Source organism: Rhinopithecus roxellana, chromosome 9 (genome assembly GCF_007565055.1).
Source record: "Rhinopithecus roxellana isolate Shanxi Qingling chromosome 9, ASM756505v1, whole genome shotgun sequence".
In the NCBI taxonomy this organism is placed as follows: Eukaryota; Metazoa; Chordata; class Mammalia; order Primates; family Cercopithecidae; genus Rhinopithecus; species Rhinopithecus roxellana.
This window is the reverse complement of record NC_044557.1, coordinates 114605783-114671581: the sequence shown is the minus strand read 5'-3', so window position 1 is coordinate 114671581 and position 65799 is coordinate 114605783. Positions and strand designations below refer to the sequence as shown.

Genomic DNA, 65799 nt, shown 5'->3' with positions numbered 1-65799 from the left:
CAGGAGATCGAGACCATCCTGGCTAACAAGGTGAAACCCCGTCTCTACTAAAAATACAAAAAAAAAAAAAAAAAAAAACTAGCCGGGTGTGGTGGTGGGATCTCTTCCTCGTAGTTGCCAAATATGATACCCTTCTCAAAAACCTGCAACTTCTTCAACCATTTTGTAGCATTTAACACCATTAGTGAGGGTTCTCCAAAGAAACAGAACCAATAGGACATATGTATATAGCTATGTATGCATCTCTTTATATATATCCATATCCATAGATATAGGTGTATAGAGAAAGATTATATAGATAAAGAGAGAAATAAATATTTTAAGAAATTGGCTCATGCAATTACGGAGGCTGGCAAGTCCAAAATTTGCAGGGCAGACTGACAGGCTGGAGACCCAGGAAAGAGGTGATGTTGCAGCTCAAGTTTAATGGCAGTCTGGAAGCAGAATTCTCTCTTTCTCAGGGGACCACATCTTTTTTCTCTTAAGTCCCTTAATTGATTGGATGAGACCCATCACATTATGGAAGGTAATTCACTTTATTCAAAGTTTGCTGATGTAAATGTTAATCTCATCTAAAAAATACCTTCATCTTAGAAACATCTAGAATAGTGCTTGACCAACTATCTGGGGACTGTGGCCTAAGTTCACACATAAAATTACCAATCACAAACTCCATTGACAGCTCCTTCTTGACGCTTTTCTGGCTTATCTGATCCTACATACTTCTGGTCCTCCTTCTAAACTTCTTTGACTTTCGCTGTTAGCTTCTCCTATTGGCATATTTTTTATTTCTCTTTCTTTCCTTCTTTCTTTCTCCTTCCTTTCTCCTTCCTTCCTTCCTTCCTTCCTTCCTTCCTTCCTTCCTTCCTTCCTTCCTTCCTTCCTTCCTTCCTCTCTCCCTCCCTCCCTCTCTTCCTTCCCTCCCTTCTTTCCTTCCTTTTTGCTTTTTGTTTTTTTGTTTTTTTTGGAATAGAGTCTCGCTCTGTCACCCAGGCTGGAGTGCAGTGGTGCTATCTCGGCTCACTGCAAGCTCTGCCTCCTGGGTTCACGCCATTCTCCTGCCTCAGCCTCCCGAATAGCTGGGACTACAGGCGCCTGCCACCACACCTGGCTAATTTTTTGTATTTTTAGTAGAGACTGGGTTTCTCCTTATTAGCAAGGATGGTCTCGATCTCCTGACCTCAAGATCAGCCCACCTCAGCCTCCCAAAGTGCTGAGATTACAGGCGTGAGCCACCATACCCTGCCTTCTTTTCTTTTTTCTTTTCTTTTCTTTTCTTTTCTTTTCTTTTCTTTTCTTTTCTTTTGAGACAGGGTCTCACTCTGTCACTCAGGCTGGAGTACAGTGGCACAGTCTTGGCTCACTGCAATCTCTGCCTCCCGGTTCAAGTGATTCACCTGCCTCAGCCTCCCGAGTAGCTGGGACTAGAGGCGTGCACCACCATGCCCAGCTAATTTTTGTATTTGTAGTAGAGATGGGGTTTCACCATGTTGGCCAAGCTGGTCTAGAACTCCTGACCTCAGGTGATCCGCCCACCTTAAAAGTGCTGGGATTACAGGCATGAGCCACCATGCCCAGCTGGTGTGTTTTCTAAATACAGGCATTCCCTACCCTTATGTTAGTGTAAGTAACAATCGCTGCGGTAGCAATCATCCCCACACCCCGTTATCTTTATACAATGAAAACTTATTCCTCACTCACATTGCAATTCAATATGGGTTAGGCAGTTCTCTTCCAAATGATAACTCAGGGACCCAGGGTTCTTCTATCTTGTAATACCATTATCTGTAACAAATGGCCCCTAAGGTTGCTGCAAAATGGAAGAGAGAATGGAGGATCATGCATAGGAGAATTTTATGGACTGGGCTGGAAGTGGGATACAGCACTTTTACCCACATTCCATTGGCCAGAGCCCACTAAACTGGGCTCAACCTAACAGCAAGAGGACTTTAAAACAGAGGCAGCCATATGTCCTGGAAGGAGAGAAGAAACACAGATCAGGGGGTACCAGCATTCTCCATATAGTTCACCTTCCTGGTCACCAAATACCTGTTCGCTCCTTTGTTTTCACACATACAACACATTCACCCCTCACCATGGAGGCAACTCAAAGTCCCATCTGATCATTGCATTGAGATCAAAGTCCAGGCTCTCTGTGTGATCCTTATTTGTCAGGTCAGCCTGTAGCTCCCATATAAAATGGGAGGAATATGGATCTGATCATTACAATCAAAATGCCCATTTAGAAAATGGAAGAATGAAAGACACAGAGTTGCTGCTGATCTACAGAAATGTTGAGATCCCTCAGATGTTGTAAAGATCTCTAACCCTGGGGTGGGGAAAATTGCTTGTTTAGGCCCTGATGCAGATCTCTGGAAGAATTCTCTTGTCCATGACACCTTAGACATGCCCTCTGGAAGGTGATTCCTCGTGTATCACCCTCTTTGTGCACATCTAAAGTGGATGTTGGGGAATGAGTCATTCCTGAGGGCTGTTCACTTCTCACAGCCCACTTCTTTTTGGAGCAAGGTTGTTTTTTTACCTCCACAAGTCAGGATGACACAGGACAGATGAGCCCTCAAATTGGGGCTTAGCCTGGGAGGGTTGTTGGCTTCACCTAGGAAAGAATCAAGGGAGAGCTGGTGGTGTTAGACAGTAACTTATATTGAAATGGCAGTGCACATCGGCAACAGAGGGACTGCTCCTTGCAGAGCAGGGCTACCCCACAGGCAGTGTGCCCAGATTAGCAGCTCAGAGGCAGTTCTGCAGTCATATGTATACCCACTTTTAATTATATGCAAATTAAGGAGTGGTTTATACAGACAATTCTAGGAAAAGGATGGTGACTTCTGAGTTGCAGGTTGTTGCATGGAAAGGGGTGGTAACTTCTGGGTGCTGGCATGACAGTGGTAAATTGACATGGCATCCTGATGGGTATGTCTTATGGGAAGTTCCTTCTGCCACGCCCCTGTTTTAGCTAGTCCTCAGTTTGGTCTGGTGTTCAAGCCCCATCTCTGGAGTCAAGTCCCACTTCCTACCTCAAAGGCACAGGTGAAGGTCTGGACGTGTAGGGGTTTTGGGCAATGATAGTCCCTCAACACTTAGCAAAATCTCATCTATTTGCTTCTAGTCCATTCCATGGGCCGGTGACCACACCCAGAGTTTTTTCCTAGCTGTAGTTTCCAAACCTACTGTTTTCATTTGTTTCCTCTCCCCCAGGCCTCTTTCCCTAAGGGCAGTCAGCTACATTGATGCTACAAGAGTTGACTGGAAAAGCCACATCCTTAATCTAATCATTCCACCTGGCTAAGTCTAAGAGGGCCTTGGCTGCTGGAAAGTTTTGCAATTTACTTCTATTATCTGGGATCTACAGGCAGTTGGTGTTTTCCTTCCCTTTAGGCTTAAATTTTCCGAACTTTGTTCCCATTCACTTCTCTTTGCAAACCAGTCAATTATTTCACTTTTCCTTGTGTTCCTTCGTTAAACAGAGGCAATAGCAGAGAACACACCGCTACCTTGCTTATTTCTAACAGATGCCCCTAGGCACGCTGACTTAGTGGTAGATAGCATGAGGCCTGCTATCCTCAATATCATAGGCCCAGTTTACCAATTATCATAACACCAATGATCATCTTCAGCCTCCTAATGTCAGGGCCCTCACCTGCTATGCAATATTTCCATATTTCCATTTTTAGTATGGCAGCATGTCATTTCAAGCTATCAATTTCTAGAGTTGCTAGAGCAAGTAGCACCATATATGGTCATACCTGGCTCTGACAAATAACTGTGAGATTTTAGTGACAGCACAATAATCGTTTACTTCTCATTCATATCACAATCCATGGCAAGTTGGGTGTCTGTCTTATAAATGTTGACTCAAGGCTCCAGTGTCCTTCCATCTTGCGATGCTGCCATCTTCAATATGTAGCCTCCAAGATTTGGTAGAAAGGAGAGAGATAGGAGGAGTGTGCAGTGCAGAAAATCATGGGATAGGCCTGGAGGAGTCACACAATTGCTATCAGGCACGTTTGTTCCATTGACCTTAGCTCAGTCATATGGCTCCAACTAGCAGTTAAGGGGGCTGGGGAAAAAATCCCCTAGCTCTGTTACCATGAAGAAAAGGGAAACAAAGATGTTAGTGAACCCTAACTCATTAATGAACCCCTCTCCAACCCAGACCTTTGCAGAATTTTTACCTTTTCTCCCTAATGAGCTTTCTAATGTCATGAATTGGAGCTTCATGCAGTGTTACTGCCTTGGTTTCTCCCCCAAAAATCAATCCTTTGGAAATTGAAGAGTGAAATATTTTTGAGAGAACACAGAGGACTAGTCAAGGGAATGTCATAACTGTGTTCTAGCAAAGTTGGCTATAAAGTGAAAACTTCAATTTAGTTCTAATATTGACTTCAATTTACAATAAGAAATAGAATGCCCTGAAAAAAAAAAAGTTCATCAACATACTCAGTTGAAGACTTGTCCAGATTAAGTGTTAAATTTACTTTTTAAAGGCCATCCTCTGAACTATGTGATATTTTCACAATTCAAGAGTCTCCTTTCTTTTTTTACTTCCTCCCAGAACTTCCCCTATGATATCTCCCATGTCTATGGATTCTTGCCTCACTGTACATTTACCAGTACTGGAATTTTTGAGCATTATAATGGCCAAGAGGCGTATTGCAAATACCACTCTTAAACCAGTGGGTGATGCTATATAACATGGCCTCTTGTAGCCTGATAAATCTTCAGAGGGCTTAATAGGGTCAAGTTAAAACCTATGAACCTTAGATATTAATTAGGTTCATTAACTAGGTTCATGAACCTTATTTCATGAACTCTGTAAGGATACAGTTCTGAGGAAAGTAGCTTAATTACAAAGGATATTTCAGCGCTTAATCCTCCCAGATTAATATAATAACATCTTAGCAAAGAAAAACTACCTAGGTTCTTCATCTGAATCAATTATAAATTCAGCAAGAAAGTGGCTGACTTCATTTGGGGCTGGATGTAGATGAACAAAGAAAGAGGCTTGAGGGTATGTGGGAAGGGGAAGCATCTTTTAATTGAATGATCCACTGGACAATGAAAAGGGATCCCTGCAGGAAGTCCTACGATTTTAGGTTACTGCAAATAGGACTGGAAACATCTCTGTCTTCAGGTGTTGAGGAATTAGACATATTGAAACTAGAAGGATCAGAGCTGGAGAGATGGGACTTCTTTGGGGAAGGTATTCTCCAAAGCATTTGGTACACAGAAATGTCTTTATGGGAGCCCTGCAGCAGGTTGGGCTTTTAACATGATAAGAAGGACATGGTGGACATTTCTATCCATGTTCTGGATGGAGACCCAGAAGTCCAGCTTACCTGTTTGTTTCTCACTCAAAACTGGAAGAACAAAATTCAGAACAATCTTGACAGAGGGCTATAGTGCACTGATAAGATAAAATTCAAGAGAGATAAAACCCCACATTTAGTATCACATCGTTTTCACTAGTAAAGGATGAAACTTAGTAATTCAGAGAAAAAGATCTAGTTGATATTTGGTCATGCATAACTTTTGTTCATTTATTAAATTAATATATATTGCTTGTGTAGCCAAGTACTATGAACCAGAGATATGTTTCCTATCCTCATGGATATTATAGCTTTGATATGAATCAAAAATAAATAGGATCTTAGATTGCACTAACAGAAAAGTTATTTCAGGTAATTTAACAAGCATTTATTAAGCACCTACTGCATGCTAAACTGTGTCTTAAAGAATGGAAGCTGCTGTGGTTTGAATATTTATCCCCTCCAGAATCCACATTGAAACTTAATCCTCAATGTGGCAGTGTTGAGAGGTGGGACTTTTACCAGGTGATTGGGTCATGAGGTCTCTGCCCTCATAAATGGACTAATCCATTCATGGATTAATGGATAAGTGGGGTAATGGATGAATGAATTATCATGGGTTTATAAGAAGAGGAAGAGAGACCTGAACTGGCACACTCAGCCCCCTCATCATGTGATGCGCTGCACTGCCTTGGGACTCTGCAGAGAGTCCTAACCAGCAAGAAGGCCCTCACCAGATGCAGTCCCTCAACCTGGACTTCTCCTCTTCCATAATTGTAAAAAGTAAATTCTCATTCTTTATGTATTACCCAGTTTTCTGTATTCTATTGTAGACAACAAAAAACAGACTAAGACAGGAGCTGAATGCTGAATGACAGAAAAAGGTGTGAACAATCATCTGATAAATTTCAACATAAAATGCTTAGTCAGGATTTCTTTAATTTTTCCATTGCCATAATGATGGAAAAGAAGTAGCAAACATATCTTTGAAGTCTTTCATTTTATTTTTAAAAACTGTATAAGAGTTACATGCCATACCACAATGAAAAAATATATTTTTTAATATTCAATAATAATGGTTTTACTGAATTGAGGGTAGGAGCTGATATTTTTAAATTGTATGAAAATGCATTTATAAATAAAAATAATAGTTTGAATTAACTCTAGACATATGTTATTGTCCTACACAGGAAGAAAGAATAGAAACGTGAATTCTTCTAAAACTAATATGTGAATTTAATGCAATTATAATTACAATGCCATGTTTTTTCTTTTAATTATTTTTTTCTTTTTAGAGACAGAGTCGCCCTCTGTTGCCCAGGCTGGAGTGCAGTGGTACGGTCATAGCTTACTGCAGGCTCAAATTCCTGGGGTCAAGAAATCCTCCTGCCTCAGCTTCTTAACAAGCTAGGACCACAGGCACACACCACCATGCCCTGCTCATTTTTTAATTTATTTTTTGTAGAGATGGGATTATCACTATGTTGCCCTGGCTGGTCTTGAACTCCTGGCCTCAAGTGATCCTCTTGCCCCAGCCTCCCAAATTGCTGTGATTACAGGCAAGAGCCAATGCACCAGGCCTAATGCTGTGTCTTTTCAATGGGGCAAAATTAATTTAAAGTTTATATAGAAGAATTAATGTCCAAGAAAAGTCAAGAAAATTTGAAAAGGAAGAGTAAAGAAGATGACTTTCTCAATATTAAATATTATTTTTAAGCTCGGTAGTTACAGCTGGGAGTGGCGGCTCACACCTGTAATCCCAGCACTTTGGGAGGCTAGGAGGGTAATATGCTGACATCCTGTCTCATAAAATTTTTTGTTTTTAATTAACTGGGCCTGATAGTGTGCACCTATAGTCTCAGCTACTTGGGAGGCTGAGATGGGAGGACTGCTTGAGCTAGGGAGGTCGAAGCTGCACTGAGCCATCATCATGACACTGCACTCTAGCCTGGGTGACAAGAGTGAGACCCTGTCTCAAAAATAAATAAAATAATATTTTTAAAAGCTGTGTCATTAAAACAGTATATTATGCAAGAAGAGAGGAATCCGAGGAATAAACTAGAAAGTCCTGATACAGATCCAAGTTTATTTGGGGAAATTTATGTGTGAAAAAATGGTATTTCAACTCAGTGTGATTAGGGTGATTTATTTGATATATTATGTTGACATAATTGGCTATACATCTGGAAGAAAATGATGTTAGATCCTACCTCATCCTTCTGTTACACATGCATACACACAGTCTTACACACATACACACAGTCCTACACACATACACCATAAACATATCAATTCCAGTTTGATTACATATCTAATAAGAAATTGACACAATAGAAAGTTAGAAGAAAATTAGAATAGCTGTCTTCTAGCCAGCAGAAGACATTCTTAAACAAGACATGAGATTCAGAAACTCTAAAGAAAAAGATGAACAAAAATCACTTGCATAAAAACTTTAAAAAGTCCTTGGTAATCAAGGATAAAAAAATGATAATCTGGTTTGAAAAACAGTGACAACGCACAAAGGGTCACTTTCTCTATTTATTTAAAGAGCACCTATAAACTGATAGAAAAAAAGATGAATAACTTGATAAAGTGAGCAAACAATATGGATAGACAAGTGACAGAGGGGAAATTTTATTTAAAAATAAATAGTTGAAAACAAAAAATATACCAAGAGATTAAGGTGGTAAAAATGTCATTTTTCACCCACAAGATTGGCAAAAATTCAAAGGATCAACACCAGCCTGATCAACACAGGGTAATGGACATTCTCAGACAGGGTGGAAGCCACAGCTGCTTTTGGGGAAAGTCATCAGGCAAGATATATGAGCATTAGGAATACATGTTCTCTTTCATCCAGGCATCTCAGTGGGACTCTCTGCCTCATATAGAGCCATAAAGGCTCTAACAAATTAGGATGCATGCAGAAGGCTGTTTATTGTGGCAGTGCTCAGAGTGACAGGAAAAAATTGGACAAGGGGAATGGCTGAAGAACATATGTTCAGCCTCACCATGGAATATTATATAGCTATTAAAAATATGAGTTAGATCTGTCTGTGCATTAGCTCAGAGGGATGTTCATAATATTTTATTAAGTGGAAAAGAGTAGATAGCCAAGCAATATGTATCATATAATTTTGTATTTATTTTTTGGAAAAGATAAAAAGGCAAAATACATTTTGTAGATATCAATATCTAGATAGATATATACATACACACATATATACACACATGCACACACATATTCTAAATATAAATATATGTATATGTATATATATAAACAGACATCCATTTTACTTTAGAAGCAGGAGATTTAGCGAGGAATTGAAAATAAGGCAGAGAGAAAGGAAGGAAGGGAAGAGAAAAGAAAGGAAGGGAGGGCCGGGCGCGGTGGCTCAAGCCTGTAATCCCAGCACTTTGGGATGCCGAGACGGGCGGATCACGAGGTCAGCAGATCGAGACCATCCTGGCTAACACGGTGACACCCCGTCTCTACTAAAAAAAAAAAAAAAAATACAAAAACTAGCCGGTCGAGGTGGCGGGCGCCTGTAGTCCCAGCTACTCGGGAGGCTGAGGCAGGAGAATGGCGTAAACCCGGGAGGCGGAGCTTGCAGTGAGCTGAGATCCGGCCACTGCGCTCCAGTCCGGGCGACAGAGCAAGACTCCATCTCAAAAAAAAAAAAAAAAAACGAAGAAGGGAAGGGAGGGAGGAGGGTGGGAGAGCCAGAGGGAGAAAGGGAAGGGAAAGGGAAGTTTACTCACCAAACATGAACTTTCCCCCGGAAATCTCTGAGTAATACCACAGCCAGTGGCCTCCTTGTCTCTGTGTGCAGTAAAGCCTCCCCGGAAGTCAGCTCAAGCCAATCTCTGAGAAGCACAGTGTTATTATAAGATAATACAAAAGGAAGCAGAGAGTGCCTTGGGACCACAGGGAGTGACACCTCTCAAATCACAAGTAGAAAGTGTCCTGCCACCCTCTCCCCTGTCCAGTCAAAGCAGTTCTCCCGTGTTTGGTGTAAAAGCCACACAGAGGGGCAATGAAGAAATGCAGCATCCTTGGGGGCAGGGATGAGGAGAGTGAGGTTATCTGGCAACTCCACTCAATGTGAGGAGGTTGAGGGACCTTATGCTATAAGGAAATACATTTAAGTTGAGATACAATATTGGTTTTCAAATGTTTGAAGGGCTTTCTTGTGGGGGAGGGGTCAACTTATGTATTGCCTTAGAAATAAGATATGGGGCAAAGAAGTTATAAGAAGGTGGCTGGACGCGGTGGCTCACACCTGTAATCCCAGCACTGTGGGAGTCTGAGGCAGGCAGATCACTTGAGCTCAGGAGTTCAAGACAAGCCTGGCCAACATGGTGAAACACTGTCTTTATTAAAAATACAAAATTAGCCAGGTGTAGTGGCGCACACCTGTAATCCCAGCTACTCAGGAGGCTAAGGCACAAGAGTCGCTTGAACCCAGGAGGCAGAGGTTGCAGTGAGCCAAGATCACGCCACTGCACTCCAGGCTGGCCAACAGGGTGAGACCCATATCAAAAAACAGAATAAAACAAAATAAAAAACAAAAAAGAAAGTTATAAGGAGGCAGACTTTAGCTCCATGTAAACAAAACCTGCTAAGATTCCTTTGCACCCCTTTACATTTTCTGTAAAATGAGAACAATATCAGATGCTCTAATAATGACAGACAGGTGCAGTGAGGAGAAGATGGGTTAAATTCAGAAGTGGTGCTTGACTTTAGGTGCTCATTAAAATAACTTGGAGAGTTTTAAAATCCTGATGCTCTGGCTCCACCCACAATTAATTCATTCATAACCTCTGGAGGTGGGACTCAGGCACTGATAATTTTTAAAGCTCCCAGGCGATTCCATTGTATAATCATTGTGTAGCTCCACTGAGACCCATTGATCTAAAATAATTATTAATTGCCATCTGGGTAGTTGTGGAAAAAGCAGGTTTGACTTAAGGCAGATCTCGCACCACTTTTTTTTAAGGGGTCACTCACCTAACAATTGGAGCTAAAGGTTACAGTAAAGCAACTCTGGAGTGAAATACAGACCACATAGCCAGTCAATAGCATAGGGATAGTGAAGGTGGCATAAGTAACCTTTGTCTACTTGTAGGCACATGCTAAGCCATTCAGGATTGGCTGGCCTCAGACCTTTCCCCAAGAAGATCCTGAATAGGAAGATGAGACACACCCACTGATGGAGTGAAAGTTTCTGGACTTTATGGAGGTCAGGGGAAAATCACTCAGAATACCTCTATCGTCTGTGGGCTGATTTCATTGGATATGATTTTATTAGCCACCAGTTTATCATGGGCCTGTAATTGATTAAATAAACTGTATATACCCATTAAATAATTACAGCTTGGAAAGTGATTCTTTTTTACTAAGGTTTTTTGTTTGTCTGTTTGTTTTTTGTTGTTGTTTTGAGATGGAGTCTCGCTCTGTTGCCAGGCCGGAGTGCAGTGGCGCGATCTCAGCTCACTGCAACCTCCAGCTCCCGGGTTCAAGTGATTCTCTTGCCTCAGCCTCCCAAGTATCTGGGACTACAGGCGCATGCCATCATGCCCAGCTAATTTTTGTATTTTTAGTGGAGACCGGGTTTCACCATGTTGGCCAGCATGGTCTCTTGACCTCGTGATCCCCCCACCTTAGCCTCCTAAAGTGTTGGAATTACAGGTGTGAGCCACTGCGCCCAGCCTTTTACTAAGTCTTAAAAAAAAATAAAATTGACACAAGAATGGTACATATTTGTGGGGTACAATGTGATGTTTTGATACGTATACACATTGTGTAATGATCAAATTAGGGTAATTAGCAAATCCTTCTCAAACGTTTCTTTGTGGCGAGAACATTGTAAGTTCTCTCTTCTACCTATGTTGAAATATACAATACATTATTCAAAAAATAACAGATGCTGGTGAGGTTGTGGATAAAAGGGAAGGCTAATGTACACTGTTGGTGGGAATGTAAATTAGTTCAACCATTTGGGAAAGCAGTGTGGCGATTCCTCAAAGAGCTAAAAACAGAATTAACATTTGACCCAGCAATCTCATTACTGGGTATATATAGGAATATAAATTGTTCTGCCATAAAGACACATGCACTCATATGTTCATTGCAGCGCTGTTCTCAATAGCAGAGACATGGAATCATCCTAAATGCCCATGAATGGCAGATGGATAAGGAAAATGTGGTACATATACACCATGGAATGCTATGCAGCCATAAAAAGGAACGAGATCATGTCTTCTGCAGGAACATGGATGGAGCTGGAGGCTGTTATTCTAAGTGAAGTATCACAGGAATAGAAAACAGCATTCCACATGTTCTCACTTATAAGTGGGAGCTGAATGATGAGAACACATGGACACATAGAGGGGAGCAATAGACACTGGGGCCTAGATAAAGGTGGAGGGTGGGAGGAGGGAGAGAATCAGAAGAAATACTTTTTGGGTACTAGGCTTAGTAGCTGGGTGAGGAAATAATCTGTACAATGAACCTTCATGACACAAGTTTACCTCTATAACAAACCTGCACGTTTATCCCTGAACCTAAAATAAAAGTTAAATAAAAAGAAATACACAATATATTATTGTTAACTATAGTCAACTCTACTGTGCAATAGATTACCAGAACTTTATCCCTCCCATCTGACTTTAACTGAGTACTGGTTGACCAATCTCTCACCATCCTCCCTCCCCGCTCCCCTTGGAGAGTGATTCCCTTTTTATTTTATTTTTGAGAGACAGGGTCTCACTTTACTGCCCAGGCTATAGTGCAGTGGTGCAATCATAGCTCACTGCAGCCTTGACCTCATGGGCCCAAGCGATCCTCCATCTCAGCTTCCTGAGTAGCTGAGATTGCAGGCGTGCACCACCATGTTTGGCTCATTTTTTATTTTTATTTTTTGTAGAAATGGGGTCTCGTGATGTTGCCCTGGCTGGTCTTGAACTCCTGGGCTCAAGCGATCCTCTCACCTCAGCCTCCCAAAGTTCTGAGATTACAGGCATGAGTCACCACGCCAATTTGAGAGTGATTCTTAATCACAGGCCACAGACTACTGCTCTTGCCCATTCCTAGTTTGTTCCAGCTGTATCAAACTGTTGGCTGAGCTGTGCTGCTCGTGGTGCTAAGCCAGACAAAGCCTAGTTGGGGATGTGTAATAAGGACACTGCGTAGCGAAGCAGCCCCAGAGACATCCAGGCAGCCAGAGATGGTGCACAAAGCATAAAGAGATAAACAGATAAATGCAAGGGTCTTTACTTCTTGCTCCCTGGCCCTCCCCATGGCCCCGACTCTCCAATAAAGGAAATCAAGCTAAAGCTGTGATGGGAGACAAAGGATAAAACAGCAGCACCTGCCAAGAAGATGATGCATTCTGTATGAATCAGCCCAGTGACTCAGCATCTGATAAAGCTTATTTGGAGTGTTTAGGGCAAGGGAAGGAGTGGTTCTGCTCTGCTTTGTGTGCTCAGGCCCCCGGGCATTGGCTGGCCCAAGGCTCCCCGCTGACATTGGCTGGCCCAGGGCTGGGCCGAGAGTTTCAAGAGAGATGAGGTCCAGAATGCCAAAGGGCTGGGGAAAAGTCTGCAAACCATGGCAAGGCAAGGAGCTGCAAGCCTGGAGCTCACTGGGAAAAGCAGACTAAGTTGCCTTCAAATATCAGAAGGGGCACTATGGGAGAGATAAGCTGGATTTTCTCTGTGTGGCTCCAGAGGGCAGAACTGGGCTCGGGATTGGCCCATACACAAGCCAGACTGTGACTCAATCAAAAAAGGCCCCAACTTTATCAAAAGCTTTACTAGATAAATGGTTGCATGGAAGGTAGTGATTGAGCTGCCTGTTATTGGTGGCGTTTAAACACGGGCAGGATGACCACCTGGTGCAGATGTTGGGGATGGGGTAGGAATCAGGCAGTGTGCAAGTCCTGAACCAATCAATCTCTATGATCTACTTAGAATATTAAACATCTGGTGATGCATTTATGGCGCTTTCAAAATTCACACTTTTTTCCCCTCAAAGTTTGATCTTCTGAACCTTGTTTGCTTAGTAGTGGGAATAATCAAGTAATTATTCCCAATGGACCGACTGAATCTGTGAATCATGCTATGTTTTCCCAAATCCTTTCTTCCTCTCCTCCCTTCCCCTAATTCAGATGGCTAAGGCAGATCTCACTGACTGACCTCCAAAGTCTAATTTTTAAAAAAATAACTAGATTTATGCCTCCTGTTCCGGAGGCTGGGGGAGCTACAGAACAGAAAAGTTACAAGGAGCGAGCTCAAAAACAATTCTTCTAACCCCAGGCATTGATAAGGAGGCGCTGTCCACAGAAAATGTAGCTGTTCCTGATAATTAGACTTTTTTTTTTTTTTTTTTTTTTTAAAGAAAAATAAAGTGAAGCTTCTTCTGCGGCATTTTTTTTTTCTTCTGGGCTAATGATCTTCTTATACTTGGCTTTGCACTAGGTTAGGTTGCAGGGAGCCATGGAGATGATCCATTCCTGATTCCTCATTGTCCAGATGGAAGAAACTGAGGCTCAAGGGCAAAGTGATTGGTCCAAGGTCACCCAGTGTCTCGGGGCACACCTAGGACTGTAATCAGATTTTCATGGACCTGGTCCGGGTTCTCCCACTTTTTCATGGACCTGGAAGATTCCCCCAGGCTGCCTCCTGAAAAGGGCTGGGGTCCTAGTGGCCCCAGGATGTTGGGCAAGCAAGGCACTGGGCCTCCGTGTTGTGCCTCCACAGTCCTGCTCCTGAACGGGAAAACTCAGCCCCGACCACACAGCTCTCCTTTAAGCCCCTTTGTTTCACATGGTTTTCAAAGTCTACCACCCCCATTGGGGCTGCCTGTGCCCGCCCTGTCCACCCATTGCCCCAACTGTCAGCCTGTTGACTTCTCTCCTGGGGCTCAAACATTCCTGGCTCCAAAATGGACGGCTCAGTTTCTTCCCCAAGAAGTAGCTGCACCTCTAGGGTTCCTGGATTTCCCCCTCCTTGTCAGGGGTTGGGGTGGCTGCCACAGGATTCTCCTCTCAGCAGAAGGAACTTCAGCAGTTGGAGACCAGCAAACCCCTCTGGACACAGATCTGATTTCCTAATTGGGAAGGCTCAATACAAAATAAAAATTGAGGGCCACTGGTTCAAAAGCTATGAAGAATTTCCAGACTGTCATAGTAGCCCCTTAAACCAAACGTGGATCTGCGAGGGTCCCACACCCATGAAGCCCACCCTGCTTAGCTGGGTTCCAAGAGGATGGGGACAGTGTTTGCTTAAGCTCCGTGGATCAAGGAGCCCAGAGAGGCCTTCAGGCTCTCCAGGTATCTGCGCTGATCACTCCTAAACACAATTCTGTTTCCTCCAGGCCTGGCGGCTCAGTCCAGGTACCCCATCAGTGTGATGTTTCCAGGAGAAGGCGTTTCAATACTTCCTTCAATACTTCCAGCACAAGGCCCCTCTCCGTCCCACCCTCATTATGTCTGACTCTTTACTATTTAAATGGGCCAAGAGAAGTGGCGCGTGTGTAACGTGAAGGTTAAGTTCAATGGGGCCAGGGAACTGTGAGACGGTGTTTTGGACTGGGACCGAGGGCCGGGCTAACCGCGTGAGAGGGGCGCCCAGCTGGGCAAGCGAGTTCAGGCTCTTTCCTCCTGGGAGCACCAAGCGGCCGCACCTCAGGGTCTCCCCTGGAGCCAGCACAGCCATTCGCGGTGATGATGCGCCCCCCGGCGCCCCCAGCCCGGTGCTGCACCGGCCCCCACCTCCCGGCTTCCAGAAAGCTCCCCTTGCATTCCGCGGCATTCTTTGGGCGTGAGTCATGCAGGTTTGCAGCCAGCCCCAAAGTGGGTGTGTGCGAGCCGACCGCTATAAATACGGCGCCTCCCAGTGCTCACCACGCGGCGTCGCCAGGAGGAGCGCGCGGGCACCGGGTGCCGCTGACCGGTGAGATGTCCCCGTCTTCCCTACCCTTGCGCAGAGCTACACCGGGACGGATGGGCGGGCAGGGTTTAGTAGCCAGGCAGAGAGGGATGACAGAGCTCGCAGTCACAACCCTTGCGCTTTCGACGGAGCCCAGGAAGCCAGGGAGGGGAGGTGGCCGGAGCCCCATCACCAGGCAGCTGAACCAGGGGCCCCTGCGCAACCGCTGCCTGAGCGCACGAACTCCAACCACAATTCTGTGGGGGATAAATAGAGCAGATATAATGATCATCCTTTCGCAAAGATGGGGAAACTGAGACTTGGAGACCTGCCGCGTTGCAGGAGACCCAGGCTAGCAGGTGACGGAGCTGGCCTGCACGGAGCTCCTTCCTGCAGCATGTCCCCTGCGAAGATGCGGATCTCTCAGTTGTGGCTGTCTGCTTGCATGCATGAGTCATCTGGTTTTCTTCTAAATTCTCTAGCTCTCTGGACACTGTGCCTGTAAGTATGAGCCTGCGGATTTAAGTATATGCTGCAACCACGGAAATCCTACTTTTTCTGCCTCCTAATGCATCTGAGGTGCATTAGAGAAAAGTCACACAAGATCCACCAGGCCTCAGACCTCTGATTCCACGGTCTCATTTTACAGATGATAATCTGAGACCTGGAGAGGTTTAGGACTGGTGCCAACACTAAACAGCAAATAAGTATCAGAATTGGGATTACAGCCAAAGCCTCCTGATCTTCCAGAATTTCTGGACCTAGTTAAAAAAAAAAGAAAAGAAAAAGAAGCTGATTTTTAATTTTTTTTTAAAGGGAGAGGTTAGGAATTTAAAGGTAAGTACAGATACAAAAAAAAAAAAAAAAGATGCCCATGAGAATGTAAGTTATAACAATAGTGGGGCATTGAGCACAACCGAAACGGCCAATCTTGTGAGAATAGTAAAATAAACTTGGGTCCGTGAGAAAGTGGAGTATTACATAGCCACAAAAGTATGTTCTTAAAGAATATTTGAAGATGGTGAATGTAAAGGATCTGATTGTATGAACTGCATGGAAGACAGAAGGAAATATACCACGGTGCTAACATTTGCCTCTGGGTGGTATGAATTACAGGTGACTATTTTTCTTATTTTCCTTTTGGTTTAGTTTTCTCCATTTGAAAAGGCAAAGAAGAGCCGGGGCTTTGGGATTAAAACCCTCACCAGCTGTTGCCCTCTTCGCTGTCTTCCCGTCCTCCCCACAGCTCCCTGTTCATGGTCATTGATTTTCTTTCTTTCTTTCTTCTTCTTTTCTTTTCTTAGGGGGGGGGAGGGGTGAGGGGAAGGAAGGACGGTCGGAAGACGGAAGTTCGCATGCCTGCCTTCTTCTGCTTCTCCTTCCTTTCGTCCGTTTGTCTCTTTCTTTCTTCCTTTCTTCTTTCTTTCTTTCTTTCTTTCGTTCTTCTTCTTTCTTGTGTTCTCTTTCTCTCATTCTTTTATTATTATTATTATTATTATTTTTCTGAGACCAAATCACACTCTGCTGCCCAGGCTGGAGTGCAGTAGCGCAATCTCAGCTCACTGCAACCTCCCCCATCCAGGTTCAATCTATTCTCGTGTCTCAGCCTCTGAGTAGCTGGGACTACAGACACATGCTGCTACACCCGGCTTATTTTTGTATTTTTAGTAGAGACAGGGTTTCACCACCTTGGCCAGGCTGGTCTCGAACTCCTCAAGTAATCTACCTGCCTTGGCCTCCCAAAGTGCTGGGATGACAGGTGTGAATCACTGCGCCCCACCAGGTCATTGATTTTCTGAAGCCTCCAGCCCTGCCCTGCTTGGAAATGTTTTGGGAAGTTGCTCAGTTCAAAGCTCCCAGGAGGGTGTGCCTGGAGCAGAGTTGCTCTCAAAGTCAGCCTGCTCCCCACCCCATCTCCTCCTTCTCTTCACCTGCACAGCCCCTTTGTCCACAGAACTGGCCTTTTCTGGTAGAAGGGGCAAGGCCAGGTGGTTTAAGCCTTCTTAGGGGGAATGAGGCTGTGTGGTAGTGCTGGGGACTCAAGGGCCTTGGCCTTGACATGGCTCTTCCACCCAGAGCAGCTGGCAGCCAGGCTCCCAGGAGGCAGAGGAGATGAGGGGGGAGGTGAGTCTGAGCAAAGGAAAGGAGGTCGGCTCTGCAGTCATGGTTCTAGAACATTCCTCGGATCAGCAGCATCCACATCACCTGCAGACTGGCTGGAAAAGCAGATTCTGACTCAGAACCAACATTATAACCAGCCCTGCAGTGATTCATAACTACTTTAAAAAGTGGTCAATCATTTCACCAAAGCAGAGCCACACAGTCGGGGGGACCATAGGTGGCCTCTGTGTGCTTGTCTTGGTTTTCCTGCCCCTCTCCAGACATGTTGATTAGATACTGCCAATGCCCAGCCTCAGACCTCAGTCTAATTTTGAAGTAGTCAGAATTTACTATGATTACATAAGATCCTCTTGTTTACAGACAACATTCTCCTCTCTGAGGTGTGGATTAGATCCATTTTACAGATGAAGAAACTGAGGCTCAGATATTTAAGTGACTTGGAATCAAGGAAAGAACACTGGACTAGGGGTCGGGAGGGCTGGGCTCTCGTCCTGGGGTTACCATGAGCATGCTGTGGGCCCTAGGGAGTCCCATGAGCATGCTGTGGGCCCTAGGGAGTCCCATGCCCTCTCTGGGCTTCAGCCTCACTGCTAAGGTGGAGGGGTTGGGTGAAAGAACAACCCCCTTCCCAGTTCTAAGCTGGATGGCTCACCAGGGACCCCAGGCTCTCTATGCCTGCTGCTGAGTCTGGAATTCCTTTCCTGCATCTTGCCTTTGGCTGCCCCATTCTTCAGGGCCCAACACCCTGTCTTCTGGTCAGAACCTAGTTCTGAATGGGTTTTTCCAGAAGTTGTTGCTTTCAGGGGCCCCTGGCAGAGAGGTGTTTCTGGCTGGCTTTGTCTCTCTGGCATGACAAAAGCTCTGTTCCTGCTGGAGGCATTTCAGGGCTCAGTGGGCAGCTGGGGCAGAGCCCGTGAGACCACAGCCTTCCTGGTGAGCCCGGTCTCCACCACCCACCCCGTCTCTGGGGAAGGCGCTGACCCCATCTCTTCTCCCACGCTGCTCGCTGGCTCTGTGTGCCTGATTACTTCTGGTGAGAGGCACTCCTTGTTAATGTGCTATGGAGTGTCCAGATGGGCCTGCTGGGTTGAGCGGGCTTTGGATGTGAACCATTTCAGGAAGGGGAACCCCACCTTCCTGTTGGTTCTGTTATGGGAAATGGGTGAGCTCAGATAAGCAGTTCTTAGGAGGGGGGATGGTAGGGGTCGGGTGCAGGGGGAGTGGTTTCTGTTTTATGCAACAGCCTCAGCTTCTGGGAAAGGGTCCATTGTGTAAGACCGGGGCTGTGGCCTGTGCCCCCTGGCTCAGGGCAGCCAGCCCAGTGGTGGCAGGAACACTGGCAGGGCAGCCTGCTGTGGGCTTAGAGGGGATGGGCAGTGTGGAGGGCCTGGCAGAGCAAAAGGACTCATCCTTCCAAAGGGACTTTTCTCTGGGAAGGTTGCTCCTCAGGCCACTGCGAACCCTGTCTACTCTCTGAAGGGAATTGTCCTTCCTGGCTTCCACTACTTCCACCCCTGAAAGCACAGGCAGCCAGGTCCAAGTCTCCCACTAGGGATGCAGATGGATTCGGTGTGAAGGGCTGGCTGCTGCTGCCTCTGGCTCTTGAAAATCAAGTTCAGGTGGTGCTGAGACCCCCTGGGGGCTGCAGCGCTGTGGTGGATGGGGAGTGTCTGCTGGGGTGAAGATTTAGATGCACATTGCAGAGGACGTGGCTGGTCTGTGGGATGCAGTCCCTCTGTGGAGGTGGCATGGGGAGGGACGGATGCGTGACCTAAGGCGGGTATTTTCAGTGTCTGACGTGATCGATACCACTCTGGACAAGGAGGCCAGGATGCAGAAAGCCTGTGTGCCTCGCTGATTGCGGGGGAGGATGTGGCTTGGACAAGAGCCTGGCTCCGCCAATGCCAGGGTTCTTGTTTTGGCCACTCAACGTTGCTGTCCTGCAGTCCCTCCCTCCCTGCACCTCCTGCCTTCGCATTTCATTTGAGGTGTCCATGGCGAGTCTGGTCCTTTCCCCCATTTCCTCAGGAATAAAAGTGCAGCAGTGCCTGCTGTGGGGACAGCCGAGGGCAGTGAGGCCCTGGGGAGCTGCTGCAGGCGGCAGGTGGGCGGGACACCAGCAGGCTGCCTAAGCTGTTCCCATGACGGTCTCCTGTTCTCTGCAAACAGAGGCGTGCGAGGACTCCAGAATTGGAGGCACGATGAAGACTCTGCTGCTGTTTGTGGGGCTACTGCTGACCTGGGAGAGTGGGCAGGTCCTGGGGGACCAGACAGTCTCGGACAATGAGCTCCAGGGTGAGTAGACCAAGCATGATGTTCCTCTGGCCACAGAGTGATAAGGTCAGAGGGCAGGGTAGCCAACTCCGCTCAGTGCCTTTCTATCAGGCCCCAGTGTTACAGACCGTTTTTATCTTGTGCACTGGGTCTGGGTGCCTGTGTCTGGGCCCTCTCTGAGCCTCAGCTCCCAGGCTCCTGGTTCAGGCTCTGCGTGCATTACACTGCCGGCATTTGCAGGCATTTCCCAAGCACTTTCGGCTGCTGCATTTCATTCAGCTGTTCCCTTCCCAGGCCCCTTGGCCCAGCTCCCAGGCCTCCTCCACGAAGCTGTGTCTGGACCATTGGAGCTCTTATCCCTTTCCCCTTTGGAGTACCCAGAGCTTGTCACTCCTGTGAGCTGACTGCTTCTGCAGGATCATTGTTAAAAACCCAGATCAGACATGGGTGTGAGTCTGTTTCACCTCTTCTCAGCTGAGTGACTTTGGGCCGCTATCTTGATCTCATGACACTGCCCCCACCCCCCGTTTTATTGCAATATAATTAACAAATAAAAATTGTGTGTATTTAAGGTATATGACATGATGTTTTGAAATGCACATACATTGAAATGATGACCACTTTTTATGGTGGGATGGTGGGAAGACTTCAAATCTACTCTCTTAGCAAATTTCCAGTTATAATATGGTGTTATTAACTATAAGCACCACCTGTATGTTAGACCTCCAGGATGTACTCCTCCTACCTGATTGACACTTTGACCCTTTCTCATACCACACCTCCCATGTCTCCCTCTGCGAAGTGGGCGTGGTAGGGGGCTGGAGCATTATGTAAACTGCACATGAAGTGTTCGGCGCAGTGCTTGGCATGGGATAAATACCAGTGAAGTAGCACTTAGGTGACACAGTGTTTTGCTGCATTTGTCACCAGTGCTATGCCTTATTTACTCATCTTATTCCTGTCACCTGGCACTGCATTGGAACAAAGAAATACACATGTCTGGTTAAACTGAACTCTAGAAAGATTTGTGTCCAAAATAACAATATTTTATATTTTGATGCTTCAGAGCTGACACTTCTGGGTTTTTTGTTTTTGTTTTTTTTTTCCTTGACAAGTTTCTTCTGCACCCGGCTCATTCTCCAGGGGCACATGGCAGTGGTTGGGCATAGCTCTGGGTGTGCCAGTGTGCCAGCTCCCGTGGTCTGCATTTCTGAGCAGTAGGGTGTAATCAGCAAGGAGCCTGTGATGGCAGCCTGTGCCAGGGCAAGGCTGGGGCCATGCTGCTGCCTGCTGGCAGGGGTGGGGGTCCCAGCCTTGACAGCCCTGAACTGAACGGGCCTTTCTGGCCATTCCAGTTCATTCCAGGGTTACATCCCGAGGCCACGTCTTCCTCTCGCCTCATGCTACCTCTTGCACTTCTCTTGCAGAAATGTCCGATCAGGGAAGTAAGTACGTCAATAAGGAAATTCAAAATGCTGTCAACGGGGTGAAAGAGATAAAGACTCTCATAGAAAAAACAAACGAAGAGCGCAAGACACTGCTCAGCAACCTAGAGGAAGCCAAGAAGAAGAAAGAGGTCAGGAGAAGCCACGAACGCCGCCCTGCCTTGACCATCCCACTGGAGGGGAGGGAGGGGGTCACTGCACAGTGCCTTGCTGGGTTGCCATGGTGACCTGCAGTCCTCCCAGGCTGTGTCAGCTGATGCTGGGGCTGTAGTTAAGAAGTAGGAAAGGTTCATTCGCTTTTGAAAGCATCAGGGAGTGAGATCTTGGATCAGGTTTTGTTATAAGCCTGGCCCAGGGGCTAATGCCCAGATTCATTTCAATAGATGCTTCTAAACCCTGACCACATAGTAGTTCCAAGCAGGCTCTGGATGGGGTGGTGGCGGGGGCCCAGATGAGGGTGGTGTCCAACCTTCAGGAAGCTTATCTAGTAGGGTTGATACGGTTAGGGTTAAGGCAGGCACACTGCACCCCACGTCTTCCTAGAGTTCTGGACTACTTCATAAAGAAACATCTTAAGCCTAGTAGTGGATATAGCAGGTCTAGCCTGTGCTTAATGATTCGACAAAACTAAAACACTATAATTCAATGAACAACTTACTTAAGAAATCAAGTCTCTTTAAGAGTATCCTACAAACCTCCTCTCACAGTTGCCCTACTTCAGATGCTAAGATGTAGCTACCTGCCAGCTTCATGATCCATCATGCATGTTAAAAGCATTTCAAAGGCTCTGAGAAGTTCTGCAGTAAAGAAACCTGTGTAACTCCACGAAACCTAGAGTTTTCCAAATTGACCAGGGAATTCATTTTATAATTTTTTTTTTCTGGCTGCTTTGAGCACAGCTCCATGGGAGCCACTTCAGAGAATGCTGGCCTGGATGCAGCTCTACCTTTTTTTCAAGCTTCATGCCCTTTCTTGGCCTCAGTATCAGTTCTCACCATTCTTTTTTTTTTTTTTTTTTTTTTTTTGAGATAGAGTCTTGCTCTGTTGCCCAGGCTGGAGTGCAATGGCGCGATCTCAGCTCACGGCAACCTCCACCTCCAGGGTTCAAGCGATTCTCCGCCTCAGCCTCCTGAGTAGCTGGGATTACAGGCACGTGCCACCACACCCGGCTACTTTTTTGTATTTTTAGTAGAGGTGGGGTTTCACCATATTGGCCAGGCTGGTCTCGAACTCTTAACCTTGGCCTCTTGGTCTGCCTGCCTTGGCCTCCCAAAGTGCTGGGATTAACAGGCCAGTTCTCACCATTTTATGAGAATCCTCAGATAGCTCCTGGGGAAGGAGCATGTCTCATGCTCACACTTTTGTGGTTATCACTGGAGTCTGGCATTCAACAATTCTGGTTTTATAATAAAGCACATCACATTTGGAGAAAAGAGCGTGTCTCAAAGAGCTACAACTAAGAGCTACATCTTAGTTGAGGAGTAGGTGAGCCAGAAGGAAAGGAAGTAGGCAGCATGGGTGGCACTTGTGTCTTGGCTCAGTGGGAGGTGGGCTGTCTTTGCCCAGCAGCGGACAGGGAGTGATGGAGCAGGACAAAGACCTCACGTAACTCTGGGTGTGGATAGGCTAATTTTTTTTGAAGACTAACACACTCATTTATAGAGACTTTAATATAGAAAAGTAGAAGAGGAAAAGTTTTTCCATAATCCTTTTGCCCAAGGACAAGTCACTGTTAACGTTTGATATATTTATTCCTATTCTTTTCCTCTGTGCTTTTTTGACAGTGGCTATGTACAAAATTATGAATTTTTGACATAAAGAGTACATATGATAATATTCAAAATGGACTATAAACATCCTTTGTAATGATGTACCATTTACTCTTTGTAGGAACCAGTTTGTTTAACATGTCTTTTTTAAGCATCTGGGTTGATTCTGATTTTTGTTTTTTCCATAAGACAATACTGTACCGAATATTTTTAAGCATCTTTTTCTTTGTCAGCGGATTCCTTTGAGGTAGAGTCTTTGTTTTGTTTTGTTTTGTTTTTTGAGACAGAGTCTCGCTCTGTCACCCAGGCTAGAGTGTAGTGGTTTGACCTCGGTTCACTGCAACCTCGCGGGTTCAAGCGATTCTCCTGCCTCAGTTTCCCAAGTAGCTGGGAGTGCAAGTGTGCACCACCACACCAGCTAATTTTTGTATTTTTAGTAGAGTCGGGGTTTCACCATGCTGGCCAGGCTGGTCTTGAACTTCTGACCTCAAGTAATATGCCCACCTTGGCCTCCCAAAGTGCTGGGATTACAGGTGTGAGCCACTGCACCTGGCCTGAGATAGATTCTTAGAGAATTATTGGGTCAAGTGGCAAGGACCCATTAGAGAATTGTGACAGCTGGTGTGGCTTTGGTGTTGAAAGCCTGCCATTCCCTTTGCATGCCAGGGGGCATGGTTGCAATAGAAAGATAAGATTCAGGGAGTCTGCAGCCTGCTTTGGAAGATGAAATTTAAACACCAGAAACAGAGAATAGAAAATGAGGCTTCAGTGAGAGAGAGGTGCTGTCCACCTGGGTTCCAGGAGTTGGGAAGCTTCTAGGAGTTAGGGAACAGTTGGATCTTAAAGGATGAGTGGATTCTTCAAGCCGAGTGGGAAGGGGATTCCAGGTGGGTGAATGAAGGGAACCCTGAACTGGAGCAGGGGTGCACACTTGCATGTTGGGTGGCCATCCTGTGGGAAGGCCTGCCCTGGGCAGAGGGCCTGGCACCCAGCACCTCCTTGAGTGTGTGAGCCTGTGGTCTCTGTGTGACTTAGCCAGCCTCGTGTCTTCCTGTAGGATGCCCTAAATGAGACCAGGGAATCTGAGACAAAGCTGAAGGAGTTCCCAGGAGTGTGCAATGAGACCATGATGGCCCTCTGGGAAGAGTGTAAGCCCTGTCTGAAACAGACCTGCATGAAGTTCTACGCACGCGTCTGCAGAAGTGGCTCGGGCCTGGTTGGCCGCCAGGTGAAAAGGGACACATCAATGGCCAAGGCTGAGTGGGGAAGGATGGGAGCCTAGTGAAATATGCTTCATTCCACATGCCAGATGCAATTGATTAGTATTGGCTGGCTGCATTGGGGCCCAGAGTGCCATGCTCCATTGGTAATGTCTGGCATGAGTAGTGAGAGTGGAGTCATCAAAAGGATGTAGGCCAGGTATCTACCTTCTCTTAGAAAACTCATGCAGCAGTGCTTAGCTGGATGACATAACCGCTTCGTGGGATGGCAGAGCCCTGTGTCCACTTATGTGGAAGGATTTAATAACTTTTTAATTTTTTTTTTTGAGACAGGGTCTCACTCTGTCACCCAGGCTGGAGTGCAGTGGTGTGATCATGTTTCACTGCAGCTTTGACCTCCTGGATTCAGGTGATCCTCCCACCTCAGCCTCCCAAGTAGCTGGGACCACAGGCACGCACCACCATACCCAGCTACTTTTTGTATTTTTTTTGTAAACATGGAGTTTGGCCATGTTGCCCAGGCTGGTCTCAAACTCCTAAGCTCAAGTAATCCTCCTACCTTGGCCTCTGTAATTATTGGGATTACAGATGTGTGCCACTGTGCCTAGCCAATGTAAGATTTTTTAAGTATATTAGTATTGCTCCTGTCCTCTGCTGCAGGACTTTTTTGATTGGGACTCAGTGAATTGCTCCAGTCCCTGAAGTCACATCAGTTGGCCCTTAGCTGAGCAGGGGGTGGATATCATCGGTGGCCAAAGATGACCGTGGATGAACCTGAAATGTTGGGCCTTGTGACTCTTATGGCCTCCCAGGTGTCTCAAAACTGTCCCCCATGGAGGGAGGTAAAAGGAAAGGGCATGGACCTGACAGTTGGGGTGCTGGGGGCTGGTCCAGCTGGGCTGTTGGTCACTTGCTATGTGACTGTTACAGCCATGGGCAGGGCCTGGCCTGGCTCCCCGGGGAGTGGGAGGCCAGAAGGCCATGGCCTTGGTGAGCTTCTCCTAACTGTGCCCATGCTGGCTGTCCCAGCTCGAGGAGTTCCTGAACCAGAGCTCACCCTTCTACTTCTGGATAAACGGCGACCGCATCGACTCCCTGCTGGAGAACGACCGGCAGCAGACACACATGATGGATGTCATGCAGGACCGCTTCAGCCGCGCATCCAGCATCATGGACGAGCTCTTCCAGGACAGATTCTTCGCCCGGGAGCCCCAAGACTCCTACCACTTCCTGCCCTTCAGCCTGCCCCACCGGAGGCCTCACTTCTTCTTTCCCAAGTCCCGCATCGTCCGCAGCTTGATGCCCTTTTCTCCGTATGAGCCCCTGAACTTCCACGCCATGTTCCAGCCCTTCCTTGAGATGATACACGAGGCTCAGCAGGCCATGGATATCCACTTCCACAGCCCGGCCTTCCAGCACCCACCCACGGAATTCATACGAGGTGAGAAGGGGTGGAAGCTCACAGCCTTTTGAGCAGCCCGTTAGATGCGGAGAACCATGCCGAGGGCTCAGTGGGTGTCATCTCGATTTTTCCCCAGCAATATCACAAGGGTGATATTACTCTTATTTAAAGAGGAAAAGAACTGAGCTGGGCGTGGTGGCTCATGCCTGTGATGTCAGCACTTTGGGAGGCCAAGGCAGGAGGATCATTTGAGGCCAGGAATTTGAGACCAGCCTGGCCAAGACAGTGAGATCCTGTCTCTACAAAAATAAAAACTTAAAAAAATTAACCGGGTGTGGTGGTACACACCTGTAGTCCCAGCTACTTGGGAGGCTGAGGCAAGAGAGTCACCTGAGCCTAGAAGTTGGAGGCTGCAGTGATCTATGATTGCACCATTGCACTTCAGCCTGGGCAACAGAGTGAGACCCTGTCTCTAAAATAAAAAATAAATAAAAATAACAATAGGAATCAGCGGGTTCCATCTCTGCATGGCTGGATGACTGACTCTTCTTCCCTTGTGTGTCCCCAGAAGGTGACGACGACCGGGCTGTGTGCCGGGAGATCCGCCACAACTCCACAGGCTGCCTGCGGATGAAGGACCAGTGTGACAAGTGCCGGGAGATCTTGTCTGTGGGTGAGTCAGGGTCCAGACCACAAGCCACCCCCTCCGATACCTTGTGTCCTGGGGTCACTGGGGCCTCACTGGTACTGCCTTTATGGTGTCAGACAGATAAGCGTTTGGATTCCAGCTCTACCGCCTTTGGGCTGTGACCTGGGGCAGGTCCTGAGCTTCACGCAGCTTGGGTTCCTCGTCTTAGAATGAGATGATGATGCAAGGCTGTCGCTGAAGTCGGTGAGACATCGATAGAGATGTAAAAGTGCCCTCCACCCCATCGGGCCCGTGTTGAAAAAAGCTTGTCGAAAAAAGCCATCCCCCTGGGACTCCTCAGTGATTCTGTTCCCAAGTACCAAGCGTTGTAGGCATCTTCATTTCCCTCTGCAGATTATGAAATTGTAGACAGTATGTATTTTGTTTAACAAAACTGACCAGAGGCCAGGCACTGTTCTAAACACTCGACATACATTTCCTCAGAATGACCCTCTGAGGAAACTGAGCCATAAAAAGGTTAATAACTTATCCAAGATTGACCCTGACATGGGTGAGCTGGGCTTCAATCCTAGGGCGCTGTGTTCTCTCCCGGGGCCCCTCGCAGCCTCTGGCCACAGAAGTCACAGATCTCAGTACGTGGGCATCCAAGCAATAGTCCCTTTGGTCGGCTGGTTGATCCCTTAGGCAAAGGGAATATTTCCCTTCAACTGTCCCCCTCCGTTTCACCAGCTCTCGTTATGGGTTAACTTCTTTCCACTTAGAGATAACAGCTGTGACAGTGTTTGGACTAGTTCCTGGTACACAGCAGTTTATACTCAGAAAGAGTTAATTGTTTCCCCTTGTAAACAGCTTATCGATCTGGTGGCTTTGCTCTTACTTAATGCTTACTTTGAGTTTCCCATAGCAGGCCGCCAGGGTCTAGTTAAACATTCCTAGCCTCACTCCTGTAATTTTAGAAGCCACTGCAAAATAAACAGTCGTGCTTTAAGAGGCTGAAGTGGAAGTCACTGCAGATGAGTGCACAACCAGGCCTTGGGGCTTTTTCTATAAAAATATCACAGAGTGGCATCAATTACATGGTACCTCACCACAAGAAAGTTAGTCACGTTAGGGCCTGAAGAAAAGATGTCCAGATGCCTGGGCCCAGGTTGGACCTCTGTGCTGATTTTTACTCTCTTGTTGCAGGCTGGGCTTGGGTCTGGCGCCAATCTTAACCGTCATTGATTACAGCTGAGAGTGCAGTGGTTCTATCTTGGCTCACTGCAACCTCTGCCTCCTGGGTTCAAGTGGTTCTCCTGCCTCAGCCTCCTCAGTAGCTGGGAATGCAGGTGTGCACCACCACACTCAGCTAATTTTTGCATTTTTAGTAGAGACAGGGTTTCACTATGTTGGCCAGGCTGGTCTTGAATTCCTGACCTCAAGTAATCTGCCCACCTCAGCCTCCCAAAGTTCTGGGATTACAGGTGTGAGCCACTGTGCCTGGCCTGAGATAGATTCTTAGAGGATTATTGGTAAGAGTAATTCTGTAAGCTAAGCTAAATAGTCCACACTGAAGAGGACTGCCTACTGTTATTTAAGGTGCTTGCAACCATATAAGCATGTACTGCCTGGGACCTCTAGACCAGGATTTCTCAATTTCAGCGCTATTGATTTTTTTTTTTTTTTTTTTTTTTTTTTTGAGACAGGGTCTCTCTCTATCACCCAGTGGCTGCAGCCTGATCCTCCTGCCTCAGCCTCCTGAGTAACAGACTACACGGGTGTGCCACCATGCTTGGCTAATTTTTTTATTTTTAGTAGAGATGGGGTCTTGCTATGTTGCCCAAGCTGGTCTCCAACTCCTGGGCTCAAGTGATCCTCCTACCTCGGCCTCCCAGAGTGCTGGGATTATAGGTGTGAGCAGTGCCGACATTTTGGGCCAGGTCATTCTTTGTCGTGGGGGGCTGTCCTGAGCAGTTCAGGGTGTTTGGCAGCACTCCTGGCCTCTACCCACTAGAGGACAGCAGCTCCCTTCCCATCGTTGTGACAACCAACTTCAGAACTTGCTAAATCTCCCTGGGCGACAGCGTCACCCCAGTAGAGAGCCTCTATTCTAGACTAAGCCTCGGCTCTCAAGGATTTTTCTTATTTTATTTTATTTTTTTTAAGACAGGGTCTCGCTCTGTCACCCAGGCTGGAATGCGGCAGCGCAGTCTTCACTCGCTGCAACCTCTGCTTCCTGGGTTCAAGTGATTCTCCTGCCCCAGCCCCCTGTGTAGCTGGGACTACAGCTGTGTGCCACCATGCCTGGCTAATTTTTGTATTTTTAATAGAGACAGGGTTTCACCATATTGGCCAGGCTGGTCTCAAACTCGTGACCTCAAGTGATCAGCCTGCCTCAGCCTCCCAAAGTGCTGGGATTACAGGTGTGAGCCACCACGCCTGGCTGATTTTTTTATTTTAAAATTATTTTTTGGTAAAATAGTGAAGATTATTTATTACATATTTATTTTCAACCTGGCATCTTATTAGTAATTCTGTTTCTTTCCCCATCTAACATTTTATTTTACTATAAATAATCGCAGTCATCGTCCTAAAGCATAGGCAAAATCTCCCTTCCCCTAACTCACGTCTGATGTACCTGCCTCTGGATATTTTTGAAATAACTTAGGGGGAGAAAAACAGTAGTTTTAAGAGCTAGTGGGCAGTTTCCAGCTCTTAATGAATCTGACAACTTGCAGCTCAGGGCCAAGAGGAATGAATTATCTTTTCCCTGCTCTCTTGATGAACTCAGTGACCAGCCATGGGCGGGCAGGTAGGTGGGCAAGGACCCCTGGCCACCAGGTGCCAGTGCGTCAGCTGCATGAACTCTTGGCACCGGAACTGCCACCTCTGCAGATATGCTCAAAAGACAAACTTGGACTGGGTGCATTGGCTCATGCCTGTAATCCCAGCACTTTGAGAGGCCGAAGTGGGTGGGTTCCCTGAGGTCAGGAGTTTGAGACCAGCCTAGCCAACATGGTGAAACTCCGTCTCTCCTAAAAATACAAAAAAATCACCCGGGGGTGGTGGCAGGCACCTGTAATCCCAGCTACTCTGAGGGCTGAGGCAGGAGAATTGCTTGAACCCGGGAGGTGGAGGTTGCAGTGAGCCAGGTCACGCCATTGCACTCCAGCCTGGGCAACAAGAGCGAAACTCTGTCTCAAAAAAAAAAAAAAAAAAAAAAGACAATCTTGGAGGATTGTCCAGAACCACAGACCCAGGGTAGGAAGAGCCCAAGCTTTAGAGCTGAAGACCTTGGTTCAATCCTGGGCCCAGAGATCATTTCTTCTATGGCTGTAGGTAAGCTACTTATTACTACTTCTGTGGACCTCAGTTTCATTATTGGTCAAATAGGAGTGCTAATCCTTAAGTCAGAACAGATCCAATCTTAGGGAAAAAGAATATCCAGAGAGAACTTTCTGTGGTGTCTGGGATGCAGGCAGTACCACACAAGTGGCAGCTGTGAGTAATATTCCTTCTCTCTGGAAATGATTCCTGGGAGGGACTAGGGCAGTGAGAGCCACTCCAGATCTGAGAACAAGGAGAACTTGAGATCAGTGCTTTTGGAAGTGTGGTCAACACAGTTTGTCACAAGAGATAAGGCTCTGGCACCCGAAGATAAATCAATGATGTCACGAAGCACACTGTTTAGGTCAGCCGACATATTTTTCCAGAGCAAGGCTTCTCAGGCTGGGCGTGGTGGCTCACACCTGTAATCCCAGCACTTTGGGCAGACTGGTTGAGCCCAGGAGTTTGAGACCAGCCTGGGAAACAGAGAGAAACCCCATCTCTACAAAAAATGCAAAAATTACCTGGGCATGGTGGTATGTGCCTGTAGCCCCAGCTACTCAGGAGGCTGAGGTTGGAGGATAGCCTGAGCCTGGGAAGTCGAGGCTGCAGTGAGCCGAGATCTCGCCACTGTACTCCAGCCTAGGCAACAGAGCAAAATTCTGTCTCAAAAAAACAGAAACAAAAACAAAAAACCCAAAAGACTTTCTGGATGATGGAAGCAGCATCTAGATTCACAGTCCGAGGCAAAACCTTTATTTTGTTGTGGACAATTCCAGTTTGTGGCCCTTCCCTTAGGGAAGCACTGCTTTTGTTCCCAGCTGCATGTCCTGACTGCCATTCATTCATGCTTCTATCCCTTTGTAGCCTTCCCTTCACACCTCTGCCTTTCGTTTCTTCCATCTCTGGGCAGACTGTTCGGCCAACAACCCCTCCCAGGCTCAGCTGCGGCGGGAGCTCAACGACTCCCTCCAGGTCGCTGAGAGGTTGACCAGGAAATACAACGAGCTGCTGCAGTCCTACCAGTGGAAGATGCTCAACACCTCCTCCTTGCTGGAGCAGCTGAACGAGCAGTTTAACTGGGTGTCCCGGCTGGCAAACCTCACGCAAGGCGAAGACCAGTACTATCTGCGGGTCACCACGGTGAGCTGTGTCCCAGCCACATGCTGTGGTTGGGGAGCCCGAGCTGTGATGGGGAGCAGGGGCACATGTGCTTTTGACCAAGCATCTATCACATGGCAGGAAATAGAAAACGTTAGGTGCCCTTGTTGCCTGGAAGCCTTATCACCCACTCAGGGAAAATATAACTATTTTACAGAGGAGTAAAGTAAGAGAGGTTCCATAGCTTGGCCAAGGTCCAAGGTGTGATAGCTGATGGGTGACTTGGGTGGGTATTCGAACCTGACTGCCTGACTGCCAAGCCTGTATTTTGTTGTTGTTGTTTTTGTTTTGGTGCACAAACCTATGAATAAACCAGAAGCCTCTGTCCTTTCCTCAGAGCTACATGGCTGCCCTCTGGCATGTAAAATGGCTTGTGAATTAGTACATCATTCTCTGCCAGTGATAAAAGGTTCTCTCTCGGCCAGATATGGTGGCTCATGCCTGTAATCCCAGCACTTTGGGAGGCCGAGGCAAGAGAAATGCTTGAGGCTAGGAATTTCAGACCAGTCTGGGCGACATAGCAAGATTCCCTCTCTACAAAAAATACAAAAATCAGCCAGGTGTGGTGGCACACACTTGTAGTCCCAGCTATTCAGGAGGCTGAGGTGGGAGGATTGCCTGAGCCCAGAGGTGGAGGCTGCAGTGAGCTGTGATCACACCACGGCACTCTAGCCTGGGTGACAGAGTGAGACTCTGTCTCTTAAACAAACAAACCAAAAAAAAAAAAAAAAAACACACACACAAAATAACATATAAAATAAAAAAATCAAATAAAAAAAAACTTATTTCTAGTACTGGGCACTCTTCTTTTTCTTTTCTTTCTTCCCTCCAGGCCCCCTGGATTCCTTTTCTACTCTAGTCTGACCAATGGCTGCCCAAAGCAAATGTTTGGAAACCACTTTTATTCTTTGGGGTGCTCCCTGGGCTGGTCATTTGCAGATGGCATTTGCCCCAACACATGAGTGTCTGTGAACCAGGTCACTTGTCCACTGAACTGTACTGATGTCTAGATGCGTAAGAAGCACTGGGGTCAGCTCTCTAGGTTTTCTTAGAGGAGCGGGAGGACTTCCCTATTAGAAGCCTGACTTCTGTTGCAAAATGCACTCATTTTGACCACAGTGTTTCAGCTCTTCTCTTTTCTTTTGTTCAATTTAGGTGGCTTCCCACACTTCTGACTCAGATGTTCCTTCCGGTGTCACTGAGGTGGTCGTGAAGCTCTTTGACTCTGATCCCATCACTGTGACGGTCCCTGTAGAGGTCTCCAGGAAGAACCCTAAATTTATGGAGACTGTGGCGGAGAAAGCGCTGCAGGAATACCGCAAAAAGCAAAGGTAAGCAGGCGGGCCTTTCCTGCCAGCCTGCAGGGCCCAGTGAGTCTCGGGGAGCCAAAAAACACAAACAAACAAAAAAACAAACGAAGTGCAGACTCCATAGCCTGGTGGGAATGACTCCACCTGGAGCCAGAGCCCAAGAACAAAGCCAGGAAGTTACGGGGAATTTTGTTTTTCCTTTGGGGGATGTTTTATTTGGTGGATTACTCTTTTTTATTTCAGGGAGGAGTGAGATGTGAATGTTGCTTTTGGACCTACGGGGGCATCTGAGTCCAGCTCCCCCGAGATGAGCTGCAACCCGCCCCCCAGAGAGAGCTCTGCATGTCACCAAGTGACCAGGCCCCAGCCTCCAGGCCCCCAACTTCGCCCAGCCACTCCCCGCTCTGGATCCTGCACTCTAACACTCGAATCTGCTGCTCATGGGAAGAACAGAACTGCCCCTGCATGCAACTAATTCAATAAAACTGTCTTGTGAGCTGAGTGCATGGAGGGTCCTCTTTTTATGTCGAGTTGCTGGCTTCCCAGCATGTCTTCATTTTGCTATTGGGGGCGGGCGGTGGTGGGGGGTAGGTGGGGTGGAAAATAAGTAAAAACAAAAAAGCAGTGGCTAAGATGCTACAGGGACTGTCATACAGTGGAGAATAAAAGGGATATGATGACAAGGTTGATCTACTTCAAGAATTGCTTGCTTTCAGGAAGAGAGATGTCTCTCCCTGATGTCTCTCTCTCAACAAGCCAACTAAAATATATTCCTGAAAACTGAAGCTTTTCTGTTCTATTATAAAACTGTCAATGTATTCTGACCAAGGCATGTCAATCTCCTAAAGGAATATGCTGAAAGTTAAGGCGAAGAAGCAGTAACAGTAAGATATACTTAGTATTATAACGCAAAATTGATGTTTTCCTTGTGAAAACATTTGGTGCCCAGAAGTCCAAATGACCAGTTTTATTTGTAAGAGCTGTTACTTCTGCAGCAGTTTTATTTGTAAGAGCTGTTGATTGCGAGTTGTAAGAGCTCAGCATCCCAGGGGCACCTTCTTTACTGGCATTTCCCGTCCACTGCCAGTTTATATGGTCTTCATATCTTTCCCTGGACCACAGGAGTTTCTCTGCTTTTAATCTGAACCATAGCTGGACTGCAGCACCCTACTGCTGCCAGCAGGTGGCCATGACTACTCATGGTACCAATCTCAGTCTTAAAGCTCAGGCTTTTCGTTCATTAATGTTCTCTATAGAATTCTGGTCATCAGACGTACTGCAATGGAACAAAACTCATCTGGCTGCATGCCAGGTGTGTAGCAAAGTACACATGTAAATTTATAGCTTAGAATATTCTTAAGTCACTGTCCCTTGTCTCTCTTTGAAGTTATAAACAACAAACTTAAAGCTTAGCTTATGTCCAAGGTAAGTATTTTAGTATGGCTGTCAAGGAAATTCAGAGTAAAGGCAGTGTGATTCACTTAATGATATACATTAATTAGGATTATGGGGTCAGAGGTATTTGTTTAAGTGATCATAATTGTAAAGTATATGTCACATTAATGTCACACTGTTTCAAAAGTTACTTTCTCTTTTCCATTATGTTACTAGACTCTGGCAGTCACTATATTCAGTGGGTTTTTTGGTTGCTGCTTCTGTTTTTTTTTTTTTTTTTTGAGATGGAGTCTCACTCTGTTGCCCAGGTTGGAGTGCAGCGTGCGATCTTGGCTCACTACAACCTCCAACTCCAAGGTTCAAGCAGTTCTCCTGCCTCAGCCTCCTGAGTAGCTGGGACTATAGGCACATACCACCACACCCAGCTAATTTTTGTATTTTTAGTAGAGATGGGGTTTCACCATGTTGGCCAGACTGGCCTCAAACTCCTGACCTCAAGTGATCCACCCGCCTCGGCCTCCCAAAGTGCTGGGATTATAGGCATCAGCCACCATGCCCAGCTTTTATATCCAGTGTTTTGGATTTTTTTTTACACTCTTATATACTAGCACCCTGAAAGATCCTAGAGCTGGTTCTGAGGTTTCCTGAGACCCCTTCTCTGCACCTCTTTCTCCCTCTGCACAGTGACCGGGGCTCGGGGGTCCTTAGATGTCTCTCCGTCCCTGACAGAGGTTCCAGCCTGAGGCACTGGGAAGACTGAGTCACGACATGACTTCACCAAGGTGTGGGGATGAGATGAGGCTCATTCTGGCTGGGGGACTGCGGACTCTGAGCCCTCAGTGTCTGGCTTCTAGGACTCTTGTGGCAAAGGGGGAGCAGGGCTTGATGTGCTGAGAAGAGAGGGATCTGACATCTGCCTGGAAAGGGAAGCGGCACCAACCCTGCTGAGCCCCTATGTTGACACTTGACTGTCATCTGCCAGAAAATTGTAATAAGATACAATCTCGCATGGATACAAGGTGAAACGGCGCTGGACTTGTGCAGTGCACGGTGTGCACAACTGTAACAGTGGCATTGGGCCAATTACTTCATGTAATTTCACCAGGTTCCCATAATTCTCTCCAAGGCAGGGGTTATTTTCCCCACATTACAAAGGCTTCCCAGAATAGCCTGCATCAGATAAGTGTCTTGCGGCTAGGAAGGCCAGAATGTGGGAGCGCCACCCCAAGCCTCTGTGGCCCACAGAGGAGGAAAGGGGTGGGAGCTGGGAAGCCACCCGGGTGTGCAGAGCAGAGCTCTGGTGTAGTAGAATCGGAGGCAGCAGAGTGGGAGGCAAAGCGCTTTGATGTGGAAATGCCTGACAGTCTCAAACAAACTGCTTGTTCTGTTAACTGTGGAGTTATCTGGAAGTCATAGAGTCTGCTTGAGATGTTACCAGGTGATGGAACACTGTTTAGAATGAATAAAAGGTTCACATTTGTGTCTTCAAATGAGCTGAGCCTCCACAATAAACCGGTTCCAGGAGTTGTTATCCACAATGAAACATGAGGCTGAGACATGACGCATCACAGGGCGAGGTCACTGTGAGAGAGGCTGGGCTGTGGGAATAACAGGGACCACGTTTCTGCAGTTGTGCCACTGGTAAGTGCTAAAGCTAGTAATGAACCCAGGTCTGACTCTGGGGTCACAGGGCCTCATTAGAAAATAGGATAGTGGCAAACCCAGAAGTATACAGTAGTTCTAGAGACAATGCAAAGAGGGCTTGGGTCTCCAGGGTTTATTATAGAACCAATGATGACTAAGTCAGCCGATGTGATAGCAACAAAGGCCAGGCCTGGGGAACACATTTACAAGGTTAATAATGAACGCTTTGTTTGCTCTTCTCCTACACTGATCTGGTTAATCTGTAATCCCAGCTCCTTGGTCATAATCCTCCTAGATGACAGCATCTCTCAGTGTTGGCTGGGGCCACATCGCAGTGTGGACAGCTCCTCCTGCCCCAGCCCCCACTAAGCCACACTCAGGGCTAGCTCACTGGGGGTCCAACAGCTGCCACTAGCTAGCTCTGGTCCAGCCCAAGGCAGTGTGGGGACCTCCTCAGGGTAGGACAGGGGACAGGGAGAGGTATAGCAATACTACCTGCCTGTCCTCATTTGTTGCCATCAACACCCAGAGGAACAAAGACCATGGCCTTGAACTGGTATCAGACATTCTCCCAGGACCCCACTTTCACCCCTAGTCCTACTCAGGTGCCCAATACTATAACGACTAGCCCCCATCTTTAAGGTTAATCATGAGGAGGGGGTGACAGGGGGACACTTACTCCAGTCTCACATTCATAAGAAGACATTGACATATTTACAAATGACTTCATGAGTATAAAACCACAGAGATGCACTGACACCGTCAAAGGAAGGTGTTTGTTTTCCACATTGAAACCTGTGCCCTTCACCAGCCCAGATGCTCAGAGAACACGAGGTATTTTTGTTTGTTTGTTTGTTTGTTTGTTTTTAAATAGAGATGAGTTCTTGCCCTGTTGTCCAGGCTAGAGTGCTGTGGTGGAATCATAGCTCACTGCAGCCTCCAACTCCTGAGCTCAAGTGATCCTCCTGCCTTGGCCTCCCTAGTAGTTGGGACTACAGGTGCACACCACCACGCCTAATGGTACTGGTTTTTAAAATTGTAATTGCAATTACCTTGAGCACAGCACAAAACCATCTCACTCTGTGTGCGTCAGAAATTTTCAACCAAAATATCAGTAAGTCTGTTTTAGAATTTTCTGGAAATGTCTGGACTTCTCTTAATCTCTGAAGAGCCCTGCCACATGGGGAAGAAAACCAGGGTGGAAACTAAGATACACCACCAGGCTCAGATATTTATTGCGTCTTTGCTGAGATACTGCCTTGAAGTTCTTCCTTTTTACTGACTCAAGGCCCCCCAACCTGGACTTTGGGGTGAGGGTACTCAGCTATTCTTCTGTCTTCCATTCTTCCATTTTGGGAATAGCTCCCAACTTTGGCCTCATTCTAGTAACCGCAGACCTGGCCGGGCACGGGGGCTCGCGACTGTAACCCCAGCACTTTGGGAGGCTGAGGCGGGTGGATCACTTGAAGTCAGGAATTCGAGACCAACCTGACCAACATGGTGAAACCCCGTCTGTACTAAAAATACAAAAATTAACTGAGCATGGTGGCGGGAGCTGCTTGGGAGGCTGAGGCAGGAAAATCGCTTGAATCCGGGAGGCGGAGGTTGCAGCGAGTCGAGATCGCGCCATTGCACTCCAGCCTGGGTGACAGAGTGAGACTTGGTCTCAAAAAACTAAACTAAACTAAACTAAATAAAATAGTAACCGCAGACCTAAGGATAAGACCTTTCTCGCAGGGGACTCGGAGACATCCCTTCCAGTTTGAAACCAACTGTCCTGTAGTGAACTCTTCCTTTTTGGCAATTCCCCTGGTGCCTCCCTGGGGGCCGCTCCAGTCTCTGTGCCATTCCTCAATCACTTTAGCGTGGGACTAGCAGGCTGTGCAAGGTTGAGGTCAGAGGCCAGGGCTTGGTGTCCTCCTGTGTGCCTCGCCTGGGTTCAGACAGCTGCCACTAGGGGCCTCCCGAATCCCCCTGGGCAGGGGCCAACAGGATGCTACCCCTGTGAAGGCCCAGAGTGAGATTCCTTCAGCTGAGCTGTGACCCTAGGGATGGGGGCTTCACTGACCTCTCTCCCCCGTCAGCCCGACCTACCCGCCTTCCTTAGGTCACAAAGCCTCATCTTACCCCAGGGCCCCTCCCATGCAGGTGGCCAGGTTGGCTCTGCCGATGTCGGGCTATCCCCACCCAATCCCCACTAGCGAAGTGAGGTGGTGTCTGTCTCCAATTCCCAGTCTTTGCATTTTTGTGGGGGGCTTTCTGAGTGGTGGCCAGGTTCTATATACCCCGGGACGCTCAGAGCTCACCTGGACCCCTCCCTTTCTCGGCCCTGCACCTGAGGAGTGTGGGGGCCAGGTGGCCGCCTGGAGGGGAGAAGCCACTCACTCTACATGGTGAGATTTGCGCATGTCCTGTTGGCAGGTGACCTCTCACCTCAAATTCAGCTTTGAGAGTCGCTCACGGCCAACAGTCTCAATGCTGTGCTGTGGTTGAGTTTCACGCTAGCCAGGGAGGCGCCGTTCCCCATCCTTTCAAGCGACTGCAGCTTCTTGGATGCTGCAGGCAGAAGCCGGGTTACGTGCACCGACTCCCTCCCAGCCTGGCCGCCACGCGTTCACATTTCCTGAACTGAGGAGGGCTTTGGCCACAAGGGGGCAGCGCGGGCTCACGGCGCCTTGGGCTTAGATGGGGACAGCAGCGCTGGGAGAAGCGAGGGCCTGGAAACCAGGAAAGGAAGCGGCCTGAGGACGGGGAGGCAAGTGGATCGAATCAGCTAGGCCCCTCAGCGCCCAACTTAGGGCCTCTATTCACGCCGCTCCATATCAAAGGATCTCTACAAGGAGAACTCTCTGGAAAGACTATCTCAGGCACCAAAAAAATCCCACATCAAAGAAAGAGTATCTTATATGCATCTAAAAGCTGAATCGAAAGAGCATTGGTTCTGGAAAGTCTATTTCCAGAACATTCGATTGCCGTAGGCTTCTAGGAATTGAAGTTTTACTGAGCCTCAGGGTTTCAGGCGTAAGCCACTGTGCTGTGCGTCCCTACTGTCTTCACTACTTCCATCGGGTTGGTGTGCGGGGTCAGAAGGCCTCGGAACAGGCGTGGCACTCCTTCCTAGAGCAGAAATGTTAGGGAAAACGATTTGGAAAATAAAACACTATTTAAAAATGGAAAACGCAATAATATAATGGAATAGAATGCAAAATTCATAGACGTTTAGAAATTCAAATATAAGCTATAGAAAACACACGGCTACCAGGCACTCTTTGGTGGAGAAGTGTGAAGACACTGCCTTTCCTAACTTGCTGTGTGACATCGGACAAATTTCATCACTTCTCTGAGCCTTGGTTTCCTCATATGCAGAACATCCGGGTGATTTGGACTTGATGATTTTCAAAACCTGCTGTGCTTTTGTTTTTGTTAACTTCACCAATCCATTTCTTTTCTTTCTTTTCTTATGTATCAGTCAGGGTTCTTCAGAGAAATGGAACCAATATATATTTCTATTAAGAGAGTTATTTCAGGGAATTAGCTCGCATAATCTTGCAATCCTGAAATCCCTAGGGCAGCCCCAAAGACTGGAAACTCAGGCTGAGTTAGCGCTCTGGTCTTGAGGCAGAATTTCATCTTCTCTTGAAAACCTAGATTTTTGCTTTTAAGGCCTTTTAACTGATTTCATGGGATCCACTCCCAGTATCAAGGGTAATTTCTTTTACTTAAAGTCAATTGATTTTTAACCACATCTACAAAATATCTTCACAGCAACACGGAGATGTGTGTTTGATTAAATAACTTGGTACTGTAGCCTGGTAAGTTGACACGGAAAACTAACTGTTACAAACCTCCCAGCCGGGCTGGCTTCATGAGGGATGACCTGGGTAAGTGCTCCAAAGGACCCTGTACTCGGTTTCATGGGGGGTGATCTGGGGAGTGCTCCAAAGGACCCTGCACTCAGTTTAATGCACTGCTGTCACCCTCTTGAAATTCTTAAACATTTTGGAACAAGGGCTCCTCCATTTTCATTTTGCACTGGGTAGGCCTGCAAATTATGTAGCCGGTCCTACTGCCCCGATAGAAATAGAGAAATATATAGAAATACAGAGAACTTAAATTTTACCATCATGAGCACTCTAAGTATACAGTTCAAGGACTTTAAGCTCCTTAGAACTATTGCACAACCATCACCCCCATCCCTCTCCAGAAAACGTTTTCATCTGCCCTAACTGAAGCTCTGTACCAATTAAACACTAACTGCTCTTTCCCCAACACCCCCAGCCTGTGGGAACCACTGTTTACTTTGCTTCTGAATTGGACTCTTCTAGATACCCTGTACAAATGGAATCACACAGTATTTATCTTTTTGTGTCTTATTTCAGTCCGCACGATGTCCTCAAAGTTCATTTTGTTGTTGCATGTGTCAGAATTTCCCTCCTTTTAAAGCCTGAATAATACTATTGTATGAATATACCTCATGTTGTTCCTCCATTTGTCTGTTGATAGACATTTGACTATTGTAAATAATACTGTTATAAAGATGGGTGTACAAACACCTCTTTGAGATCCTGCTTTGAGATATTTTGAGTATATATCCAGTAATTTCTGGATCATATGGGAATTCTGTTTAATTTTTTGAGAAACCACTGTGCCATTTTCTACAGTGGCTGCCCCATTTTACATTTCTGCTACATTTCCATTACATTTGTGCTTTGAGGGAACCCCCAAGGCAGAAGAGTTCCAGTTTCTCCATATCCTCACCAGACACTTGTTATTTTCTGTTTTTTTTTTTTTTTATTCTAAGGGGTGTGGTCTCTCATTGTAGTTTTATTTGCATTTCCCTAATAACTAGTGATGTTGAGCACCTTTTCATGTGCTTTTTAAATATCATTTGTTTATCTTCTTTGGAGAAATATCTATTTTGAATCTTTTCCCCACTTTTTTTGATTGGGTCATTTGTATTTTCACTGGTGAATTGGAATTCTCAATTTATTTTGGATATTAATCTCTCATGAGATAAATGATTAGAATATGCATTGCTTGAGGGTAGGAGCCTACCTTAAGGTTCTTTTTATTCCCCTCAAACACTTGCTGCATGGCCTATGATCAAGGAATGCGCTCCATGAAGTCTGCAAGGCATGGTAGATCGGAGGCAAATTGAAATGAGGTTTGAAAAAAAGGGATATGAAAAGCATTTTCTAGGCAAGTCCAAGACTGGACTTGCCTAGAATCAGTGAGCCTCCTGCTTCCAAAGAATGACCTTGGAGGTGCAGAGGAGGAGACAGGGAGGGAATCAATTCTTGGTCTTTATTAAGAAGAAGGTGAGAAGAGTCCCATTCCCCAAACACCCCTGAAATAAACATGCTGCTGGTCAGGCTATGGGAGAGTTGATGTCCAGGCAGACCCCGCTGGAAGAGGGCAGCCCTGGGCAGGTGGACTTTCACCTGAGCACCTGAGAGACCCTCAAGGGTGAGAGAAATCAGAGCAGGGTGCACACCACCCCTGTGCCCCAACATTTGCCAAGAAGCCTCCTTTCAAAGAGGGCTGGAGAGGGAACCCCCAAGGCTACAGACCCTGCGAATTTTACTTCCACAGCCAGGTGGAATCTGTGAGTGACTGAACTCCTGACCTCCTAGTCAAACATAACACATTAGGGCTCCTCCTTCTCCTGGGAAAACAGGATGTGGCGATTGCAGGTGACTGCAGAATGGGGTGCCTGTTGAAGATGTAAACAGGGATGTGGGTGCCTGGCCACCTCCAGCTGCGGGGATTGGGAGGATAAAGGGGGCCCCTATCCAGGACTTAGTTCATCACTGTGGGGTTGGGACGGGATATCTGTTCCCCCATCATTGGGCCAGTGGTACGCTGGGGCTCCACCCTCATCAAGGGGGGCCTGGGGAGAGGCGTGGGGGTGGCTTGTTTTCTGCTCAGACTTCAGTAGAACACCTTATCCAGATACAAATTAAGGAACATCCCAGTGGGTTCTAGCTTTTCTTAGATGGCACAGAACTTTGGGAAGGCAGGATGCATTTTCTCAGCGTTATTTGGGGTACAGCGTGGCACCTGTAGAAGCAACCAGGTGCAACGGGCCTGGTCCCAGGGCTGGCATGTCAGCAGGGCTGCAAGCCAGGCACGTATGTGTCCAGGAGCCTCCATGTGCGACACTAGTACCCTGAGACAAACGTGTGCACCACACGCACACACAGTGTAGAGATCCCAATAGAACGGAGGGGCGTTTTTGACAGTAAAGAAGGGGGATGTTACAATGCAGTATTGACCTCCCTATTTCCATTGTAACCAGCAGTGTGATACATAGTGGAGGAGGTTCTGGCCCCAGTTCCACTGCTAATTAATACGTAAGTCCTGTCCCCTCTGAGAGACCTTCACTTTCCTATCTGTTCAATGGGCTCATGATGCCTTATCCTGCTCATTGGGTTTCTATGAGAATCAAATAGACTGAAAGATGAGAAATTTCTCTGAAAACTCTGAGTGCATCGCAGTCTTGAGTGCATCGCAGTCACTGCGCTGTTGGAACAAGAACGCAAGAGAGGGGAGATGGGTAGCTGGGGCTCAGGCCCATATCTCCCGGGTAGTGGGTAAGGCAGAGGCTCAGGGAAGAGCAGTGCCCTCTGCTGGACATGGCGGTGCATGGTGCACCGCAGCTGCCCCGCTGCTCCGCGAGGTTCTCACCTGTAGTCCTACCTGGGCGCAGTGGGGCTGGCCCCCTAACCCTGCCTTTTTCATGATCAACTTCTTTTTTTGAGAAAGGGTCTTGCTCTTTCTCCCAGACTGGAGTGCAGTGGCATAATCATGGCTCACTGCAGCCTTGACCTCCTGGGCTCAAGCGATCCACGTCAGCCTCCCTAGTAGCTGGGACTACAGGTGCAAGCCACTGTGCCTAGCTAGAGACAGGGTCTCACTATGTTGCCCAGGCTGGTCTCGAACTCCTGGGCTCAAGCAATACTTCTGCCTTTACCTCCCTATGCTGGGATCATAGGTGTGAGCCACAGTGCCCAGCCAAGATCAACTTCTTAAATGACCCGGGCATATAAGCCTCATCTGGGAGAACACTGCCTAAACAACTGGGAAAAGAACACAGTCAAGGGTGTGGGCATAGCACAGGTGCAGGCAGGGCTGGCTGATGGGCAAATGAGTCCGTGATGGGCACCTGGCATTGAATGTGATGGCCTCTTCTGCTGAACTTCAATCTGGCCCCAGAATCCTTCTCAACACAGCATTCCAGGCTGTCAGGATCACTGACTAGAGGAGGTACATGAGATAGAGTATATTTGTCATTCCAGCATATCAGCTTCATAAATGGTAGCTATTCCTATTATCTATGATTTCATATGATTTTTATATTAACACAATACAGTCTGGAAATGGTATGTGCAGGAAACGTTTATGGAGCAGAAGAGCTATAGGAACTCAGAAGAGAGAGAGACTGTCCCCAGCTGCCAGGATCGTGAAGTTCCCCTAGAGAAGGTGACATTAGAAGTGACATTGAGGCCAGGCACGGTGGTTCATGCCTGTAATCCCAGCGCTTTGGGAGGCCGAGGTGGGTGAACTGCCTGAGCTCAGGAGTTCGAAACCAGCCTGGGCAACATGGCGAAAACCCACCTCTTAAAAATACAAAAAATTAGCCAGGTGGGATGGTGCACTCCTGTAATCTCAGCTACTAGGGAGGCTGAGGCAGGAGAATTGCTTGAACCCAGGAGGCAGAGGTTGCAGTGAGCCGAGATCGCACCACTGCACTTCAGCCTGGGCGACAAAGCGAGACTGTCTCAAAAGAGAAAAAGAAGTGATACAGAAAAATTGGAGAAGGAGAGGGGTCCGTTCAACTCTGAGGGCTGGCTCCCAGGCCCATCTCCACTTCCCAGTGAGCTGTCACCTGTACAGGTTGATGTTCAGGTAGCAGCTGTCTTGCTGGAAGCAGGGGCTCAGTATGATATCATCCCTTGGGTGAAGCGCACCCCCACCGGTTAGTGGGACACCACCTCAGGGTGGGCCTCCAGTATGGCCTTCATCTCCAGCAGGGCCTCTGTGGTCTTCTTTCTGCATTCAGCCCAAGGGGACAGAATCCAGAACTCAGGGTGGGAAGGAACCGCTGGGAGCCCTCCCTCAAGACTCTGTGCAGGTTCCCAGCCTCGGAAGGCCTCAGCCGCCCTTGGACATGGCTGTGACAGGGGCTCCCAGCTCTTCTGAGGCCCCTTCCTCATAGCAGCGGAGCCTGTGGAGGTGTCTCCCTGAAGATTTACCTGTTGCTTGTCTGGCCCCGGGGGCCCCATGGAATCCGGGGCTCCCTTCAGATCTCTGGCCACAGTTGTCTCATATCACTAGGCATCCTCCTCTTCAGAGGAGAGTCCCTCTGTTCTAATCCTCCTTCTTCCTAATATTCCCACCTGAAGATCTGGAGGGCCTCATCCTTGAACACAGTGACAGAGGCATCCCCTGAGAGTCCCAGGCACCACCCTGTCCTCCCACGGAGAAAGAGACAAGGAGAGGAGAATTTACAGAGAAAGCCACAGGGAACCAGGCTCTGGGCCTATCCTTAAGTCTTTGCTGGGGAGTCCCTCCCAACACAGAGTACCTGGTCCCCAGCACGCAGGGTGGGGAGAGGATGGGTTCTGTGTCTATTTTCCTCATGATGCCAAGAGGTGTGGTCCCAGGAGCTCTTCGAGAGGACTCAGAGACCCTGGTCACCCACAAAGAGTAGGCAGGACTTGGAGCCTGGTTTGCAAATGAGACCTGGTGTTCTGCCTGCTAGGGCCACATTGGGGACCCCCGTAAAGTGGGTCCACAGGAAGGGATGGTTAGGGCATCAGGTTCTGACTCCCTGCAGTCCAGCCACAGGGCAGAGCTCCCCTGGGGATGAGCCAGTGCTGGACGTGCTGCTTGAAGTGGCACACGTGGGTGAAGATCTTGGGGCTGAGGTTGCTGTTCTCCTGGCAGGCAAACAGGAGTCAGAAACGAAAAGCCATTGATCCAGCCCACGAGGCACTGCAAGAAGATGCCGCAGGGGACAGGGTGGAGGAGGGTGTGGGGCCAGGCAGGCTGGGGGTGGCGGTGGGGGACACAGTCATCTTGATACCTGATATTGATTCAGTGCAGGCTCTGAGAAGAGTTCTTTTTTTTTTTTTTTTTTTTTGAGACGGAGTCTTGCTCTGTCGCCCAGGCTGGAGTGCAGTGGCTGGATCTCAGCTCACTGCAAGCTCCGCCTCCCAGGTTCACGCCATTCTCCTGCCTCAGCCTCCTGAGTGGCTGGGACTACAGGCGCCCGCCACCTCGCCCGGCTAGTTTTTTGTATTTTTTAGTAGTGACGGGGTTTCACCGTGTTTGCCAGGATGATCTCGATCTCCTGACCTCGTGATCTGCCTGTCTCGGACTCCCAAAGTGCTGGGATTACAGGCTTGAGCCACCGCGCCCGGCCCTGAGCAGAGTTCTTTACAAACCAGGGCCTCATTCTCAGCCGACTGTGCCCCTTAGCTCGCCTTTGTGGCTTCCCTGTAGCTTTGGGGTCCCTCCGGGCCATGCAGACATTGCTGGAGGTCATTCTTTCAGTGGCTGCGTGGAAGTCCAGGCTGGGGAAGGCCCACAGGCTATTCCACCATTTTTCTCTCGGTGTTGATGCGGGACGTTTTCAGTGTCGCGCCACCACACGCCACACTATAGCAAATGTTTTCATCCCAAAGCCTTTCCAGATTGTTGGGGCAAAGGGAAAGTGGAGTTTTAACTTCAGCAGGTTCTTGCCAGATTAATTTCCTTACAGACTGTGCTAATGCACCTCCTTCTACACCTTGGGAAGCCTTGATTGTTTTAAGGGTTGAGCGGCCAATGGGGACCAGAGTTCTGGGTTGGGGTCTCTGGTCACAGATTCTTATCCTTAGAAATGATGGTAGAACTGCCCCAGTAATTGCAAAGGGAGGGCTCCATGCTTCTTGGACCAGGAAGGAACTCGCCTACCAAGGCACGACCATCCAAATCTATACCTACACACACACACTGAAGCTCTCCTCCCTCTACCCCCTTAATGAAAGAACTAAATGTTCATTAAAGATATTTCGAAAAGCCAAGACCACAAAGGCAACATTCTCAATGCCAGTGCAATGTCAGACCTAGCATTAGTATCTGCATTTTTGATGGATGGAGTAACTAGGGCATCGATCCCAGCCAGGTCTGCCTGACACCCGGAAGTCCAGGCTCTCACACTATTGTACATGCACTTGGGGAACAGGGACATGGGAAACATGGCGAGGATCATCCAGGGAAGTGAGCAATTCACAGCTGTGCCCTTGAAAATGTGACGTCTTCTGCATATTAAGGGCGGAGAGCTGAGGCTGTGAACAGAGAGGCTAAAAGGCAGCCTTAGAGAAGGTCAGCCTCAGATTTGCAACCAGGAACTCTAGGGTCAGGGGACAGAGGGGACAAAGTCCAGTGGCTTGTTGTGGGGATGGTTGGGTGAAGGGACAACTGGTGGAAGGCCTGTCCAGCATCCCATTCATGAACTCAGCTCCTGTCCACTCTGGGCCCTGGGGAAGTCCAGAGGGACAAAGGCCAGCTCAGGCCTGCTGAGTGGAGCTGGCGCTAACCCCCTCCCATCGCAGCTCCTGCCTCTCCTGGAGCCACTGACGACCTTGTGCAATAGGGCTGGGACTGGAGCTGGTGGCCTCTGTGGCTTGGTTAACATGTGAATGTGTTGCTGCCTCATCTGGGCCTGCATTGCCAGTGCCCAGCCCCTCCTCTGGATTCACTGGCGAGGTTGTTCGTCCCCTCCCACCCCACAGGCCTGTCCCACTGTCCCATCCCTGCCATCTCACTGTGTGCCATAAACCAGATGCCCAGGGCACCTCCTGTGGGGTTTCAGATGACACCAGAGAGGGGGCCTTGTGTGGGGAATGAGGAATCTTTGTTTGCCATCGTGAGAAGGGAGGGCACATCTGGTGAGCACCCTTCATGAGAACTGGATACTGAATCCTCCCAACCTCAATTGTTGCTACCAGCTCTACTTTATATATGGGCAAACCACAGCTCAGAGAGGCAGAGTGATTTACCCAGAGTCAGACAGCAGGTAAGTGAGGGGCGAGGATCAGAGGTTAGGTCCACTTGAATCCACAGCCTGGGCATCTTCCACTGTCCCAAGGGGCCGGAGTTTCCGGGCATCAGGTCTGGGTATATGCAGAGTACACGCTGGGGAGGGGCACTTGTCTCTCTCTAGGCAGATGCTCTCTGGTGTCTTGGGGACCAGCTTGGCCATGGCAGAGCTTCCACAGGCCCCACGGCACAGGGTTATTCTAACCACAGGCGCCGAGTGTGTCTGTGGCCTTGGCCCACTTCCCAGAGACAATTCCCTGAAGCTGCTGGACCGGAGCCATGTGGGCTGAGCTCAGATGCCCTGGAGCTCTCTGGGAGCTTCTGGCTGTTCGCCGGAAGGTGGCAGCTGTGATTTAGAGTTTAATTTATTGGGACGCTCCCTGGCTCAGCTCCGGCTCCACAGACGCAGGCACATAAAGCTGTCAGCTGCTGTGATGGAGCTGAGGCTGCAGAGAGAAAGCCTGCGGGGCACTTTCCATTCTCACCCCAAATCTGTAACCCAGACGGAGCAGGGGCCTTTGGGCTGGTCTCCCTCGCTGCTCTTTGGCCCTTCCCTGCCCAGATCCGATACGTGGCTTCTTGTGTTTCACTTCCCAACACCTTTCAGGCAGTTAGTCTTTCTCGTGGTTTGTTTAGTGGGGGTCCCACTGGTGCCACCTGTGGTCCCCCCCCTTGGGGAGAGGCCGATCCTCTGAAGGAAAGAGGCTGACTTGTCCCTTGATTCCTGGTTCAGACCTAAAGCGGAACAATCTAAGCCACACCCAGAAATGCCATGAACTTCCAGCAGGTCCCCGAGGTTCTGCTGCTGGTGCAGACTCTGTCGGGCTGCCTGGCTTGGGAGAAAACACTACAGCCCAGCCCAGGGCTCAGCTGGAGCCAGCGAGGCCTGTGGTCCCATCCTGGCTGCTCATCAAGGACCCTCTGGTGATACCTCTGTGAGCCTCAGTTTCCTCATCTGTAAAGTAAGGGCAATGTGCCAGTTTCTAGGGATGCTGCAAAAATTAAAAGGAGTGAAACACCCAGTGCAGGCCTGACATACAAAGAACACTCGGTACATTTAAACCCTTAGCTGCTGGCTGGGTGCAGGAGCTCACACCTGGAATCCCAGCACTCTGGGAGGCCGAGGCGGGAGGATTGCTTGAAGCCAGGAGTTCAAGATCAGCCTGGGCAACATAGACCTTGTCTTTACTAAGAAAATAAATAAATAAATAAATAAATAAATAAATAAATAAATAATAAAAAAAATTAGCTGGGCATGGTGACATGTGCCTGTGGTCCCAGATACCCAGGGGAGGCCAAGGTGGAAAGATCGCTTGAGCCCAGGAGTTCAAGGCTACAGTGAGCTATGATTGCACCACTACACTGCAGCCTGGGTGACAGAGTGAAACCCTGTCTTTAAAAATAACAACATAAAAAGAAAACAATAAACTCTTTACTGCTACTGATGGCTGCTGCCCACTGGCAGAGTGTGGGGGACAGGGGCGGGGACAAGAACAGGCGTTAATGGATGTTTGCAGCCTGAGCTGATCTTGTGAAAAGGAAACTATGATGTGCGTTCTTCTCCACCAGGCTCAGTGCCTCAGGGCTGGACTGGGCTTCTGCTTCAGGGAAGCAATGGTTGGCAGTGTCTGGGTCTCAGTAAAGGAGAAAGGAAAAGCGGCTCTACTCTGGCTCTACTCTGGCTGGAGAATTCCTCTAGATCAGAGCCCAGACCTTGGCCTTTGGTCTATCCGCTTCGATTCCACATTTCTTTGAGGCTGTAGCAACATGAAGAAGCACAGTATCATGGAGTAGACCAGGCCCCTGGGGGAGGGTGTGCTAGCTCTCTTTCATCACAAGGGTGCAGGTCCGTTGTCATCTATAGGAGTTTCTTAGTTGGATTTATGCAAAAAAATATTGGGAGGACCTTCGGGTTAAATTCATGTTGGCCAAGTAGCAACTGGGACTGAACCTGAAAGCAGAGGCCTCTCAAAGCAGGGCTGTGGTGTCTCTGAAGATGACACAACTGCATACCGTTGCCTGCCACCCCCAACAGAACCTTCTCTTGTTTTGTCACACCCTGGCTTTCTAAATTCACAGGGTGGCACTTGTGACAATGCCACAAAGAAGTGGTTGTCTGTATATTTTTCTAATCATCATTCTAAATTCCAGAGCTAAGATTCAACCTGTTGAGCTGACACTGACTATTCGGTGAAATCTGGAAGTTCCTCCTAAGTTGAGTCCCCCGGAGTCTTCCCCATTGCACATCCATTTCTTCCATGGGTCCCAGATATTTCACCTGTTTATGCTTCCATTTCTCTGAGTGGTCCTTTGGTGCCAGGCCTTGTACTGGGTGCTGGCAATACCAAGATGAAGTAGGCTACCTCATTGACCTTAAGGAGCAGGAAGGAAAGGCCTAGAACTTTGGTGCAGTGAGTGGCTTTGTGGTTTACTACAAAGGTGGGAAACACAGAAGAGGGGTAACCATATGACTTGAGAGGCTCCAAGAAGTTGGGAAGTTTGAGCTGGGCATTTTGGGATAACTGAGAATTCACCAGGTCAAGAATGGAAGGCCTTCCAGGCAGAAGGAAACACAGCAGCAAATGTTGGTTTTGTCCCAAGGCTCGCAGAGCAAGAGGGGAAATGAATGGATAGGGTGTGGGCTCAGATTGACTCACTCCTTGATGTAAAAACTTACTGCAAAGCTACAGGAATCAAGATGGTGCGGTAGTGTGCTAAAGGCTGACATATAGGTCAATGGAATGAAATTAGGAGCCCAGAAATACACCCTTACATTTGTGGCAGTTGATTTTTGACAAGGGTAGCAAGACAAATAAATGAGGAAAGAAGTCTTTTCAACAAAGGTGCTGGGACAACTGGATATTCACATGCAAAAGAATGAAGTTGGACCCCTACCTCACACCATGTACAATAAAAGCAATGTAAGAGCTAAAACTATTAATCTCTTAGAAGAAAACACAAGTGCAAATCTTCATGATCTCGGGCTGGGCAATGGTTTCTGAGAACTGATACCCAAAGCACAAGAGACAAAAGAAAAAGAGAATAAGACTTCATCAAAATTAAATTTCATTGTGCTTCAAAGGACACCATCAAGAAAGTGAAAAGCCAGCTCACAGAATGGGAGAAAATATTTGCAACTCCTATCTCTGATAATGGATTGGTATTCAGAATGTATAAATAACTCTTACAACCCAATAATAAAAGACAGTAATAAAAAGACAACCCAATATTTTAAATGGCAAAAAAAATCTGAATGGACATTTTTTCCCCCAAAGAGACTGACAAATGGCCAATAAGCTCATGAAGAAGTGCTCAACATCATTAGTCATTAGCAGAATTCTAATCAAAACCACAATGAGATACCACTTCACACTCATTAGGATGGCTTCAAAAAAAAAAAAAAAAAGCAATAAGTGTTGTGAGGTTGTGGAGAAATTGGAACCCTCATACATTGCTAGTGGGGTTGTAAAGTGGTATAGCCCCTTTAGAAAACTGTCTGGCAGTTTCTCAAAATGTTAAGCATAGTTACCATATGACCTAGCAATTCCACTTCTGGGTATATACCCAAAGAATTGAAAACATACCCATATACAAACTTATTTGTGAATGTTCACAGCAGCACTATTCAGTATTGCCAAAAAGTAGAAGCAACCCAAATGCCCATCAATTGCTGAATGAATAAACACAATGTGATCTATCCATATAATGGAATACTATTCAGCCATTAAAAGGCATGAAATACTCACACAAGCTACAACATGATGAATCTTGAAGACGTTATGCAAAGCAAAAGAAACCAGTCACAAAAGACAACATATTGCCTAATTCCATTTTTATGAATGTACAGAACAGACAAATCCATAGAGACAGAAACCAGATTAGCAGTTGCCAGGGGCTAGGGTAGGAGGATGGGGAATGATTGCTAATGGGCTAGGGCTTTCTTTTTGGAGTGATGTAAACGCTCTAAAATTAGATTGCAGAAATGGTTGTACAACACTGTGAATATAAGAAGAACCACTGAATTGTATATTTACAAGGGTGAACATAAGGTATGTAAATTATACCTTAATAAAGCATCTGTTTGCCTTTAGTCAGGAGATGACATGATCTGATCTGTCTTTCGGAATGATTACCTTGGCTGCTCCATGGAGAGTGCAGGAGTGGAGGTGGGAGGCAGGGAAGGAGCTTCCCTGTGGGAGGCCACAGGGAGTCAAAAGAGAACAGAGCCAGTGTGCAGCAGAGATGAGAAATGCATGCATTTCAGATCCACGTGGCAGATGGGCTGGATCCGACTTGAGAACCATTCAATTGCAGGTGTCCTCCTGCACAGCTGACCTGGCTCTGCAGGGTCCTAATAGAGCTTTCCTCTAGCAGAGGAGACACAGAGGAGGCAAGAGCTGAGAGAAATGGAAGAAATGCAAATGGCTACACTTGTAGCAAAGCATAGATGATACCCCCCATGCACCAGGTGCAGTGCCAAGAGCTCCATCTGATCTCACTGAGTCCTTGCAACCCTATCAGGTTGATAATCTTATGATTTGTTTCACAGAGGAGGAAACTTAGGCATGGAGAGATTACACAGCTTGCCCCAGTCCTCCCAGGTGGTAGAGCAGGAACCTGAAGCCAGTGAGTTGGACTGGCTGGAAAGGTGCTGGGAATGAGAGAGGTCAGAGTGGGGTTAGGACTTGGCTCTCCATGGCGGAAGGTTCTGAGATGCCCAGGGTGGGAGAATGTAGGCTCAGCCCTCAGAGGTGGATCTTCTCTTACAACACAAGGACCCACACAGTAGTTCCCAGAGCTGCAGCAAACACCTGCCAGAAAGGACTTAACTGTGGTGGTTGGAGAATTTGAGGGAAACTGAGAGGTGAGGGCCAGGCAGGGATGTAAACTCAAGGTAAAGTTCCAGCAATGGGTTAAGAGCAACCAAGATGCTTCTGAAAGTCAACAAGGTGGGGGACTCGCTCTAGCAGATTTTCAGCCTTCTTATACATTTAGTCTGCCTTCTGTATCTGCGGGTTCTGAATCCATGGGTTCAACCAACCACAGATAGAAAATATGCAGAAAAAAATTCCACAAATGTCCAAAAAGCAGAGCTTGAATTCACCATGCACCAATTACTACATTGAAACCGTGCACATGAAGTCATGTGTAGGTATTGTGTTAGGCACCCTGAGTCATCTAGAGATGATTTGAAGTATATGGGAGGGCCAGGCACAGTGGCTCACACCTGTAATCCTAGCATTTTGGAAGGCCAAGAGGGGCGGATCATGAGGTCAGGAATTTGAGACTAGTCTGACCAACATGGTGAAACCCTGTCTCTACTAAAAATACAAAAAATAGCCAAGTGTGATGGCACGCACCTGTAATCCCAGCTACTCAGGAGGCTGAGGCAGGAGAATCGCTTGAACCCAGGAGGCGGAGGTTGCAGTGAGCCGAGATCACACCGTTGCACTCCAGCCTGGGCAACAATAAGAGTGAGACTCCATCTCAAAAAAAAAAAAAAAAAAAAAAAAAAAAGCATATGGGAGGATATGTGTAAGTTATATGCAAATACTACTTATTCTATATCAGGGACTTGAGAATCCATAAATTTTGGTATTTGTGGGTATTGGTCCTAGAACCAATCTACATGGATATTGAGGGATTACTGTAGTGATGATGACAGTGTGGTGCTGGGAGAGAGAGAGAAGGAGAGAACAAACTAAGGACAGAGATAGAGAGCCCAGTAACCATCTGACATATACAAAGACATGTTGTATGTGACAGGAGGGATGGCAGTTCACTCATGTAAAAATTAACTGCTGGCCGGGCGCTGTGGCTCACGCCTGTAATTCCGACACTTTAGGAGGCCGAGGCAGGCGGATCACAAGGTCAGGAGATCGAGACCATCCTGGCAAACATGGTGAAACCCCGTCTCTACTAAAAATACAAAAAAAATCGCTGGGCATGGTGGTGGGCGCCTGTAGTCCCAGTTACTCGGGAGGCTGAGGCAGGAGAGTGACGTGAACCCGAGAGGCGGGGCTGGCAGTGAGCTGCGACTGTGCCACAGCACTCCAGCCTGGGCGACAGAGAGAGACTTCGTCTCAAAAAATAAATAAATTAATTTAAAAAATTAACTGTTAAATAGATAGTGTCAGACAATAGGTTAGCCACTTGGAAAAACTGAAATTGCTTTGCTACTTTTAAACTATAGGCATACACCAACTCCAGGAGACTTACATGAAAAGGCACAATTAAAACTTTAAGGAGAAATACAATATTTTATGACCTTAGGTTAGAGAAGAATTTCTCAATAAGACCCCAAATTTCCAAAGATAAAATATTAGATGGGTAGATTTGACTGTATTAAAATAAAATACATCTGCACACCAAAAGACACCATAAAGATGAAAGGCGAAACACAAACAGAAAGAAGACGCTGTAATACCTACAACCAACAAAGGACTAGTGTTCAAAATGTATGTAAATAAAACCCTGTAAAACAGTAAGAATGAGAAAAACAACCCAAATTTTAAAAGGGCAAAATACATAAATAGACACTGCACAGAAGAGGAAACTTGAATGATCAATAAACTGAAAAGATGTGATACCTTGTTCGTTGCTAGGGAGATAAGAGTGAAAAACCAGAATGAGATATTGTTTAAAATTCATCAGATGAAAATCTGAAAGTCTGACAACTCCAATTTTGACAAGTGTGGGAAGCTTGTAGTGTTGGGGGTTAATTTGTTGTAAACACTTTGGAAAACAATTTGGTTTCTGATAAAACTGAAGATGCTCCTGATTGATGGCCCATGAATGCCCTCTGAATATGTCCTTGAGACAGAGAACATGCCATACAGTTCCCAAGAATGCTCACAGTGACATTATATACAATGGCAAAAAGAAAAAACATCCTGAAGCATCCCCACTGTCCATCAACAAGAGTATGGACAAATACGCCATGGTAAATATATACAGTGAAAAATAAATAATTAGAACCGTGCAGTCTTCCCTCTCAGCAACATGGATAAAACTCACTCACAAAGCCAAGCTAACACATTTGTTATTTGGGGATTCATAATACTTGAATACAAACAGGTGTAGGCAGGCTCTACAGCTACCTTGCTGGTGTGGTCCTGGTGGATGGCACTGACGTTCTCGCTGTGTGGGAGTCCTCAGATTTCTTCCAATGCTGTCCAGGCTATGGAGGACCTGACCTCAGCAGGAGGAAAAGGGAGAGGCTGCATTGGTCATAGGAAGGTGGTGGGAGTAATGGCAGCCAGAGCCTGGGTGTGCCTCAGTTTCTCTTCATCAAAAGGAAATACTTAAAGATGTCGTAACATTGCAAATAGCATGGAATGAGTCTTATAAGATGCTGGGCATTCAAATGGTCCACTTACATGAGGACTTCCCCGAGCAGCTTAGAGGACAGAAGTGATTTCTTCTTTGTCCTGGCTTGAGCAAGTACTAGCTGTATGAGTTTGGGCAAGTTATCTAATGTCTCTGGGCCTCAAGTGCCTCATCTGTAAAATGGGGTTAATAACAGTACTCATGTCAGGATTGTTATGGAGAGTAAATGAGCTAATGCCTAGAAGGTGTTTAAAATGGTCAGGCACATAGTAAGCAATATATAGGCATCAGCTACTGCTTCTAGTGCTATTATTCTTTTTCTTCGAAAGGGCTGTCTTGCTCTGTCACCCAGGCTGGAGTGCAGTGGTGCGATCATAGCTCACCGCAGCTTCAAACTCCTGGGCTCCTTCAGGGCTCAAGCAATCTTCCTGCCCCAGCCTCCTGAGTAGCTGGAACTATAGGTGCACAGTACCATGCCCAGCTAATCTTATTTTTATTTTGTAGAGATGGGGTCTCACTATGCTGCCCAGGCTGGTCTTAAACTGCTGGGCTCAAGTGAGCCTCCCACCTCTGCCACCCCAAATGCTGGGATTGCTGGTGTGAGCCACCGTACCCAGTTCTCTAGTCCTATCCCTCTTATGTTGTTGTCATCATCATCTCGTATCCCCTGACTGATGGTGGGTCCTTAATAAAATGAACAGGAGAATCTTGCTGTGTTATAGCTAATCACTGCACACATCCACATAACATCACAAAGCAAATCATGCCTCCCTGAAGCCCAGCAATCTGTTACAGGATGAGTGTGGAGCCCAAGTATAGATTTGGGGGTTGGAGAAGAGCACTGTTCTTGGAACAACTCCTAGAATCAAGTCTAGGATCCCAGCAGTAACCGTAGGGGCGCCCCCTTCTCAGCTGCAGTTCAGCTTCGTACTTGGGAAGTTCTACTATGTGATAAGCACTTAGATCTAGATTAGGTACGGTGCCTTCCACGGCCCCTGACTTAGCACCGAGTGGTTGCTAAGGCCCATCCCATTGTGAATTTAACCGCCTCTCATCGGGGTTCACAAACTGTCTTGTCTGGGGAAGGGCATTCCCTGGGCTCATGGAGTTCCTGGATCTGACTTGTATCTCCTGGGGATACAATCAAGGGAGATTCCTAGAGGAATGAGCCAACAAAGCTGGCGTGTCCCCAGCTCCAATCCTACTTCTGGGGTGGGGGGCCGGGGTGATGCAGGCAGCCAGCTACACTCGCTGCATCATGTCATGGTTTGGGTGGCATAAAGGTTGACAATGATTTCTAAAATCCCCGTCTTCCAGCTGTGATTGCATACTGACCAGACCACCAAGAATTGGTAATGCTGAGAATCTGTCACAAAAAGCCACAAGGCAGCCTCGATCTCAGCACCACCTTCACAAAACTGAACGAGACGTCTGTCTTCACCCCATTGCCCTGCATCTTGGAGCACGAATCCCAACTCTCTCTGGGGTCTGAGAATGATCCCTTTTCTTAACAGGGCTTTGAGCAGCACTCACAGTCATACCAAGATGCATTTAATAGACTCAGTACTGGGGAACGTGGACCACAGACAGCATGGCTGGGAGTGTATGGGGACTGTCCCAGAAAACCATGGATTTTTACTCAATTCTTGATCAACTGACCATTGAATCTTCTTAGATTGAGAGTACTTAGTGGACCCTGAGGAGCTAAAACTGCCTCAGAGAAGACTTCCACCCCCCAGAAACTGATCATCCAGCAGGAAGAGGGAGGAACAAATGCCAGGAGGAGGTGACAACGTTCTTGAGCAAAATGGACACGACCAGCACATCCAGCCAGGAAAGTCCAGCATTGACTCTGATCCTAGAATCCACACAACCCTACAGAACCTGGGCCAGGTGTCCGGCATTATCTCTCGAAAAAGTCAGAGGTAGAAATGCGGGTTTCTCTCTCTGAGGCTGTCTGTAAAGGGCAGTAAGACAGAGGATCCCTGTGCAGTCTTCCCTCTCAGCCTGACCAGAGTCCCAGGAGGACAGTGGGGCTCTCATTCACCACGTGGGTGAGGAATTCAGGTCCCAGAGAGGCTGGTGGACTTGTGCAGAGTGACAGCAGGTTGGTGGGGACCAGATGGTCTGACTCTGGAGATGCGATCCTCCCCCTGCCTTGACTGCTACACTGAGGGAGAGACCCCTCCTGATGGGTCTCCTGGGGCTCTTCCAGAACTTGGGGCAGAAGATCCACTGTAGTGATTCCATAGACATGTGTTAGATGGAAGGAAGGAAATGGGAAAGGAAAGGAAGGGAATATAAGGGAAGAAGAAATGGCTGAAGAGCTGAATCTTCAACCCTAACTACATGAGCAGGAAGCAATCGTCATGCCTCCCTGTCCAGGCGTCTGTGCCCCTCACAACTTCCTCCCGTGACTCAGAACCCACCTGCCTGGAGAGCTTGGCTGTCAAGACAGCAGCTCTATGCTAAAGAGAGGACCTGGGGCTGGGGAGCTGTATGCTTCCCGTGGTGGCATACAGCTACCTAGATAGAGCCCACATGGGAATTTTCTGATTCCTGACTTAGAAATTTATCCTTCTCTCTCCTCTATGGAGTTGTTTCCTTTGCAGGAGCAAGGCCTGTGCTGTGTTAGTCCATCTTCCGCTTAGCTCTCCCCACTCCCACCCCGCCCCCTCCCTGGTGCATCCCAAGCACTCTTAGCTCCTCGCAGATGCCCTTTACAGGCTGCTCTGAGTGGCAAGCAAAAGGCAATTAACTACAGAGCTATTTATTGCACACACCCCTTGCAGTGAATCACAGGGCTGAAATTGCCACCCACCCTCCGTGGCAGTCCTTGTTTATGGCCTGCCAGTGGAGGTGGGGGTGGGGGGGAGTGACAGAAACTAAGGATGGCTTCTAAGACTAGTGCTGGGTCTGCAAAGCAGGGTGCGGCAGCAGCTGCCACTTCAGGTGCAGGGAAGAGAATCCATCCAGAGTGCACTGAAGCACAGATGAGTGAGCAGGAGAGCAATGTCCTGCTCCATAAGCCCTTTGGGATGAGCTGGGGTCAGCAGTGGGGACTGCAAGGACATTCCCAACAGGGTTCACGTCCTCCTCAAGAATAGCCCAAGAACTTTCACCAGATTTTCTAAGGAAGAGAAACAGTAATGCAAGAGATGGCCTCATCTCCAGGGTGGAGCAATAATGTTGGGGGGATAGTTTTGCATCCAAGCGCTGTGCTGGTTTACAGAATGTCAGAGCTGAAAGTGACCTTAGGGATTATCCAATCCAACCTCACTGTTAAAAGACACAGAAACAGAGTCCCCCAAATTTGGAGGAACTTGATCAAGGTCACACAGAGTCAGCAGCCCTCCCTTCCCAGAGTCCCTGCCATCGCACCTTGCTGAGAGTTTTTGCTTGTGCAATTGTGTATGGGTGCACACATGCATGCAAGTATTTTGTCTTCTAGGGGAGGAGATTATAATTGCTATTTCTCGTGCATCACAGCCTTCTAAAGTTAAAGAAATTGGTAATTTTGAAAAGGAAATCTATTGCCTAAGAGTCACTTTGAGTTTTCAAGGATGTGATTTTTGAGAAGCCTCCACGTTGAGGTGACCTGGAGGGCACAATCTTGAGCTCTGAACAGATAGGTCAATTGTGTGTGTGCATGTGTGTGCGCGCGCACATGTGTGTGTGTGTTCATGTGTGTGTACGTGCGTATGTGTGTGCACGTGTGTGTGCGTGCGCGTTTGTGTGCACGCGCATGTGCATGTGTGTGCGTGTGTGCCTGGTGTGTGCGCGTGTGTGCGTATGTGCGTGCACGTGTGTGCATGTGTGGTGTGTGCATGCGTGTGCATGTGTGCACGTGTGTGTGCGTGTGTGCGTGTGCGGGTGTCCATGCCCATGTGTGCGTGCGTGTGTGGTGTGTGTGCGCGTGTGGTGTGTGCGTGTGTGGTGTGTGCATGTGTGAGTGCATGTGTGTGTGCGCGTGTGTGCGTGCACGTGTGTGCGTGTGTGGTGTGTGTGTGCGTGTGTGGTGTGTGCGTGTGTGAGTGCATGTGTGTGCGTGTGTGTGCATGTGCGCGTGTGTGGTGTGTGTGTGCGTGTGTACGTGTGCGTGTGTGCATGTGTAGTGTGTACGTGTGTGGTGTGTGTGTGTGGTGTGTGTGCGTGTGTGCGTGTGTGTGCGTGCGTGTGCGTGTGCATGTGCGTGTGTGGGTGTGTGTATGCACGGCAGCCCAAGCTTAGGCTCTGATAGAAACAGGATTTGGCTGTAATCAGTCAGCCCGTCTCAGCCAGGTCAAAGAGAGGGTGGAGAGAGGGTGGGCAGGTACCAGGAGACTGTCCATCTTCCACCCACTTCTAATATCCTAGTGGGAGAGTGGGGGCCAAAGCCAATCCTCTGGCAAAAAGAAACATCTCTTTATCTCTGGGTCAAAACATTCAGCTTAAAGATTACTACATTCTGATCTGAGTGTGAGGTAGGAAAATTGATTCTATAACTAGGCAGGGTTTTGGCACCTTTCTGGTTGAAAGAGGTCCTGCCACCCATCTTTTCCTGGCTTGTGATGGTCATTCACCCCTCACCCTGCCCAATGCCCCACTCCAGCTATTCTCACAGACAGAGGTCAGCAATGGCTGCGAATAATCAGCTCTGGGTGCAGGTCCCTGATTCCCTGCAGCATTGACGCCTCCATCCTGGGCACCCAGCACCATTGCTTCCAGAGCGCTGCCCTCCTATGGTCCCCATTCCTCTCTGACCGTCCCCTCTGTTTCCTTCATGGCAGCCTCTGCATCCTCTCACCCATGGAATGTCCCTGTCCTCTAAGGCCCTCTTGTCACCCGAACCCATTCTCCCTGGGTGTCCCCTCCACTCTTGTGGTCACTTGTCTCGGAGCTGATGACCCCTGTTATGGCCTGAATTGTGTCTCCTCCAAAGTCCTACATTGTGTTTCTAACCCCTGTGACCTCAGAATGTGACTGTCTTTGGAGACTGTGTCTTTAAAAGAGGTGATTAGGGTTCAGTGAGGTCATATGAAGGGGCCCTAATCCAATGTGACTGCTGTCCTTATAAGAGGAGGAGATTAGGAACACAGGCACACAGAGAGATGACCATGTGAGGACACAGGAAGAAAGTGACCGTGTGCAAGCCAAGGAGAGAGGCTCGGGAGAAACCAACCTTGACCTTGAACTTCTCACCTTCAGAACCACAAGGGAATAAATGTCTGCTGTTGAAGCTGCCCAGTCTGTGGTATTTGCTATGACCTCTCTAGCTGGTGAATACGACATCTCAATCTGTACCTCCAGCTCCTGAGCTCCTGAACTTCAAAGCAGCTGCCCCAACACCTCCACTTGAGACCCCTCGAACTCAAGTTCCCAAAGGAACAATCACCTTGTTACCCCTGCCGAGGCTCCCAGATTCTCTACTGATGGTGGCCCCATCATCCTTGACTCTTCCTTCCTGCCGCCTCACCACACGCTCAGTTGCCGATTCCTGTTGGTTCCTCATCCTAAATACCTCTTGAACATGGACCTTGAGAAAACGGACTTGGCTCTGTATTCTAGCCCCTTGGGTCCTCTCCAGGCCACCCCCACTCTGCCCAGCCTCGTCCACATCTCCTTCCCATGCTCCGGACTTGAGGCAAGGTCTTTGCCTCTGCCATGTGTGCCAGGCTTGAATTATTTCTTTAGCTCCTGGAGGCCCTCTGCACTAGATACTGACTTCAACTTCAAGCCCCAAGGGCAGGCTGGCTCCTCTGCTAGTCCTGGAGGCCCAGCTCTAAGGCTGCAGTACCTCCATGAGTCCACGTGCCATGCTTAACCTCAGTGCACGGATCAAGACAGGCTGTTCTGGGACCCCTCTCTGCATGCTATTTCCATAATTCCCTGCATGTTAGAAACCATTTAACTGAGAAAGGCTGGTGTACTTGGTTCAGATACAGCAGGAATGAGCCAAGCAAAAGAACTATTATCACTTCTGCAGCCAGTCCAGTCCAGACCAGAAGGACCCTGAAGGGCAGAGATTACGGCAGGAGCTGCAGAAGGGGAGAGATGCAGGCTGTCCTGGGTGTGTGTGTGTGGGGGAGCTGTTGAAGAAAAGAAAGGGTCACTACACTGCCCAGCACAGGCCTGACAAAGGTCCCTGGGTTGCACCTCTGTGGGAGTCCCTGCCACATCCTGCTGCATGGCCAGGAGGGAGCGTTCACTCCTGAGAAGCAGAGCGGGGAAAGGTCACGATCAACAGAGGCATGAGGGCTGGAGGAAAATCTCTTCCGTCTTCATGGTGGGGGCTCAGAATGGTATTTAATGGCTCTCAAGGTGAGCCCACGGGTCATATGAGCCCCAAATACTGAATCCACAATCCTTCTCAATCAGCATGCCTGGCACTGGGCAGAATATGAAAATGCCTTTTAAACCCTGTTTAGTGTGAACAAGTGGCTGAACTTGTTCAGCCTTGGTGAACCCCTTAGCACTGCTCTGAGGGACTGTGACTGGTTGAAGCATACCCAAGGTCACCCCAAAAAGCTCAGAGTCTGGGATGGCTCCAGGTAGAGCTGTGTGGGCCAGTGAACATCCAGCCTCCCTTCCTCATTCCAGTGTCCTCCTCCCTGTCCCTTTCCTCACAGGGCTCCGTGACTCAGGCATGCCTTTTCACAGCCCAACAATTCTATGGAATGCTCTTGTCCTGAACTTGCCCCACTCTCTTGGGCTAAGACATCAGGCATCTCATTTGCTAAACGATTTTTGCAGGCTTTGCATTGGCATCTCAGGGATCCATGTTGTACCCCGGGAACTGTGGAATCACTTTTTCAGCCACCAGTTGGGAGTTCTGGGTAAAGATTTTCCCCAAACTCATGCCTCTGAGGAAGGGGCTTCTGGAGTGAAGGTATTTACCCCAAGTCTTAAAGTATTAGAAATTCCAGTGGGAAGGATTTTAGACTGGGGGCTAGAAAACAAGTTTCTATTTATCACCTACTGAGTGCCATGGAGGGCATGTTTTAACACTAAACTAGATGCTTTACATGTATTATCTGGCTTAATCCTCAGATTTAATACTTTAAGGTAGACATTATTAACACTGTCCATAGATGAGGAAACTAAGGCTCAGCAGGATTAAATGACTGGCACATGCTCACAGTTTAGAAGTTGCAGAGCCAGCATTCAAGATCTGGTTCATTTGATTTCAAAGCCCATGATCTTCATCATGTTGAGTCAGTACTGCTTACATTATTGCCAACTCCATCTGCACAGAGGATCTGCTCATATCGAATAAGGTGATTAGAGAAGAGCCCAAACTTCAAGGAACTTGAAACCATAGATTTGAGTCCTATAGCTTAGTGAATATGAAGAATGGATCTAGGATTCCAGGCACTTCAGGTACTCTGCATACCACCTACCCATCCATTCATCTCTTCATCCATCCATCCATCCATCCATCCATCCATCCATCCATCCATCCATCCGTACATCCATCCATCCATCATCCATCCTCCCATCTCTTCATCCATCCATCCATACCTTCATCCCTTCATCTATCCATCCATCCATCCATCATCCATCCTTCCCCTTATCCATCCATCTAGCTATCCATTCATCCATCCATCCATCTCTTCATCCATCCCTCCAACCAACCATCCATCCATCCATCCCTTCATCCATCCCTCCAACCAACCGTCCATCTATCCATCCATCCATCTATCCATCCATCCATCCATCCATCCATTTGTCCATCCATCCATCCCTTCATTCATCCCTCCAAACAACCATCCATCCATCCATCCATCCCTTCATCCATCCAATGATACATCCATCATCCATCCATCCCTTCATCCACCATCCAGCTATCCATTTATCCATCCACTCCTTTATCCATCCAACCATCCATCCCTTCATCCATCCATCCATCCATCCCTTCATCCATCCATCCAACCATCCATCCATCTGTCCATCCATTCATCCATCCATCCCGTCATCCATCCCTCCAACCAAACATCCATCCATCCATCCATCCATCCATCCATCCATCCATCCGTCCGTCCCTTCATCCATTCAACCATCCATCCATCAATCCATCTATCCTTCCCTTCATCCATCCCTTTATCTATCCCTGCACCCATCTAGTCCTTCATCCATCCATCCATGTAACCATCCATCCATTTGTCCATACAACACTGTTTTTCATTCATTCAAAAAGCACTGCTATCAATTACAAGCCCCCCATTATTCCAGATCCAAATACCCTGCATGTAACCTTAAGCAGCCAAACAAGCCTGAAGTGACTCCACCCATCTTGGTGCGAAGAAACCATTATAAAGGGAATCCCAGGCATATCCTCTGGGGCTCAGTGCAGCTGAGGGTTAATGCCCTCCCATGAGCAGCAGCTCACACCAGCCCCATATCTCCTGTGGCAAGTCTCTACTCAACCCCTTTTCCTGCCCATGCCTCTGCCACCTCCTGCAGTTCCTCCAGGTTCACTGAGTTGCTCAAAAGAGTCCTGGCCACAGTGTCCCTAGGGCCAAAGAAGGGGTAGTGAGGTCATCTCCTTTGCCCCAGTTCAGGGGACCTGAAGAGCCAGGGTCTACTGTCACATTCTGAGGGGTCTTATTGTCATGGGAAAGAGGAGTGGAGATGGGGAAAGGGAGGCTATGTTTAAGTGGGCATCAGTCCCTCGCAGGGGGTGGGCCCAACACTGCATGAGGGGACCTGGGTTGTCCTCCCAGAACTGCTGCCCACGCATCCTGTGGGCCTCACAGTCAGGATGCAGCGAGGCCTCCTCTGCCCAGGGCAGCTCTAAGAGGAGACTAGGCTTCAAGAAGCCATGGGTTCCTGGGGGAAGGGCCTTGGGAAGACAAAGTGGAATGTGTGTGCATCTGGTGTCAGGCCAGCCCAGGAGCCAGGGTCCCAGGCACTTCTCTGCCTATTGCTCTTCCTGGGCAATGTGTTGGCCAAGCTGTCCCTCCCCTCATCCACGGAACCATCCACCTGGGGAACTAGATCCTCCCACTCAGCCACACCCAGCCAGATGCCTTTGGGTTTCTGCAAAGACCAGGGTGCCCAGTAGAAATCTGATGACTGACTTCCACACCTTCCCCTGGCGTCTCCAGAGAAAACCTCTCTTGATGCTCTTTAAACACTTCACAGTCCGCTACCTGCTAATTTGGATGGAAATTGCTTTTGACATGTGCAGTTGGTGGCCAGGAGCTTGGGGTGAGAGAACAGATAAAGCTGAACTAATTCTCATTAACAGTGAGCAAAGACCAGAGATGGGAAATTGGCAGAAATGGGGTATGGTGGCCACCTGGGGAGCGGGGTGAGGGCATCAGAATGAGTTTTACAAAAGCTAGCTTTTGTCTAAGATCCAGAGAAGCGAATGAGAGCTGGCCTGCAAAACACTTCCGTAGGATCCAGGAACCAATCCACAGCAGGCCACTGTCTTTGCTAGCTGTATGACCTCAGGTGTGTTACTCAGCCTCTCTGTTTCCTTGTTTGTAAAATGGAGATAACAGTTATAACTATTGAGGTAAGGATAAAATGTGGGAATATCAGGATAAAGTGTGAAAGAAAACAGCGGCCCCTTCCACTGGCTTCCAGGCCCGCTCAGCTGGGCACCTAAGAAAAACCAGTAACTCTTGTGTGCATTTTGATCTGTGGCCACTCAATGACTTTCTTTTTCTTTTCTTTTTTTATTTTAATTTTATTTTTTGAGACGGAGTTTTGCTCTTGTTGCCCAGGCTAGGGTACAGTGGTGAGATCTTGGCTCACTGCAACCACCATCTCCCGGGTTCAAGCGAGTCTCCTGCCTCAGGCTCCCAAGTAGCTAGGATTACAGGTGCCCGCCACCACAGCCGGCTAATTTTTTGTATTTTTAGTAGAGTCTGGGTTTCACCATGTTGGCCAGACTGGCTTCGAACTTCTGACCGCAGGTGATCACTCACCTCGGCCTCCCAAAGTGCTGGGATTACAGGTGAGCCACTGCGCCCGGCCTCAGTGACGTTCATACTTTACTGATGATTTTGTAGAAACTGAGGCAACCGGTTTGACATAAGTCCTGGATAGTGGACTAGGACTGGGGCCACATCTTGAGGAAGGGGATGGCTCTCATGTCATCCTTCACCCTCAGCTACCACTGGGCTCCCTTGGGCAGTGAACCCAGCTTTGAGGAGGAAATGAGAATGCCCATGCTGGACTCTGGCGAACTGGGACCTACGCATCCCTCTATGCTTTGCTGCAAAGCCTCTTACCTGGGAGGGCGCAAGAATGATGGATGCGAATGGCCTCGGTCCTTCTCCTTCCCCAGCTGCATCCCCTCAGATGCTCCCCTTCTGCCTGGTGATTTTTTGAGGACTTTGTGGTGAAAAGAGGGAGGAGGAGAAGGGCAAGGAGCAACCAGGGTGTGTATGTGAGGCCCAAGAGAAAGCAGAGTGAGTTTTAAGGAGCAGTCACTGGGAATTAGGTTTCCCTTCACAGAATGCAAGAAATATAAATAAAAACAAAGTGCATCCCCTAGAAATTGCTTTTGGGCTGTTTTTATTTATTTGCTAGAGACAGGGTCTCATTCCGTCGCCCAGGCTGGAGTGTAGTGGTGTGATCTCATCTCATTGCACGCACTCTCCTGGGCTCAAGTGGTCCTCCCACCTCAGCCTCCCAAGTAGCTGGGACTACACTGGGACTACAGGCATGCACCATCACACCTGGCTAATTTTTAAATTGTTTTTTTGTAGAGACAGGGTTTTGCCATATTGGCCAGGCTGATCTCAAACTCCTGGGCTCAAGTGATCTGCCCACTTTGGCCTCCCAAAGTCCTGGGATTACATGCATGAGCCACCACGCCCAGCCTTGGGCTGTTTGCTTTTGGTCTCAGTGCTGCTCTGAGCCTGGTCAAATTCCTAGAATTCAGTCAAACAGTGCTTGCTTGGCTACTTGCCTTCATCAGAACCCCTGCAGAAGGCAGGGTGTGCTTGGTTGGGAGGAAATGTATGCAGAGTCAAGAGGAAATCTGTGTAGTCGAGAGGAAACTTAGATGACCCATGTGGTCTAATCCCTGGCAATGCTGAAGCTTCTAAGACAGCACCGAGTGTGGGCTCTGGAAAAGGCCTTGTCTTACAACCAAAACCGTCACAAACATTTATTGGGCACTAACAGTATACACTCTTCTAAGTCCCTCACATGCATGGCTATCCTAAGCATTCCCATTTTCCAGTTAAGCAAACTGAGGCAGCCAGAGGCAAAGAGACCTGCCCCAGGTCACACGGACAATAGTGGTGGAGCCCCAGTGCTTAGCCATGATGCTCCAGGGGCCAGAGACACACGGCCCCTAGTGCAAATGCACTTATGCAGGAGAAAGAAAGCACAGCTGAGTGTGTGCACCGCTGCACCGGCACAGGAGTGTCTCGCACATCCCCGACGAATGAGCAGCCAGCCTCTGCAGGTACCCCAGCAGCCTCCTCCAGGGAGGCCCAGCCTGGCAGAGAGGAAGGCCTGCCTAATATTCAAAGCTCAAGGTGATTGCCCTCCAAAGGTGGCTCCTGACACAGGCATCCTCTGAAGTGTCCTCTGGTCGGCCACACGTGTAACATGTGCTATCTCAGTTCCTCTTCGACGAGCTGAGGATTACTTCCCTCATTGGGGGTGATTCTTTTTTACAGAGATGTTCAGAGAAGCTAAGCAACCAAATGTGCATTCCACACCCAGTGGGTGGTGGAACCAGGCTTTGAACCCAGGGCTGAGTCTCAGACCTGTGCTCTTAACCAGTCCCCCAAATGGTCTCTTGTGAGGTGTAAGAAATGCTTTTCAATGACTATATGGCAGGGGTTCCAGGTCCACAAACACTGGACTCCTATCCTGACCCCTCCCTGCACCTGGTAACCTGGACAGCCCCATCCCCTGTGCAGCTCTGGCTCAGATCTTCAGTGGAGACGGCACCCCTTCCCTGCACCCCATCCCTGCCCATCCCTTCCCACACGGTGGCTGTGAGGATCCTAAGAGGCGAAGGTGGGAGGGCACTGTGCAACTGTCAGAGCACCGACATGCAGGAGGGCCTCTTCCTCATCGTGACTGTCAGCCGGCTTTATTCTATGGACTCACCCTGAATTCTTTCTTGTGCGAGATCCAAGAACCCTCTGTTGGGGTCTGGATCGGGACCCCTTTCCTATAACATCTTTGGGTAAGACTCTGGCTTCTGGGTCTGTAAGTGAGACTCTCATCCTTTCCCTACAAGGCTGGTGTGACAGTGAAACCAAAGAGGGCATCCAGACTCCACATGCAGCCTTCCTCTTCCTGACAGCGCCCCAGCATCCTTGGAACTACAGTCCCAGGCAGCCCCCTAGGACATACAGGATGGGACATCGCAGCTGTCTTTGGAGAAGCAGATGGGCCCCATCCCAGGAGCCACTTGAGGAGGACGGAGCCCCTAGGGGAGGACAGGGACACATCATAGACCGG

At 48.0% G+C, this 65799-nt stretch overlaps 1 protein-coding gene across 1 annotated transcript; it reads left to right on the top strand.

Moving 5' to 3' along the window:
- The first annotated feature begins 15162 nt into the window (after nucleotides 1–15162).
- On the top strand, nucleotides 15163–32421 carry CLU (clusterin). Its single transcript, XM_010378119.2, is given in 10 exon segments — nucleotides 15163–15197; nucleotides 15199–15287; nucleotides 19554–19679; nucleotides 21086–21234; nucleotides 23930–24100; nucleotides 25122–25533; nucleotides 26063–26167; nucleotides 30363–30592; nucleotides 31766–31941; nucleotides 32164–32421. Coding segments are annotated over 10 exon segments (1503 nt in total). The 3' UTR covers nucleotides 32174–32421.
- The last annotated feature ends 33378 nt before the right edge of the window (nucleotides 32422–65799 follow it).